Genomic DNA, 72,089 nt, shown 5'->3' on the forward strand with positions numbered 1-72,089 from the left:
TTTTTTTAAATAGTGGGGAAACATTTTTGTTATGTTCACTTGTTTGTCAGATTTTCGGTTTCGTTTCTGTGCACATGTGTCCCGTCCTTAACCGGATGAACTGGATGTTAATGCGTTTTTGCTCCATGCTCCATTTTGTCCAGATGCGCCAGAGACAGACATAGGAGAGGAGGTTCAAGCATTCCACGAGCAGACACAACCAAACGAGCATGAGAGAGAAACGAGAGAGAGAGAGAGAATAGTTCGGAGCGAAGAGATAAAGAACGCCGTTCTGCTTAGTCACGTGATCACGGAGCCGAAGCCGGTGACCCACAGATAACAACTAGTTCGTCGAAGCAGCTCAATCTGCTCTTGAAGTAAGGCAGATATCAGACAAGAACCCAACGCGCGTACTGAAGGCACCGAGTTGTAAACAGGCTCGCAGAGTCGCTAATATCGCTGCGGTTTTTCTTTTTTAAACAACCGCCTGGACATTGCCAGGAAACATGGCTTCTAACAGCACAAGCAGTGCGCCGACCAAGGGCTCGGGGGCGACCGGCGACGATGTCGTGGTGACGGTGGACGACATTCGGCGTCTCGGCATCGCCAACTTGGATCCGATTCCGGAGGACTACTACGACAGCGGGGCGGACCAGGAGCAGACGCTCCGAGAAAACAGACTGGCCTATCTCAGGTATAGACTAACACACCGTTTGCCCGCACTATACTCGTATTCACCACTAGAACCGTAGTAAAAAGAAAATCCAGTTCCTCGTTGAGCGTTAGCAATAGCTATTTTTATGTGATGAATTAAGGTGTCTGTAGATGCATCTGAGAATAGCTGTCTGTTGTTGATCATGATTTACACTTTCCAAACGCCAAACGCACCGTCTCTTTGTTCTGAAACCAAAATCTTGTAAGAACTATTTCGCGTGGCGTATGAACTTTGTGTAAAAAGTGCTCGTGTCTTGGTGTAACAAGTATAGGCGTGAGTATTGCACGCGCGCAACAACCACATTCGTGTGAGATGATCCGTCTGCACGCGCGCCGTGCCGAGAGCAGCGCCAGCTGCGGCGTGATGTTGATGTATTGATGTCGATCTACGGACCCTTTTTTAAAAAGTGCTGCGAGAAGACGTTGTTTCCCTTTTACCCCCTCCCCCGGAACTTGCTCTCAAGTGGGAGGACAAACCGTTGCCGCCAGAGCACCGCTCCTCCCAGCGTTTATGCCATATATCCTCACCAATAGACCAGATACAAAAAAGAAGCAGATGATTGGTTATCAAGTTTTCACCACATTGCGGGAAATTTAAATTTTCGCCCCAGAGACACTGGCCTCGGCGAAGCTAGGGGTCGTAGATTTAAAATATGGTCAGTTATTGTCTACCTGCATCAAATATGATCGTTCTTTAAACAGAAAGAAAACCAACATCCACAAATAAATGGCACTCGAGTGGCAGCCGACCCCCGCGGCCATTAGATAGCGACTACGGCTCTGTCAAAGCCACCCAATCTGCTCTTTAGACTGAACTAGACCGGCCTTTTTCAAGCACAGACTAAAACGCTTTTTTACGAAAAAGTCTGTGTTTGCCCCACAAATCTTGAATTCATTCAAAAACCGTAGTAAAAAAAAAAAAAGCAGGCCCCTTGCGGAGCACGACTAACTTCCCCCATATGCTGACTTATATCAACCAGATCTGCACGTTTTATGTAAAAGAACTTCCCGCGACAATCAAATCTGTTAGTGAGATATTTTTTGGATATTTTAAGAGTCCTAAAAGATGACCAATCCCCATTTATGTATTGTATACCGCAGCATAAAGAACTTCATAAATGTCCAACTTCGAAATTTCTTTTGCACTTTATTGTCCCATAACTTGTGACATAAACATCGTCGAGAGGTTTTCCAAAGCGCAGTGACCGGAAGTCCTTGGCGAGGCGAGAGACTGCCAGTGCTTGAAAACATCAGTGTCTTTAGGCTGCATTCTCTCAGCTAGGTAGCGCTGGAGCATGCCCAACACACCACCATAAACGCAACACTGCTGCCTCTGCCAGCGTTGGCCGGACGTGATTCTTTCATTCTTACATAATGCGGCGTTTTATCGTCTGATCAAGCACGTCTACCACCGTCCGTTCACGCGCACAAACAAAACGTTCCAAAAGCTCGGAAATATATCTTTAAATCAACGAAAGAATACTGCAGCTCGCGACTTCGGCGTCCTATCGAAATGTCGCAATGACTTAATTTTAACTTTCTTTCTTATTCGTTTCAATAAATTTATATCATCAAGTCGGTGCATGGGGACGCGCAAGCACAAAACGGCCTAAAAATGTCGTATTTCGCACTACGAAGGCACTGCTTATAATTTGAGATCTGCAGGGCTGTAGAGGCGAGGTTGCCATACACTTCATACAGTGCTTATGTCGCTGTACCAGTGTCGCCTCATCCTGGCAGACCAACCTTACACTGTATAAACACTAAACGTCCAATTTGACTTTGATTTGATTTGACTTATCACTAAGGCAGAAAATGCCGAGTGACTGGGCCCTGGAGGCATGCACCACCTCAAATATTTCGTAGAAGACAGCGTTCTAGAGTCGAGCATACAACTATGATAACGGAAAGTCAATTATTGGAACGGCCCATTTTGGGAGCGTGCATCATCTAGAGGGCTCTCTGCGTCTGCTCCTGCCAGCGATCGTGTTTATCGATCTCGCTCCGGAGCTTGTAAAGGTTTCGCACGTTGACATTCGAAAACCTACTCGTTTCTAGCGTTATGGATGTGATTTCGGTCCTTCTACTCGCAGGTGTTGCTCAAAGCTAGCATTTAATCATGTCCTCCGCAGTTTGAAGCGGCAAGGACCACTGCACCATGTTCTTTTTTTGTTTGTTTTTAATCTTTGTTAATAGGGTTTTTACGTAGCGCTTGTGTTCGACGGTCTGGAAACCACTATGGAACGACATTCAGCTGTGCCAGTAAATGTTGAAGAATATACGTCCTAACGTTTGCCTTCCCTTATTATCAGATTGCTGCTCACTCACTGGCGGATCCTGTAGATTTGTATTTATTTACAAAACAAATAAGCATCACCTTTAGGCATTATTTGAGGGGTTGGGTATCAGAAAAAACAAAAATGCATGCATCGGTGAAAAAATTCTACAAAAACATTATTTATAAACACAACCAGTACAAAATAAAACAATATATATAAAGCTACTAGGGTACAGATGATACTTTTTTTCAACAAAGCTGGAACATTAAGAATATTATTCATGAAACATATGTTAACAAAAAAATCTATATAAAACACAGTTCTCAAACCTTGTCGGGAAGATATCATTTGGCGACCTATATGCTGCTCATAAATTGTGCTTCAAAAAGGAAAAAAAGTAAGCGAAAACATTATCTGAAATGAGTAGGGTCGGATTTCGTTTGGGTGTTCAGCTCTTCTCGACGTATACAATAGTAGGTGTAAAAACGTATTTTTATTCATTAATAGTTTATTCCGGTATATATGACCTAAACAATTCAACCTGAAAGATTGTCTACGTTTGCCAGTAACTCCCAATGTAGGATTTCTTTCACGACGACGACACTCGCTCCGAATTCGTAATTATGTAACATAAATCAGGCACGTTGGTTTTGTACCTCTTCAGGTGTATATATTAAACATTTATGCTGGATATCCCATTTAACCGACGCGTATTCCATACATAGACAAGTAAGTGAAAAATATAGTTTACTTAATTCTGCTTGAACGCTACCTAGGAGGTTGACGTATAAAATTATGCACGCGCAGATTTTTTAGGTCAATAATTTAAACATGATTCTACAAATGTAAATATTCAAAAAGCTTAACTCTGAAGTTTATTGTACGTTTAAGCTAAACCTAATGATTTATTATTTGCAATGTAACAAGGAAAGTTTTTTTTTAGTAAATATTATGTGTGTGCATATTTTGTACGTCTGTGTTAATCCTCCAGTTGTCACACACTACAGAAATTTTGTCTAGGTCACTCTCTAAAATCCTAATATCTTCGGAATCAACGATTCATTCATAAATATTGCAGTCATTTGAAAAGAGTCAATAAGTCCATAACTTTCCATACAGTTCTTTTGCTCTGGGATTTAAACAATCCTGCCTGTTTTTACCCCATTGCATGGTGTTCTCTATTTCAAGGTCTATTAATTATAAAAAAAAGAGAAGTTCGCGGCCACTCTTACTTTGAACCTTTTGTATAACCATTATATCATCGGTGTGCTTGGCTATCATTAACATTAATTTGAAACTATAATTCGTATCAGTTTATGTTCAGACGAAGTGGACGCTACCAGGTAATGGGACGAACAAATCACCGTGAAAAGCGCAAGTCACTACGCATTTTTTTGTTTATTATTGATAGATGATAGAACACTCACAGATACAAGACGCTACACCATGATAGAGCGCTTTTGACGCAGCCTGATTTGGTCCAATCAGCTCGTAGTACCGGCTACGTCTCGGCTTAAGGTGATACAAAGTATAAGGACGGCTGTTACTTGCAATATAAGCGAAACGCTCCTGCCAGGAGCCGCACCGTGGCGTTACCGTTTTGTTGCGCGCTTCCGGAAGCCATCGAGAGCTTCAGAATATCAGGGCGTGGTGAGCACCAAACATAGTAATATTGATCCGTAGCCAGTGAGATTGCTGCGTCAGTGAATAATAACTCGAAAAAGCGAATGACTGAGCCAGAAGCGTTAGCATTATACTTCATAAGCCACTCCCTGTGATGGTCGAACTGTCCGTGACTATGTGGAGGTCACGTTCGTCTGCTTCTTGCACAGGGGTTGCGATGATGGCAGAACGCCGAGCTCGTATTAGCTGATTTAAAAACGATTAGCATGTAGACCTCAAGGCCTTTAGAATTTAGGTCTAGCCACTATCCTATCAGTCAAAGCGAACCAGAGCTCGGCGTCATTCTGATGTCACCGCAGCACCTGCGCAAGAAGCAGACAACTCGTTCTCCGCGTAGCGTTCCAACATGCATATTTTAAAAGCATTTCGAGTGCCAACAGACGGCGATGTTTTGTGTCCGTCTGTCGTTTGTCGCGACTCATAAACTAAACTTAGCGGAAAAACCCGAGTTGCTGTATAATAAACTCTTTTCATGGGCCCTTTGAGCGACAATGGCAGCCGCCATCACTTGGAACGTAGCGTGTGATTGGATCACCCGAACAGTGACGCAGTGCTCGTTTTCGACCCAAGCGGAGCGGAGTTCCACCCCGAACGCTGACGGAGTCTTCGTGTCCTTCAGATGCTCAGAATACGTGCCGTACAAATCGCTAACTCAGATAGGTGGCTCATGAAGCTATATATATACTCTGTTGGCCCCGAAGCTGAATCTGGGGTGGGAGCTATGTGCCCGCTGGACCCATAAGCCTTTCATCACCTGAACAAGCTCTGTGTTCGTGATAATGGGCGGGAGCGTGACCAAGTGACGAAGGAGGGGCCAATGAATCGTATAACGTGAACGTAGCTTCCACCGCAGTCTCAGCTTAGAAGCGAACGGAGTATAGATGGCGCGCATTTTTAAGAGGGTCAAGAATACACTCTTGAAATTTCCTAGCTAAACTTGGCGGGAAAACGTGATTTCGCCTGTAATTATACACCTATTCAATTGAGGGAGAATTGGCGCGAAATTTGAGCCGCGCAGACAGACCGAAAGCTCCGAGCCGGACGGTCCTCTGGAGAGGTGCAAAAGATCGCAAAAGCTATGCAGTATATCTCCTTTGACAGTAGCCACAAAAAAAAAATGGCTCGTTGCTGATTGGCTAACGGGGAAGGTCATGTGACCAGAGAGTAGGCGAGGAGGATCTCGTTCTGCCGAACGCACTGAAGGAGAGGGGACCGTGAGTATGGAAGGCTCTGGGAGATCGCCAGGGTTATCATCCCTGCATATTTGAAACTCAGAGTATCGTCGAAGATTTGTGTTGCCAAAACGTTTTAAGTATGCAACGCAATTGCCTACCAATATGCCATACATGTTTCCTGTCCATGTGTTTCGTTTTTTTTAAATTGGCGTGGGCAAGTAATGAGTCAGTGTTTAGATTTCTAGCACCTAATTAACGTGCCACGATAATTGGTAAGAATTCGGGATGTTCTACGACATGAGATGAGGGTAAAATGTAAATGCCACGAAGTAGCAGATATGGATCCACAAATGCAAGTGAAAGCACAGGAGAAAAATATGAGAAATTCCTTTCTCGAGTTTAATGCTTGAACCTCGATTATCGCAGCAACTTCAGAAATCTGCGTTACCATTGTTGGGGAATGGTTAAATTCCAGAAACGTCGGTAGTTAAATGTTTCGCTATTCCTTCTACCTGGCGTATTGCAGTTGCAGATTTGCATACCGTGATTTCTGCATACAGTCAAAATGAGTTGTTAAATTTTAGGAACAGAAGTGTTCAGGTTATTACGTAGTAAATTAATAAGATTCGCCATGCTACTACTCAAACCAGAAACTTTTTTCATGAAACTTCCTCCGCTGACATGTCCACGCTAAGCTTCAACCATCTAGCCGCACCTTTGCAGTGAATACCAGCAGGATACCTTGAGAAACCAATTTTCGCAGGCCGCCTAAGATGTGTTAAAAGCATTTCTTTACACACTGTAGGAATCTGTGGTCGAGTGTGTTTATGCATTGCGCCTCGGACGGCATGGAGCGAAAGCTCGTGCTGCAGATCTCGGAGATCCTGGGTTCGACCCTAACCTCTGCCCCTTTCGATCTGGACGAACATCGTACCGGCGTGTCGTCGCGCACCACTACAGCCTGATGCGCGTTAAATACCCCAAGCTAGCAGTTGTACTGCACTGGCTACATTTCTCATCTACACCCTAAACCAGTGCTGCCAATCCTCAATTGCACGACAACCTCGCGCTTTTACTGACTTTTGCGCAGCTGCCAACATTCGCACAAGGCAATCTTCCAATCCTCTGTAGCTCCTTGCATCGAGTATCTCTCATGACGTCATCGCGCCGTGTTGGTGGTCATTTCATCTTGTCCTTGCCGAGAAAACCAAGTTCGGTAGTGCGAAATATACGCTGCTGGAGGTTCCGGTTCATTAACAAGGCCACCATAACGGCAGCCGATGTGACGTCAATGCAAGTCAGGTAGGGTCTCCAACATTATGAATGGCCCATTCGACGTGGCAGTTTCAGCTGACTGTTCGAATCACGGCCCAGGGGCCCGCAATGTGACGAGGACTTATTGCGGAAAAGGCGCCGAGTAGACAGTATTTCGGTTGCACGACAAAAAATCCCCCTTCCCGGGTGGTCCAAATCAATGTCAGAGGTAACGCTTTGCCAGTAACGGCGTTACCGGTAACGTAGTAATGTAAGCGATACGTTTCCGAAACCCTAACAGATAACTTAATTGCATTACTTATTTCGAGTAACGGATAACATAGTTACGCTACTCGTTACATTTTTCAAAGACTTAAAAATATTGAGCATCAAGTAGCCAAGTTATAAATTCTCCCACTCCTTTCAAATACCTTAAAGCTTATGCCTGTTTTCGCCGTACAAGCAATCCCATTATAACGTAGAAAAACTGAGAAAGTAAAAGACATACATACGGCTGACTATCAACTTGCTTGGTTTAATACTTCGTCTTCCTTTTTTTCTCTTTTTCCCTGCTACAGGTAGTGATAAAAACCAACCCCATGTCCGCGCCCTGCACCATTAGGATGCTAAGCTACTCGTGCCACGTCGCAAGTATTGTTTTTCTTTCGGGTGGATTGTGATAGACGGGGTGCTCACGCACATTTGATAATTTTCTTCAATGGCCAGCGCTTCAATCACGGTCGCGTGCATATGCGTTCCGGTGTTGCCCTATAATGGTGTTGTTAATATTAGGAGTGCAACTGCAAGACCGGCAGTGTGCAGAGAGATGTCCGGCCGATGTTCCTTTAACAGGATCCGCGTGCTCCCTAGCTCGATCGTTCATACACCGCCCAGTTTGCCCTATGCAGTGCACGCCACAGGAAAGTAGTATGTGGTACACAACGCCCACTTGGCACGGGGTATACTGCGTCCCGTGAGCAATTGTGCATTGCTTCTTTTCTTGATTGTGCTTTGGTTTGTTCTGCGGCACATGGAGTACGCCTTGTTTGGTGCCGATCACATAACCCGAATATCATGCCTCGCGGCAATCTTTATTTGAGGTTGCGTGCTAGTCTGTGTATGTAAGGAACAACCGCAACGTTCCTTTGAATTGTAGCTTTCGATGGAGCCTCAGTTCCTGCGTGTTTGCGTTTTAGTCTCAATATGTGCCTATTCAATATGTACCAACTAGCCCAAGTCAAACCTGTAGTAAACCAACCCCACTTGATATATATATATATATATATATATAACCTCCCAACGCCCACGTTCTTTGTCACAGTGTCGAAAACCGCTGATGCCGTCAATTACAGGAAGGGTCGATATACGCTACCAAACGTACACAAAAGTAACATGTCTTCCTTTTTATCGGTAACAATACCGCCTTCCTTATAATTTGAAGTAGCCTACGCACGTAAAGCGTTCGTTTTATTTTCCACTAACGAGTAATGTATTTCCTTGTGGTTGTTTTTTCCCCTACGCCTACAATACAGCTCTAAATTAACCCCCCGTCCTCCGCTGGAGCGTGCCAGATATCCTTCGTTGGTTTCACAAGTCACTCTTACAAAGGCTGTTTTAGTTTCATGCGACTGCACCGAGTTCTTATGTCAGGCCCACATTTATTTATTTATTTATTTATAATACCCTCAAGGCCATCGGCATTAAAGAGGGGAGTGGAGGTTAGAGCAATATAGATTATTTATGGCAGTTCTCAATAAATGGTCAGGAACAATTGTTGCGATAAATGCGGGAAGGTGGTTCCAATCCACTGAAATCTTCGGAATGAATGACCCTCGGAGTGCATTAGTGTTACATTTTAGAATGTCTACTTTTTACATATGAACAATGCGTGACGAAATATAAGACGGATAATTCAGCAGTCGGTTGCGATGTAATGAGTTAGTATGGTCTATCTAATGAAAGAGACACAAGCGAGCTATTTTGCGACGTAAAGTAAGGTTAGGCAACGATAGGCTAGTTTTCATGGAGGTCACGCTTGCGGTGGGATGAAAGTTATTAATAATAAAACGAGCAGAGCGATTCTGATTTGATTCCAGGGCGTTAGTTAGTTTGGAATGACCGGGGTCCCAGCAAGAAAAAGCATTTTGTAATTTAGAGCGTACGAGCGTTTTGTACAGGGTTATTAGTCTCAGAAATGAAGGGGCAAGTGAAAAGTTTTGTTTTCTATAACTCAGCATTCGATTAGCGTTATAACATACTCAGCATGCATTTGCCAGGAAATATACGAGGTTATATACACACCTAGGTATTTATATGAAGAGACAGAAAGTAAGGGGACATTTTTGAGAAAATAAGAAGAAGGAACAATAGATTTACATGATACTCTCATAGCCTCGCATTTAGTCGTGTTAAGTTCCATTCCCCATAATTCACACTATTTTAAAACATTGTTAATGTCTTGAATATGGTCAGCTGAACAATTACAAATTAGAAAAACCGTGAGAGGAAATACATACACACCGCTGACTATCAACTTGCTGCCTTTAATACTTCGTCTTCCTTTTTTTTCTTTACTACAGCTAGTGATGACAGCCATCCGCCATGTCCGCGCGATGCCCCCATCAGGGTGTTATGCGGCTCGTGCCAAGTCCCAAGTATTGATTTTCTTTCGGGTGGATTGTGATAGATGGGGTGCTCACGCACAGTTGAGCACTGTCTTCGATGGCTAGAGCTTCAATTAGTTCACGTGCATATGCGTTCTGCTGCCGCCCTATAATGGTGATGCTGTTAAAATTAGGAGAGCACTTGCAGGACCGGCAATGTGCAGAAAGGTGTCCTGCCGATGTTCCTTTAACAGAAGCCGCGTGCTCCCTAGCTCGATCATTCACACACCGCCCACAGGAAAGCCGTATGTTGTACACAACGCCGCTTTGGCACGGGGTGTATTGCGTCCTGTGAGCAATTGTGCATTGCTTCTTCTCTTGATTTGTTTTGCGATTAGTTCTCCGGCACATGGAGTAGGCCTTGTTTGGTGCCGAGCACACAACCCGAATAACATGCCTCTCGGCAATCTTTTTTAGGTTGTATGTGAGCCCATGGATGTAGGGTATGACAGCTACGTTTCTTCGATTTGTAGCTTGCGATGAAGCCTCATTCCCTGCATGCTCGCGTTTCAACTTCTGGCAAATGGTTTCCGAGACGGTCACCAGGAGAGACTCCGGATAACCAGACTCACGTAAACGCTTCATCTGTGTTTCAAAACTTGGTTCAAGTTGATGGTGACATGATTTCTTTAACGTGTAAATAAGAGCAGTTTTGGCAACACTCCTTTTGATGATTTTCGAATGCCCCGAGTTGTATGGAAGAAACCCCTGGCACGAGCGCGGCTCATATCTCCAGCACGCATGGCCTTCTTTAAACTGAAGCACGAGGTCAAGGAACCTGATGGATTTTTCAACGGGTAATTCATACGTGAAATCCAATTCGGGGCAACATTCTTGGAAGCACTCTATAACTTTTGCTTTGCACCTATCCTCTTCTTCATTCACTTCGGAGTTGCACAGAATAAAAAAGTCATCGACATATCGGAAGATGGCCTTAATTCTCGTATTCTTTAGTTTGCTTTCAATGTTCCTTCCACACGCTGCCAAATATACATCGCAGAGGTGAGGAGCTACCCGGGATCCAATACATACTCCACTTTTCTGTACATATGCCTGGCCTTCATGTGACACTACTGTAGCTGTCAGGTAGCACCCTAAAGGCCTGTTCACACATACAGCGGAGCGCTAAGTTAACGCTACGTGAGCGCTCCAAGGAGCGCTCATGTGGCGCTTCCAGTGCGTGACTTCGTTCTAATATAGCGCGTGGTTAGCGCTTTAGTAGCGCCTTGTTAGCGCTCCAGTAGCGCCTTGTTAGCGCTCCAGTAGTGCCTTGTTAGCGCTTCAGTAGCGCCGTGTTAGCGCGTCATTAGCGCTTCTTGTACCGCGGTGCTGCGGATTAGCAGGTGCACCGCGGTTTCGGTTCCTGTGGTTGGGTGTGCATCAGCAGCACCATGGCGTACATGTGGGATGCTCAAATAGAAATGCGACAAATGCTCTTACATACGCGATTAGTGCATATCTGTTGGACGGCTTAACTCCCAGAAGAGCCTTCTGGGTGCGCGAAATCTTTCGCCACCGAGATACCGACGGGTCCCCGGCGAACCTTGTTCCTAGGCTGAGGGACCGAGACACAGAGCTCTTTCGAAGGCGATCATGTTTACCTGAGTGTCCTTGAAACCAGCGTCACAGATATCGAATTGAAAGATATGAGGTCGTACCCAATCAATTAGTCACCCAGAGCCCATGACTCTGAGTCGCTTGCCCGACCCTCTGTTTTTTTGTTTTTTTTTATTAGGCTTAAAGGGAGAAAAACAAAGAGGTAAGCCAAGGCCTATCCTTGACTGGCTACTTTGTTGGGATGGGGGAAGGGGAGAAAAGAATATGAGAGGAAGGGAAAAGAAGTGAAAAAATTCACACACACTTTGGCACGATTGTGATAACACGGATTGCGTAGCAGAGTTGCTAGTGGTAACTGTGTTCAATTGTCTTTGTATAAGAGTCCTCCGCAATCGCAGACACCAACGCAGACACAATCACAGTCACGGTCACGAATAGTTTGTCACACACGTGGTCACATTCTAAGACAAAATTCGGACGGAGAATGGTAGTCGTGCATTGGTTGGTACCTTTTCAATTAAATAAAGAACATATTTAAAACAGATATTTAACACTAAAGTCTCTCCATCAAGCCTGTACTCTCCAAAAAGATGGAAAACATTTTCACAGCCTTTCGTTGTTCGCCTGGCGACAGCCAGGGACCTAGTATTTGAGATATGTTTATGTTGGCGGTCGGAGTACCCGGTAGGGACATGAGAAGATTAGCACGTTCTGTGTTGTAGAGCGGGCATTCAAAGATGATATGTTTAACATCTTCAGGTTTTCCACATGCACTGCAGTTGGGGCTAGATACAATCCCAAATTTGAACTTGCGGCCATTTGTGTAGGCCGCGTTGATTCTTAGCCGATGTAGTAGCGTTTCTAGTTTCCTTGGAAGGCCTTTCGGAAGGAAGTTTCGTAAATAGGGGTCAGTGTGGTAGGAGTAAGCATGATGATTTTCAGGCAATGTCCAAGTCCTAAGAAAGCGATCCTTACCTAGTGTATTAACAAGTTGGCGACAGTCTACTTTTGTAAAAGGAATATCTTCACCAAACTCCATGTCGTGTCCGCGTGTGGCAGCAGCATCTGCTGCTTCATTTCCAGGGAGGCCGCAGTGTCCCGGTATCCATTGAAATACAATGTGCTGCCCATTGCCTATCGCTGTCGCATGGAGATATAAAAGTTCAGAAATTAACGATTGATTTGTTGTTTTGTAGAGAGGGTTTTTTAAGCATTGGAGTGCAGCTTGCGAGTCTGAAAGTACGACCCATTTTTGTTGGAGATTAGAAGCCGAGATGTGTTGAAGTGACTTTTTAAGGCCATGAAGTTCGGCTGCAGTGGATGGCACTTTCCGTAAAAGTCTGAAAGACTCAACAATTTGCAGAGACGGGATATGAATTCCTGAAGATGAAGAAGTATCAGTTGTTGATCCATCTGTGTATATATGTATAAAGTTTGTGTACCTTGAATGTATATGTGATAGTGCACATTGCAGCAGGACAGTTTTAGATTGTGTGGTTTTGTTTGTAATGCCGTCTACATGCAGCGAAACATTCGGTGAAGGTAAAATCCAAAGTGGGCAATCGGGAGGCTCAGGGTAAGCGGCAGCTTGCGGGATATTACGCTGTAGCTGTGCAATATTTTCGGAGACGTCTGAACGCCTTTGTTGTACATTCATTAGGTGATGATGATGATGTTGAGTTTTGTATCTCAGGTAAATGCGGAGAATTTCTTGAATGCGCATGATGTTAAGTGGAAGTTGGCGGGCTTCGGCAAGTGTTGCTAATGGGGATGAATCTGGAGGCAATCCAAGACATATCCTTAGCGATTTATTCTGTCCTGCCTGAAGGTTCGACATGTTGCTTGTGCATGTATTTAGCACGGCTAACGAATACCGCGACAAGCCATTTACGAGGGAATTTTGTACTCTGAGCATGGAGTATGTTGATTTGCCCCAAGATTTACCAGTCAGGCAGCGGAGAACGTGATTTGCTGAGTCTATCTTTTTTCTCAACGTCTTAATATGAGGGGTCCATGTAAGGTTTCGGTCAATAATAAATCCCAAAAACTTATGCTGTGAAGCGTAAGGGATTGTTCTTCCTGCCAAAAGTAATGGAAATCTTTTAATTGACATGCGTGTGAATGCCATTGCAATATTTTTTTCTGGTGAGAGGCTGAGTCCGCGTGAATTTAGGAAGTTGCTAATTATTCGAAGTGTGTGTTGAAGCTTCCTCTGAGAAATGAAGCGATTTTGATAGGTGGTCCATATGCAGACGTCATCTGCATAAAATGTGATTTTTACTCCCTCAGGGAGGTTCCGTACAAGAGATATTAGACACAAGTTGAAGAGTGTCGGGCTGAGGACACCACCTTGCGGGACACCCCTATTAACTGTATGAGGAGAGGTGCGCCCCTCCATTGTTTCCATGAAGACAGTCCGATTATTAAGGTAATCTTCAATCCACGAGTAAATTCGACCACCAATTCCATGTTCTGATAAGGCTGTTAATATTGCAGCGTGTTCAACAAAATCAAAGGCCTTACGAATATCTAGAAAAATGGCTATTGTTGTCTTCCTCTCCGATATCCCGTGTTCCACACAGGTAATGAGGTCAATCACATTGTCTAATGCTGACCGCCCGGATCGAAATCCGGACGTTGCCTCGGGGTATATGTTGTTATTCTCTAGGTACCAGCTTAGCCTTGTGAGAATCATCTTTTCCATAACTTTTCCAATACAGCTTGTAAGAGCGATTGGCCTGTATGATCCTAAATGAAATTGGGAATGCCCCGGTTTTAGAATAGGTATGATTTTAGCCCTTTTCCATTCTGTGGGAACGGAGCTATTTGTGAATGATGAGTTGAATGCTTCAAGTAGTCTACGTCGTGGATTGTCTTTTAACCTACTGAGAGCGGCATATGTCACTCCATCAGGACCTGGGGAGGACTTTTTCTTTGTACTTTGTAAAGCACTGTCGAGTTCACTCAGCGTTAAAGGGAAATCTAGTCTGCGGTCGAATGAGGTAGGAGTTGTCGGTTGCTTTATTGTATACGAAGCTCTGCTGTCTGAAATCAGTTCGCAGTATGACTCGGCAACTTCAAGTTCAGTTGAATCTTCTCTGAGAGCAATAGCCCTGAAAGGATAGCGTTGGAGGTGAGTTTGGCGCCTGATGCCGCGAATTATCTGCCACATTTTTGCTAGGCTATTTTTGGCGTCTAAGGACACACACAGTTCTCGCCATGATTTCCGTGCGAGGGCATCCAAATACCGTCTTACTTTTTTTTGCGCTCTCCTCTCAGCTCGGCGATCTTCCGGAGTTCTTGTTCGTCTCGCTTTCCTTTCTGCTCTTCGCCTAATTGCACGCAATCTCTCATACTCTGCATCTATTTCGTTTCTGTTAATCGGCATTTTTGTTCGTATTGTGCACTTTGCCAGGCAGTCCTTTATTATTGGTCCTAGTTCTTCTTCCAATGTAGTAGCAGTAATGGACTCATTTACAAGTACAGAAAAATTTTCCCAGTTGGTGGCAATCAAAGTATGAGTCTTTTTAGGCATAGTAAAATCTTTACAAAAGGTTAGGAGGGGCATGTGGTCGCTGCCTCTACTATCGAGGTCTGTGGTCCAGCGAAAATTATGGTATTGGTCTGCGGATACAAAAGTTAAATCTAATGCACTACTACTATTACCTCTATGAAAAGTTGCGCTGCCATCATTTAGGAGACAGAGATTAAATTTTTCAATAATACTCAGCAGGGCAGATCCACGTGTATCTGTGTATCTGCCACCCCAAAGTTCATGGTGCGCATTAAAATCGCCACATAATATATGAGGCGAGCGTGTAGTCTCTAATAGAGTCTCAAGACGTCTAATATCAAATTTAACTTGTGGCTGAATGTATGCTGATATTAACGTGAATGTTTTTGATTTGTTGCGTACTGTCACGCATGCATATTCATTTGTTTCATGTGGGGGGACTTGATGTTCATTGGAAACGAGATCATTTCGCACAGCTATTAAAGCTCGACTAACTCCGTTTGTCCGCGCTGATGTGCTGTATGAATATCCCGAAAGTCTCAGTTTGGTAACATCTTCTATTCCTGCCTCCGATATTGCTAATAGTGGAAAAGAGTGGGTCCGTACAAGTTGTTTGAAGCCTGACATTTTTGAGCGAAGGCCATTTGCATTCCATTGAAAGACAGTTGTTTGATTTAGAATTTCACAGAATGGTTCATTTATTTGAACCAAGTGAGGAGGCAAGGTTGAATGTAATTAATTAGGCTGAGTATTATAGGAGCCCATGTGTAGTTGCCTTGTCTTAGAAAGCTCCGCACAATATCGAAAGCCATCGTTACGGCTGATTCGCAAAGGGATTTGTTGTTTTGTATGGGAGTTTCATGGCGGGGCGCATTTTTGTGGGGAGACACACGAGCGTGACCACTTGCATCAGTGTCAGTGTACTTACTGGTTACTGATCTCGGCTCCGTTTGTGCAATGTCAGCATCTATCGACCTGGATTCTGCTCGACCCGGCGCGATATCTTTACGCGAGCTCTTTGGAGGCTCGGCTGTTAAGATATCCTTATAAGTAAACATTTTCGACGGACATCCGTCTGGTTAGGAATGATTAATAAATCTTCAACTTAGAAACTCTAACCAAGCTTTATTAAAAAGCAAAAATCCCGACGTTTCGGAACCAACTCGGTCCCTTGGTCACGGGTGACTGTTTTTGTCCCGCGGAACGGCCTGCCCACGAACCCGAACACCCCCGGGTGTTTTCCGGATTATCCCTCTTAACCCCGAAACGTAGCTGCTGGGAAGGGTCCCCGTCGACCGGTTTATGTTGCCACGTGTGCATTGAATGTGCCACGACTCCAACAGGAGGCGCCTCCGCCAGTTTTTCTCCGTTCCGAGGATGGAGCTGTTGTCAAGGTCGATGGAGTGGTTCGTCTTCTCGACGTGTTCGGCCAGCGCGCTTCCCTCCACATTTTTCTTCGCGATGTCGTAGCGGTGGCGCCGCAGGCGCTCTGGATAGTTTTTCGTTTCCCCAACGTACGACGCGGGGCAGTCACCGCAGGGAATTTTATAAACCAGTCCCTGTGCCCTCTCCCTCGGGGGGCGATCCTTTGGCAGGGGGAGAAGGCCGCCGATGGTCGAGACTGGCTTGTGTGATACCGCTATGCCGTACTGTCGCAGTACTCGGGCGAGAACCTCGCTTGTGCCCTTGATGTAGGGTACACACACGCGGGTGGAGGGAGGGGGGGGCGTCTCGGGTTGAAGGGGCGCGTCGAATTTTTTTGATCGTGCTTTTCACAAATCCAGCTGGGTAGCCATTCTTCCGCAGGTCTTGTTTGATCGTTTCGATCTCTTTTCGAAGGGTCTCCTCTGATGTGCAGACCGTGATCGCCCGTCTGACGAGTGCCGAAGCCACGGAAGACTTATGTGTCCTAGGGTGGCTTGAGGAAAAGTCCAGGTATCGGCCTGTGTGTGTCGGCTTCCTATACACACGGAAGTCCAGGTGGCCGGACTTTCTCACTGCACAGACGTCTAGGAAAGGGAGACAGCCATCTGATTCGTGCTCAATCGTGAATTGAATCGCTGGCTCGATGGAGTTGAGATGTGTGTGGAGACGGTCGATCTCACTGGTCTTTACAACACAAAAGCAGTCATCAACGTACCGCAGGAAACACACGGGTGCTGGGGAGAAAGTGTCCAGGGCTTTTCTCTCGATCGCCTCCATTACGAGGTTTGCCACAGTCACGGAGACCGCAGCACCCATAGCCGTACCACTGGTTTGTCTGTAGAAGCGGCCAGCAAAAGAAAAATAAGTGCTGGACAGGCAGAATTCCAGTAGACGGCAAATCTCGTCCACCTCAAGGCACGTTCTTTCGGAGAGTTTCGTGTCAGACGAGAGGGCCTCCCGCGTCACAGACACTGCGAGAGGCACAGGCACACCTGTGAAAAGCGACACGACGTCGAAGGAGACAAGGCTCTCGTCGTCCCGCAGTTCGAGGCCCGATGTGAGCTCGATGAAGTGTCCAGAATTTTGGACGTACGTGTCGGTCTTCCCGGTTAAAGGCGACAGCAGTCGGTGGAGATGGTTGGACAACGCACGTAACGGAGACGTGGTGAAATCCACTATGGGTCGGAGGGGGACATCTGGCTTGTGCACCTTCGGCAGGCCATAAAAGGCCGGCGCTGAACCGTTCCGGCAAATGAGACTCAAGTAAAGGCCTCGGGACTCGGGATACCCATCAAAAATCGTAGAGAGCATTTTGTTTAGACTTGCCTGAATCTTGGCAGTCGGGTCCTTTGGCAGAATCATGTATGCGTCGGTGTTGAGAAGCTGAAGCGCCTTCTCATCGTAGTCCGCGCGGTCGAGTAGCACGGTTGCGTTCCCCTTGTCGGCAGGGAGGACGACGATGCTCTTGTCTTCTCTCAAGTTCTGAATGGCTGCTTTCTCTTCCGGCGTGTAATTTAACTGCTCCCGTTGGTGCGCCTTGGACAGCACGCCGATGGCCTTGAGGCGAGCTTCTTCACGGATGCAGGGGTCTAACTCACGCAGGCCATATTCGACAGCAGCTGCCATCGAAGCAATAGGCGGCGTTGTTGTGGTTAGGTTGAACTTCTTTCCCTTTGCCAGAACACGCGTCTCGGTCTCAGAAAGCACTCTCGAAGACAAATTCTTCACGAACCTCTTGTTGGTCTCTTGGGAGACGGCGGGACGCAATTGGAGAGATACGAGCTTCTTCTGGTGGTCCGAACTCCTTCTCTCAGCGGCCGACGTGGCAGCAGATCTGGCAAAGTCGTCGATGGCAGGAAAATGCTCCGGAGCACGGTATTCCAGCTGTCTCCGCAAAAAGAAGAGATCCAAGTCCCTCTTCCTGAGAGTTTCCCGGCATTCTTGAATCCTGGAGTCGAGCAGACGACGTTCGGCCTGTTCGACGATCCTGTGACCCTCGGTGCTGTGGACCAGGCGCTTCAGGCGGAGACTCTTCGGGATTAGCCGCAGTTCCTTGCAAGTCTTGTTGAACGTGAGGTGGGTTTTGACGGTAGAGATGGAGTTGTAGAGGTGAACATATCGCTTGGCAAGCCGCACCACCACAGGACCGTAGTCATTGCAAAGAGACTTAAATGTAAACATTTTCGACGGACATCCGTCTGGTTAGGAATGATTAATAAATCTTCAACTTAGAAACTCTAACCAAGCTTTATTAAAAAGCAAAAATCCCGACGTTTCGGAACCAACTCGGTCCCTTGGTCACGGGTGACTGTTTTTGTCCCGCGGAACGGCCTGCCCACGAACCCGAACACCCCCGGGTGTTTTCCGGATTATCCCTCTTAACCCCGAAACGTAGCTGCTGGGAAGGGTCCCCGTCGACCGGTTTATGTTGCCACGTGTGCATTGAATGTGCCACGACTCCAACAGGAGGCGCCTCCGCCAGTTTTTCTCCGTTCCGAGGATGGAGCTGTTGTCAAGGTCGATGGAGTGGTTCGTCTTCTCGACGTGTTCGGCCAGCGCGCTTCCCTCCACATTTTTCTTCGCGATGTCGTAGCGGTGGCGCCGCAGGCGCTCTGGATAGTTTTTCGTTTCCCCAACGTACGACGCGGGGCAGTCACCGCAGGGAATATATATAGCGATATGTTCACCTCTACAACTCCATCTCTACCGTCAAAACCCACCTCACGTTCAACAAGACTTGCAAGGAACTGCGGCTAATCCCGAAGAGTCTCCGCCTGAAGCGCCTGGTCCACAGCACCGAGGGTCACAGGATCGTCGAACAGGCCGAACGTCGTCTGCTCGACTCCAGGATTCAAGAATGCCGGGAAACTCTCAGGAAGAGGGACTTGGATCTCTTCTTTTTGCGGAGACAGCTGGAATACCGTGCTCCGGAGCATTTTCCTGCCATCGACGACTTTGCCAGATCTGCTGCCACGTCGGCCGCTGAGAGAAGGAGTTCGGACCACCAGAAGAAGCTCGTATCTCTCCAATTGCGTCCCGCCGTCTCCCAAGAGACCAACAAGAGGTTCGTGAAGAATTTGTCTTCGAGAGTGCTTTCTGAGACCGAGACGCGTGTTCTGGCAAAGGGAAAGAAGTTCAACCTAACCACAACAACGCCGCCTATTGCTTCGATGGCAGCTGCTGTCGAATATGGCCTGCGTGAGTTAGACCCCTGCATCCGTGAAGAAGCTCGCCTCAAGGCCATCGGCGTGCTGTCCAAGGCGCACCAACGGGAGCAGTTAAATTACACGCCGGAAGAGAAAGCAGCCATTCAGAACTTGAGAGAAGACAAGAGCATCGTCGTCCTCCCTGCCGACAAGGGGAACGCAACCGTGCTACTCGACCGCGCGGACTACGATGAGAAGGCGCTTCAGCTTCTCAACACCGACGCATACATGATTCTGCCAAAGGACCCGACTGCCAAGATTCAGGCAAGTCTAAACAAAATGCTCTCTACGATTTTTGATGGGTATCCCGAGTCCCGAGGCCTTTACTTGAGTCTCATTTGCCGGAACGGTTCAGCGCCGGCCTTTTATGGCCTGCCGAAGGTGCACAAGCCAGATGTCCCCCTCCGACCCATAGTGGATTTCACCACGTCTCCGTTACGTGCGTTGTCCAACCATCTCCACCGACTGCTGTCGCCTTTAACCGGGAAGACCGACACGTACGTCCAAAATTCTGGACACTTCATCGAGCTCACATCGGGCCTCGAACTGCGGGACGACGAGAGCCTTGTCTCCTTCGACGTCGTGTCGCTTTTCACAGGTGTGCCTGTGCCTCTCGCAGTGTCTGTGACGCGGGAGGCCCTCTCGTCTGACACGAAACTCTCCGAAAGAACGTGCCTTGAGGTGGACGAGATTTGCCGTCTACTGGAATTCTGCCTGTCCAGCACTTATTTTTCTTTTGCTGGCCGCTTCTACAGACAAACCAGTGGTACGGCTATGGGTGCTGCGGTCTCCGTGACTGTGGCAAACCTCGTAATGGAGGCGATCGAGAGAAAAGCCCTGGACACTTTCTCCCCAGCACCCGTGTGTTTCCTGCGGTACGTTGATGACTGCTTTTGTGTTGTAAAGACCAGTGAGATCGACCGTCTCCACACACATCTCAACTCCATCGAGCCAGCGATTCAATTCACGATTGAGCACGAATCAGATGGCTGTCTCCCTTTCCTAGACGTCTGTGCAGTGAGAAAGTCCGGCCACCTGGACTTCCGTGTGTATAGGAAGCCGACACACACAGGCCGATACCTGGACTTTTCCTCAAGCCACCCTAGGACACATAAGTCTTCCGTGGCTTCGGCACTCGTCAGACGGGCGATCACGGTCTGCACATCAGAGGAGACCCTTCGAAAAGAGATCGAAACGATCAAACAAGACCTGCGGAAGAATGGCTACCCAGCTGGATTTGTGAAAAGCACGATCAAAAAAATTCGACGCGCCCCTTCAACCCGAGACGCCCCCCCCTCCCTCCACCCGCGTGTGTGTACCCTACATCAAGGGCACAAGCGAGGTTCTCGCCCGAGTACTGCGACAGTACGGCATAGCGGTATCACACAAGCCAGTCTCGACCATCGGCGGCCTTCTCCCCCTGCCAAAGGATCGCCCCCCGAGGGAGAGGGCACAGGGACTGGTTTATAAAATTCCCTGCGGTGACTGCCCCGCGTCGTACGTTGGGGAAACGAAAAACTATCCAGAGCGCCTGCGGCGCCACCGCTACGACATCGCGAAGAAAAATGTGGAGGGAAGCGCGCTGGCCGAACACGTCGAGAAGACGAACCACTCCATCGACCTTGACAACAGCTCCATCCTCGGAACGGAGAAAAACTGGCGGAGGCGCCTCCTGTTGGAGTCGTGGCACATTCAATGCACACGTGGCAACATAAACCGGTCGACGGGGACCCTTCCCAGCAGCTACGTTTCGGGGTTAAGAGGGATAATCCGGAAAACACCCGGGGGTGTTCGGGTTCGTGGGCAGGCCGTTCCGCGGGACAAAAACAGTCACCCGTGACCAAGGGACCGAGTTGGTTCCGAAACGTCGGGATTTTTGCTTTTTAATAAAGCTTGGTTAGAGTTTCTAAGTTGAAGAGATATCCTTATAGGATTTTTTGGATGTGGCATGTACATGATGAGGTGTTTCCACGACCTCTTCAGTCACGCACACAATTTCAGGGCAGACCTCTGTAGAGGGATGATCTTTCCTCTTTGTGACAATGGCTTCCTTTGGAGCAACTGTGTCTGTAGCGAAGCCTCTCTTACGCAGCTCAGCTTTCTTTTGCTGTTCAATTCGTATGGGACAGGTAGGGTCGAGTGCGTCATGTTGCTTTCCGCAATTGATGCATTTTGGGTTTGTGGCATTACATTTTGAACTGCTACGCCCTCCTCCGCATCGGGAACAAGTCTCGCCCTTTTCACAGGTCACGCCTTTGTGGCCATAACGGCCGCAGTTTTTGCATTGCAATGGACGTTCTTCAAATTGCGAGACCTGATATCGCACTCGAAAGAGGAGCACATATCGGGGCAAGAAAACCGAGTCGAATGTTATTTTGACTACTGTAGTGTCCCTCAGTCTTCTTGCATGAACTACTGGTAGATCAGAAGATAGATCTGTTTGAATGTCCGAGTCAGTGACGTCCTTCTCTACGCCTCGAATCACCCCAACCGCTGCAGATCGAGGACCTGGCTCGTATGCCTTGACGCCCACCCCGCAAAGCGCAGTGAACTTAAGTAGTGTCTTTGTGGCAAGGGAGTTTCGCGTATCCACAGCAATAAGGTTGAGACGCTTGTTAGGACGTACCATGAGAATGCATTCTGGACAGTGCAGTTCGAGGAGGTCGGACACCTTCTTCATGTTCAACTTCATCAGGGATTCCTGTGGGTTAATTGGGGTGAATATCACAGTGAGGCCCCGGGGGTGATCTGGTGTCTGGACGTCCGTTTTCAAGACGACACTGTCACTAGAGTGGCGCCGCTTCTTGTACGTGACTGTAGTATATTCTGCGCTCGCTTCGTCGGTCTCGAGCTCCGTGTCCTGGTTTGAAGAAGCAGGTTGGCTTTGTAGTGGGTCAGGCCGTGTGAGGGCGATGGGTGATGACGGCTCCAGTGGTGTTGGAGTTACCAGAAGCTCCGGGTTCGGTTGGGACGAGTAAGGGTGGTCATCACATGCATTCGGAAGAATGTTTTCGGCTTCGTGAGCAGTAGCATTCATACCGCCTGTTCTCCCGGCGCTCTTCCTTGACGCCGGAGCAAGTTGGAAGGCTTCAATAGACTCTTGCTGTTTGAGATAAAATGTGATACAAGATATCTCAAAAGGCACAAAAATATGTGACCTGTTCTAGAGCACTTCTCGTCGTCGTTTTTCGACCCCCTGCTTAAAGAGCGGCTCTTTTACTCCCTCTTCTTTCAATGCCAAGGGAAAAACAACAACAAAGGAATCGTCGTGCACGCGCTCTTCCGCAGCAGCAAGCACGGCACAAGGGGCGTGAGAGCGCTAACAGAGCGCTTCAGTAGCGCTAACAGAGCGCTTCTGTAGCGCTAATGGAGCGCTAACAAAGCTCTTCTGAAGCGCTAACAGAGCGCTACATCACGCGCCAGGAAGCGCCACATGAGCGCTCCTTCGAGCGCTCACGTAGCGCTAACTTAGCGCTCCGCTGTATGTGTGAACCGGCCTTAACACTTCCGCTGGAAGAATCCTTCAAGCTTGGCAGCTGCAACGGAGCTCTAGAAGGCCTCTTAGCAACTACGGCTGCTCCAGTACCATGGTGAGCGGCGGCTTTCTTCTGCAGTTGCACGAATCAGCTCGACCTAGCCCTGCGTGTCTGACAGCGTAATCGCTGGAACCCAGTACTGCCGGCCAGTCGTTTAATCGTAGCGCAGTTACTCACCATCCTGACCAGTTACCTGCCCAAGTGGCTCGCGTCGATACTTAGAGGAGTGCCTCGACCTCCCGACTACGTTTCACACACTTCAGCGAATTCCCTTATGCATATGGATTCCCCAACGATCCACATGATAGAGTGCACGGCATGTAACAAGTCTATAATCAACGATGGCAGGCACATGTCGTGTTCGGATTGCAAGTCCAATTACCATCTGGGACAATCTTGCTCCGGGATTGCTGATAAGACCTTCATCACCATGGGACAAACGAAACGAGAAAAATGGAAGTGCCGTGCGTGTCGTGGGAAGGATGGTCAGGTGGGAGCATCTGAGCCGGAGTTGTCAAGCTCCTCTGAAGGAATAGGACTGCTCTCATCACAATTAACAGCTATGAATGAGAAACTGGAAGGATTACTGTCATTGAAGGGCAGCGGCAGCGGTCTGGGTAACCAGAGCTAAAATCTACGCAAAGAAGGCGGTGGGTTCTCCACCTGTGAGAATTAACAGTTCGCTAGACCTTGAAAAGATTTTTTAGATGTATGGCAGATTTCGCTCAGGTTTCAAACTTTTCATCTCTTCGAATTTTTTTTGGAAATTGAGAGGAAACGTTTTTTTCTGTAGTACACGTTAATATTCGGAGCATACGTAAACATTGGGCAGAATTCGAAGTTACATCAAAACCAATTGCTTCTTCAGTAGATGTATTTGTCTTAACAGAAATTAACATCCCCTCTTTTGCAACAGATCAGTTCTCTTTACCGGGTTATCGTGGTACTTTTTCCACTCGAGATATGGGTCATGGTGGTGGTATCGCAGTTTTCGTGAGTGATAAATGGTCATTTTCAAATATTTCGTTGACGTTCGCTCAGGCCGAGTTCATTGCCCTTTCTGTGGAGAATTCGATCAATTCCATATGTTTGCTCGCAATGTATAGACCACCGTCCACAAATATAGGTTCTTTTCTCGTAGAATTCGAAGAAAACATTAGTGATCTGAGTTCGTATGGTCAATTATGCATTATAGGAGACTTTAATATTGATATCTTGAATGGGTCTAAATCTAATGTATGCAATTTCCTCAACACTTCGGCAACTAACGGTATTGAGTCCGTTATTAATTGTCCAACACGTGAAGAGTTCCTTTTAGGGAAACTTGTCTCCTCATGCATTGACCACATTAACCTAAGAACATCTTCGACTATCGTGAAATCAGCAGTTATTAAGGAAAAACTTGCCGACCACTACTTTGTGGCCTGCCGCTGGTCGATCGGCGTTCTTAAATCGCGCGAAACATCGGGCCGCATTAATGTTACAGGTATCGACACCACGGCCTTTGATAAATTGGTCTCAGCTTTTGACTGGAACCACTTTCTGGGGACCGTTAACTACACAGACGTTTATCCAAAGTTTGTGCTGGTTTTCAAACAGTTCTATAAAAGATGCCGGAGAGAAATATTCGTAAAGAAACGCAACCCTGATCTTGTATGGCTGCATGCGAATATGTTAGATGCGATAAGGGAAAAAAATGCACTATGGGCTCGCTGCCGTCGTTCACCCAATGATGCACACCTACGAATACTCTTTAAATCCTGCCGTAACAAAGTAAACGCGATGATTCGATCAGCTAAGCGCATTTCTTATCACAGAAAATTCTCCCAATCTCATTCGGATGCCCGTAAAACTTGGTCTTTGATAAATGAACTCCGTGGACACCAAAGACACTCCATTTATGATACGCTGGAACGACATTTTGGAGATAATTTGCAATCGATTGTAGAGGATTTTAACGTTTTTTTTTTTGCTACTTTTTCTGGTCAGGCGAGAGATAGCCTAGATGCGTTTGATAACCTAGTCTCTTCTTCAGCGTTCCTTCCGCCTTTTCAGGAAGCTGATCTATATTCCATTTTGTCTAGTTTCAAGAACAACAAGTCCTTGGGATAGACGGAATTCGCTTATCTGATCTCCGCAGAAATATTGACATTCTGAAAGACGTACTTTTATTTATGCTAAATGGTTTTATTGAAACCAAGATACTTCCCGATGAACTTAAAACATCTATAGTACGTCCTTTGTATAAAGGTGGTACCAGAAACAATATTGCAAACTATCGTCCGATTTCTCTCTTGCCCATCATCGCTCAGATCCTCGAAAAGCATGTGTTTAATATAATGACATTTTTTTAGAAAAATCTAATATCTTATCTCCAACTCAATTTGGTTTTGTGCAAGGAAAAGGTACTCAGCCTCTTCTAGAAGATTTCGCAGATACCCTATACTCAGCATTCGATCACAATCTTGTTACCTCCGCGCTATTCTTAGATGTGTCCAAAGCTTTCGACACAGTGAGCCATACGATACTGTTGAAGAAACTGTACAGCATAGGTTTTCGTGGTTCATTTTTTTCCCTTCTTGAAAACTATCTTTCTCATCGCTCTCAACTGGTGTGTGCATCTGGATTTCAGAGTTCTAGAACTGAACTAAAAGCCGGAGTACCACAGGGGTCTATTCTATCACCTCTTTTGTTTAACATCTTTGTCAATGACATCGCCACCATGGTACCGGAATGTAAGCTATATCAATACGCGGACGACACTGTAATTATGACCCAACACATCAACTATGCCAATTCCATCAGCCAGTTACAATCTCAAGCAATAGCAATTATGGACTGGTTCAAAAAAAAAACCTTCTTGATATTAATGTTAAAAAGACAAAACTAGTATGCTTCTATAATCCACACAAAACAGTCACTCTCAACATTCCATTAGTTCTGCACTCTTCTTTCTGCCATCAATGCAACTGCATTCCGATTGAGTATACAGATAGCGTGAAGTATCTAGGCATATATTTTGATAGTGGTCTGAAATGGAATGTTCATTTTACATACATCTGTAAAAAACTGAGAAGCATTAGTTGCCTATTATATAATACAAAACATTTTCTTCCTGTATCTGTTCGAAGAATGATTGCCCATTCGCTTGCATATAGCGTCCTTCGCTACTCGATCACCGTTTTCGGCCATTCTTCTGACTATTGCAAAAACCAAGGTGGACTGCATCCTGAAAGCTATCCTGAAAAGTATCTCTTATAAACTTAAAATACCTGACAACGCTAATCTTTTCGAATATTTGCAACTACCCAACTTCCAAACCCTTTATGTTCATTCAGTGGTATTGCGGCACTTTTGGAATTCTGATTTCAAAATCTTAAGCCCACCCACACGTGATCTTCGACATACTCACCCTTTTCACATACCTTTTTCCCGCACTCGTTATGGCGAAAGTACGCGTGCGTTTTATGTGCCATATATTTTTTCTCACTTACCACCTGAACTTATAAAACAAACATCCCTGGGCAAAGTTAAAAAGATGCTTAGAGGTATTTCGTTTTAATAGCGAACTATTGGTTTCGTTTTAGTAGCGAACTATCGCAGACTCATTTTGCTGAGTAATGTGTGCCAAGATTAAAGGGGTACTCCACCGATTTTTAAGCTACCTCAACTAACTATATTTTCTGACTCCCCGGCCTTTAGCCTTTCCGGTATGCTATTTAGCATCGCGAAATTCATAATAGGTATTGTGAAATCGGCAAATGAAAATGGTGCAAAAACCGATATTCAAATATTCGCGCACTTCTCAGTGCCGTGACGTCAGTGGCAGGCAGGCTTGCCAGTCGAGCAAGTAGTCTAATAATAGAATATGCCAATCATTTGTTCCGTGCTGGAGCGCGGATACGGGAGCGAGCTTCCAAAGCACTCATTTGACATCAAGAAACTGCTTCAAATCCGTTGGGAACAACTTCTGTAGTCCAAAAAGTTAACCCCTGCCTTCCACTGACGTCACTTTGTTGTTGTTGCCAGTAGGGACTTTCAGTTTGAAAAACATGGTGAAGACCAAAACTGTAAATTCAATAACTTCGCGAAAAAACAATATTTTGACCTAATATTTGGGATACTATTTTAGCAATGTTTGTTGGTCAGTTTAGCGAAATTTCAAGCAAATCGGAGACAATGAAAAAACCGGTGGAGTACCCCTTTAAGCGCCTGCCTATCTGGAACATTAATGAATATTCTGCTGTTTGTAGGACATTTTAACAGAAGACCTTCCGTGATTTTTTTGTGCATATTTTCCAGTTTTGTTGTACTTCATTTTGCTTTGACATTGCTATTGATTTTATTGATTTCCGTTTTAGTCTGTACCTAATATTTTTTCGCGTAAAATCTTCAAGTTATAACTAGAGTGACTAACTTCATGGAATTATGTTTACATTTTTTTTGTCTGTTTTATATTATTGTATTTTCAGTAACTACCCATGCTACATATCGTTTTTTTTTATTGGAGGATGGCGTCGCACAAGCCACGTGTTGGCTTTGATGCATCCGCAATACCAAACGTTTCTATGATGGTAGCAATAAACAATTATTATTATTATTAAAAAAAAACGAATAAACGTTCACTTCGGCCGCATTTTGAAAAGGTGACACTCCTTGCTTCTCAATGCTGTCCCGTAGAATTGGCATGATGCTCGCGTGTGGAATTGAATAATACATGTCTTTTACGTCAATAGAAAAGCCAGAGGCCACATCTTTTCCATTTTCCTGTAGAAAGGAAATTAGTTGTTGTGAGCTCTGAATTTTGTAGGGGTCTTTGAACTGTAATTGGGATAAATGCTTGGCTAAATAGGTCGAAATGTGCGCCTGCCAGGTTCCCCTTTCCGAAATTATGGCACGAAAAGGGATGTCCTCCTTATGTGTCTTGGCCGAGAAAAAAACCTCAAGATGACCTTCTTTTGCTGTCTTAACTTTGGTGGCCAGTCTGCTAAGCTCATTCCTCTCGAGAGTCCGTGTTACGGTCCGTTTTGATTCTCTGCTGTTCCTGCCATCAACTTGGATGAAGTTTTTCTTCATAGCAGCTAAGGCTTTCTCACCATTAGACCCAGAATCTAGGACGACAACGCCGCCTTCTTTATCCGACATGGCGGATGGCTGTCATCACTAGCTGTAGTAAAAAAAAAGGAAGACGAAGTATTAAAGGAAGCAAGTTGATGGTCAGCGGTGTGTATGTATTTCCTCTCACGGTTTTTTCTAATTTGTAATTGTTCAGCTGACCATATTCAAGTATGTACCAACTAGCTCAAGTAAAACCTGTAGTACTGGTTAATGTCAGCTTGTAAATTCAAGACATTGGAAGCGTTAGTAACTTCTCGGTAAATAACACAATCATCAATAGATAAACTAATTGAGGAAGATATCGAATTCGGCAAATCATTAATATAGATAAGGAACAATAGCGGAACAAATACAAAACCTTGTGGTACCCCAGAATTGACGGAGGCGTGTGGTGATGTTTCATCGTTAGTGGTCACAAACTGAAAACGATTAGTGAGAAAACAGGTTATCCAGCACAGAACATTTGTGTCAATGTTAAGTCTGTTAAGTTTTAAAAGCAGCAGCTTTAGTGAAACTTTAACGAATGCTTTGTAAAAGCCTCGAAAAATGCAGTCTTCCTGGGACCCTCGGTCAAGTGCTAGGTGCAAGTCATGGGTGAATGACAAGAGTTGCATTTGGCAAGAAAAGGACTTACGAAAGCCATACTGAGCGGTGCTGAAGAAAAGGTTAGATTCTAAAAATTGAACTAGTTGTGAGTAGATGATACGCTCTTGTATCTTGCATGGAATGCTAGCAAGCGAAGTCGGTCGATCGTTATCTGGGCAATATTTATCACCTCCTTTGTGGAGTGGCACCACCTTCCCTATCTTCCAATCAGCAGGCAATTAACCCTCCAAGTGGAAGCGGCTGGAAAGAAATTTGAGATAATATCAAAGAGCAATACGTTTTTGTGTTCTTGAGGAACTTTGAGTTAATGCTGCCGGTGCCAGCAGAGGATGAAAGTTTTAAGTTACGAATTATTTTAACAATACCAATAGGATTCACAAAAACGGGCACCATGGGCAAAAAATCACTCGCGTCAAATCCACGAGTAGGCGTGTTAATAACAGTCTGCAAGGACCTAATAAAAAAATCATTCAAAACGCGAGCACATTCATCGCTAAAAATAATATCTCCGTTCCCGGCCTAGAGTGAAATTACGAATTTTTCTTTTTTGCTAGCAACAATCAAAAACTACTTTGGGTTAGTGGCTAAAACATAGACGGTAGCTTAACGTTAAAAATACTCGTATTTCGCATCTTGAATAGCATTTTTGTAAACTGCATTGGCGTTGTGATAAGACTCCCACCAATTACAGGTACTGGAAGATTTAGCAGCACGAAACAATCTCTTTTTCTTGTTCGATAGCCTTCTCAGTGATGGGTTATACCACGGTGATTGAGGGTGAAATGTTAGAGATCGCCGTGGAATATACTTGTCGGTGAGGACGGCGACTTGTCCCTTAAAAATATTCCAGTTCTGCTCAACAGAACGCTGGGAAAAGTCAACCCAACAGTGATCTATGAACTGATTGAGGGCATCGTTTATAGCATCGAAATTAGCATTTTGGTAGTCTAGAATAAGTTTCATCTTTTTTCTACTATTACACTTTTGGTATGCTTGGAGAGACAAGTAACCAGCAGTTATCATTTAGTCCTCGTAGGTGAGATATTAGAGATACAAGGTCAGGTGTGGAGTTTAGAACAAGGTCAAGAACATTCGCTGATGTGGCTGCAATTATAGTGGGTTCTGTAACTAGCTGCGATAAGTTAAAATCGGAACACATGTTCGAAAAATCAAAACACTCCGACGAAAATGAATTAGGAAACGGGCTCTCGTGCGACCAACATATGTTTGGGTAATTAAAATCACCTATATCGATGTGTATATATTATATATATATACATTCCTTGGGATGAGACCCTAAATTAACAATTAACCTTTTGCTCGATTCTTTTTCCTAAAATTAATAATCCCTAGTCCAGGCGTTCTTAGCACAGCCCCATCAACCGTCTCGGCCAATGCGCATCGCAAATTTTGGGAGACTGTACACTTTTTTTCACCTGGCCATCATCATCTTGATTGTCGGAACTTCCAATGGGCGGAAATATCCCTTTCCTTTCGCCATGCCAAGTGTTCACCTACCTATATCTTCCTTTTTTTTTGTTTCTTTTTTACTTTTTGTAGGTTGAACTTTAAAGTACCTCATTTTCGTCGACCATATTCAACCGGCATACCCTAGCTGGTAATGAAAGCAAAGGAAAAAAAAAGTCTATACGGTTGGCCTCAATTCAGCTACAGATACGTTCACTTTATATATATAAAAAAGAAAAATTGATGCCAAGGCTGGCGCCAATGAAAGTGAGCGTCAACCTACTAAATTTGAAACGTCTCTGATAAGTACACTCTATTAAAAATAAATATATTTATAGCGCAATTTTTGTCAAGCGACCTTGCCACCGGCGCAATTATTTCTCTTTGTAAACGACGTGGAAGTCATAACGTAACTACGTATTATTGGTTTTCGCCCTTTTGGTGGCGCTTTCGCATATTCTTAATCACTTGTAACGAAACAAGAAAAAAAATTAAAAAAACAGCATAACTTCGCTACTTCATAACAGAAGTAGCGAACTCTTTTTGTGGAACGATGGCTCCCCGCGTCATTCAAAACGTGAAGTGAAAAGTAAGGTATAACGCAAAGAAACGTACAACGTAAATCGAAAACTACCAATATCACGAAATATCCGAATTGAATTTCGAGGTCTCAATCGCAACATTAAATTCTGAATGTAAATTTCACGGTATAATATGTGATTTGATTTTTCTTATTTTTCATTTTGTGCCTTTTCGTCGATTACGTTTGCTTTTCTTTATTTACCTTTATCGGATATTTAAACTGTGCAAATATCAAATGTGTTACTATTGTACCTATGTTTAACAATTGTTACTGTATAGCTACTGTATGTCATACAATGTGTTTTAGTCATCGCTGGCTTTATACGGGTGTCTTGAAGGGTTGTTCACGAAAGACACGCTTTTTGATGTGATTCACGGCATTCGCTCAGCGAAATCAAATGTTTTACCTCCAGTCCCAATCCACTTTAAAAAAAATCCTATTTTTTGGGGGGGGGGGGGGGGCGGGGGGGGGGGGGGTGCGTGGAAGGGGATTTTTGCTGCTGCCTTTAGACAACGCCTTCGAACGTGCTCGTGACAGAGGGCAGGATGTGGCCACCCACACGTTCTGCTGGGTGTCGTCAAGGCCTTCGTTGTTGTTTTCAGTCCCCATCCCCCCGTAGAGAAGGGGAGCAGAAAAAATCGAGGAGGTGAAGATAAAAGCCGTGCTCTCTTGCATGGTTAAGGCTTTCACTTTCAGTTCTTAAAGAAAGTAATTGACTTACTGAGTATCGGCGTCGAGAGTAATTATTTTAAAGTACAAACTACTCAATTGGAGAGTAATTGAGTGAACTTCTTACCACCTTGTAAAAGTAGCAAAGCATTTTTGACGTTACGTTTCATATTTTTTCACGGCAGAACAAAGTACAGATATTTTGATTCGTTAGCAAAACCACGCTAGCTAATAGAAAAAACAGCTATTTTTGGCTTGTGTTTTGACGAAAGTGCTTTATAAGCGGCACGCAACGTCTTGCACTGAAAGTTCTCGTCCGTGGGTTCTGCCTCTCTGTGCGCAATGTCCTGTCCTTTTTGTTTTTTCTCGTAGATTGCGAGCTGCGCATGTACAGCTTCTGCCTAAAGGTCTTGGACTGTCTTAGGCTTGTTCTGTAGATAGCGTTTGCGTGTTTATTATTTTTAATGTAAAAACGTTTTAATTAATTCTGCCGTTTTTTCCCCCAATTTTTGAATTAGCTAAACTAATGAGTTTTGGGAAGGAAAATCAACGCAAAAGGAAAAGACATTTCACGTCGCCTTTAAGCGCGCGATTGTTCAAGCACAATCCAGAGGAGTACCGCACGAGCTTCGGGATGGTTGCATCAGTTTTTTTTGGGGAGAGGATGCTGCGTGTAATGGAAACACATCTTATGTGTGACCTTGCTGATAGAGCTCTAGAGCACTGCGCAAAGTAAGGCACCGTTCACACATTTGCAACCGAGTAGGACCAAGAGAGCCAAGACGGGTTTTTAAGCCTCTTGCGACGGTGTACGTGGGACCTGGTCCGCAGCATCGCTTCTGGTCTTATGCCGTCGCAGGAAGCTTCAAATCGGTTTTGTTGCTCTCCGTGCTACTCGGTTGCAAGTATGTGAACGGCGTCTTTAGACTCAAGTCAGTACTGTCGTTAGTGTTGCCTGGTGTCGACTTAAGGCTGAGCTGTATGCGTGATCGGCCTACACCTAAGTATGCCGTGTGCACCGGAATAATGAGCACGTGAAACATCATGATTAGAGTCCTCGCAAACGTCCATTTTAATGCGACAGCATTATTAAACTACTCATCACAAATTTCTGGGTATCTGTCCTCTCATGTTCCCCGCAAAATTTAGCGAAAATTTATATCACGTGACTTGTGTACTAATTCAGGTTCCCCGGTAAAGTGATCAAAAATATTGGCGTCACGTGACCTATGTACCAATTCAGATTCTAGCTAAATTTAGCGAAAAAATTGACGTAACGAGACCTACGCACCAATTCAGCTTCCCCGCAAAATTTAGCGAAAACATTGACGTCACGACCTATGAACCCATCCATTTCCCCGCTAGCGAAGAAATTTATATCACGCGATCTATGGACCAAGTCAAGTTCCCCGCTGAATCCAGCAGAAGAATTAACTTCACAACCAATCAACCAATGCACCAGTTCAGTTTCCAGGCTCAATTGTTCTTGGCGTAGTCCATGGCCTCGTAACAAAAGAAGGACGTAAACATAACGAATACTGTCGTAATTCATAGACAAACAACAATAGTAGTTCCTGCAGCCATTTTTGTCTTCCCTTTTGTCTAATCGAATTCCGAATTTCATCATATTCGCTGAAATCCTTGCATGGTTCGCGGTAAGCGACCGTCACTGTGTACTGCAAAAAAGAGAAAGGGAACTTTCATACTTTTTTTTTTAGAGGGCAGCCTATACTAGTAACTCTGCCCCACGCCCGCGATTTATCTGATTGTGGTCTTCCTCCGGTCATCCAGGTTACGTCTGCGTCCCAAGCAGCTCAACAATGTGGCGACGAGAGAGAAGGCAGTGACGCTGCTCAAAGACCAGAAGCTCTCCATGCCCATCGGGATCGCACCCACGGCCTTCCAGAAGATGGCTCATCCAGACGGGGAGATGGCCACCGCAAGAGGTGAATCTCGCGTACCGGGCGTTTAAACTCAACTGTACAGCCACACTGAAAGCCTTAGAAGCGTGGGACATGGCGGGTGCCCCCCAGCATCTTAATGTCTCTCCACAGTCAACGAGATTGTGGTAGTATGCAATGCGAACACCAAAAAAATGAATCACAAAACGAGAAACGTCATCGTGCATGCAGGTCATGCCCTGCCCCTCTAAAGCTCTTGAGTGACTGAGGGCTGAAAGGAACACTGGAACAAAAATTTAGTCTAATATTTACGCCGCCAGACGCATTTTAGGAAGAGGTAGCACTGTTCTAGGCCCCGTCGATAAAAAAAAAAAAGGAGGGTAGCTATAGCTACGCCTCTTTTCTCGGCTCTCGTTCGTTGGAGAAATTATTGACACATTAAACGTTCATTGCAATTTCTGCGTGCAGCGTTAGTCTTTCATTCAATATATGTTTTATGTTTCAGAAACAAAACTATATAATAGAGTTCTTTTTGTTGTCGAAAATATCACGAGATCGTCTTTTGCGCTTCGGTTTCAAACGAGAATAAACAGGGCAGCCGGCGTTTCAAGCGAGCAGTTTCTGACACCGCCGTAACACGTTTAGTCATTCTACTCTTTTGATGAGCCGGAGTGGTTTCGCGTTTGCCGAGATATACAGATCTCAACCGACGCAGTTTGCAGTAAACGACTTTCGCAAGTACTCGCCTTCGGAAGCGTTGTGCGGGTGCTTGGTTTCCCAGTGGTACTGGCGTAGGCCTAGCGTCCCACGTCAACTATTTTGAATCTGCTTGATTTGTCTTTCTTGCATTTTGAGGCCGAGTAAAACTGTCGATTCCCGTAAAACCGGGCCGCTATACTGAGATTCGTGCAGCCGTTGGGATTGACGTCAGAAATAATACTAAAGAAGAATGGTGCTCGCCACCGATGCTTCGTCGTTTAGGTATGAAGAAGTTGAATGCGTTCAGTGATTTCTTTTAAGACACTATCACATATATAAAACAGGCTAGTTTAATAGGTAGTCCTGAAGTCGAGCCTACAATACCTTTTGCAGATTTTTTATTTCCTTCAGGAACAAGTGCTCTTTCTCTTCACCCAAAGAAACAGGAATGGATATTGATCCCTTATAGGTAAATTTCAAGTGGTACCGGAGTGGGTCCTCGGCTGTGACACTTCTAAAGTAGGCGCTACTCACTGACGGTTCTCAAAATCAAGCAAAAACAATAGTGAATTGGAAGTAACAAACTGCCCCGCGAAGTTTGGCCATTATTTGGTTTTGTTTACCTCCGCTACCCTGTATATCACTCTGGACCAGTCTGGTGACTGTATGACCATACAAACTGGCGGAAAGAACAGATAGCGAAATTGGCTTACATTTCGTACCTTTTATCTTTCCCTAATGAACGCCACCTTGGCTCACCATGTCACTTTCGAATGCTGCGCACATCACGCGCTGTCTGCAGCCATCGAATGTGAGTGCAAGGGCAGAAAAAAGGGGAAGGACAGCTGAGAAATCATTGGCTCCGATAACATGGAACAAAAATGAACACTGTATTCCGTATTTTTACTTACTCTTTTACCGAACATGTTCAGAAGTTAAAATCTTTCGCGATATGTACTATATGAAAGTGTGGACTATAAACACAGGATTTCTTTTTTTAACTTAAGGTGGTTCATATTAACGAGTCGTGACGGGTTTTGAGAATGGTAGTATACGTTAATATTAAACGATGCGTCACCCAAAGCTTTTTCGTGAGCTATTAAAGCAGGATTATGCCGAAGTGTAGAATATGCGAACGTTTTACGCGTGGACAATGAATCACATCCGGACTATCTAACGAATTTATTTTTAGAAACCCAATTTGCTTATGCGGATTATACATGCTAGTGAGGCAAATACGGCATATAGGAACTTCCCCAAACCTCCTGTTAGAAGCACGTAACCAATTAAACAACCCCGGAAATATTCCTGGAAACAAAAGTCGATAACTGATGGAATGTCAAACATGCGCTGTAGCATGATGATAGAAAAATTAGCGTGTAGTCCCGTACCACTGCATGAACCACGAATAAAACTTTCATTATATCAGGCTACTCTGTGATAAAGATAAAAGCTCGGTTTCCTTTTATTTTACAACGGAATACAAATTCAATTAGAAAGTAGAAAAAACATATGTAATCATATTGTAAGTGTGGGTAGGTATAGGTTCACTAACGAGTAATTAGAAATATTCGATTGTCAGATTTGACGCAACAAATAAGGTCTGCGTTTTTATTGGCAGGCTTCAAATGTTTATGCTAGCAGAGTTTAATATTGAATTCTTCATGCTCTCCCTAAATAATATTTTCTTGCAATTTACCGATTAATATAAAACTAGAGTAATAACATCCTTCTAACAAAGCAATGAAGATAAATGAACCATCATCCCCCCCCCTTATTTATGTTGCCTTTCCGTAGGGTGTAATTAGTGTGTTCTTTATATGTAAAACATAAGGACCTCAGGCTCTAAAACGGTGCGGAAAAATCGGCCCTCGCACATAAACATCTCGAACTTTCAATGAATGCACACCGAAACTTTCATTTTTACCTTCTTAAATTTCAATGCCTCTATATATATTTCTTCCTTTTTTTTTTCAATGAGCCTACCAAATTTGTCTGAATCAACGGCGGACGTGTTCGCGGTTGATTAAGGCATCTATGAACGTAACTTAAGACGCCATGTCCAATTTTGGCGCAGCGAGCAGACGAGGCACTCGTTTGCCGCTCGCTGAATATACGATTTTTATTTGCAATTTTTGACTGATGCCTTTCCTTCGATAATTTAACGGAACAAACGAACCACATAGGCCCCCCCCCCCCCCTATTAATAAAAATGTTTGTTTTAGCGTGTGAATATTACTATATATTTAAGCGAGTTAAGGTAAATCTGACCTGCAAAGTATAAATATTTGAAATTAAACGTGCTGAGACGCCATCATCGTTGTCCACTGCTGTTGTGTTTTCTTCAACGGCTTAGGAGGTGAACGGACTATCTAGCATACCCTGCATGAATACTTTCAGTTGAACATGCTTGAATGCTATATATAACCACTGTTCATTATACTTTGTTGTGTTCCGCGGCAGCGAATGCGAATACGCTATCTGACCTACAGTGCGTAAATACATTATTCAGATGGTGTACCCACCATCTGATCTCACCAATGGGCATGATAGTTTGCAATCTTCAGCTGCAGAGAAAGCAAACATTCTAGCTGGCCTACCCTGCACCAAATACTTTAAATGTAACATTCTGACACGCTATAACATAAGTTAAAAAATCCCGGGAAAGCAGCGCCAAGCTACTCGTATGTTCAGCATATTGGTTCTTGGGATGAGCAGTTTCTCCTAGAGCTCTACAGTTTTAGTGAGTCGATTCAAATTCGTGGTGACATAATTATTTTTGAAGACATTTCCTGCACAAGATTTTACTATCCATACACTAGCGAAACTAGAGCACATCTTCACACCACCACTAGAAAGTACGTAGGCGCTTTGCGGCAATATAAAATAATTTTCCTGTCATCAAATACGCAGGAAGAACGGTGTATTCGTAAGACACTTGAGGAGATGAACCAAACTGATAAGTTCAATGCACGTACAGTGCTAATTACGTTTATGTTGGAAAGAAACGCCTTCGCTACGATGACGCGCCATCGCGATCTAGGCAGAGTTGTTAAGAACGACCCTTTCGGAGATTCAAAAGACAAAAATGTCGATTGCCATGGTAAAAGATACCGATTAGCAAATGGCTTTCAGAAGGGAGAGGAGGGGGGAGGGTCGTTTGTATGTAAGTAACTGTTCGTGTTCTGCTAGAACTCAGGGAAGCCAGCGGTGCTACTTTCCCAAAATCGTGTGACTTTAGCCATGACCACTGCTCACGATTTTGTTGTGTCCCTAGCGGCCCAGAAAGCGAACACACTGATGATCCTGAGCACGCTGAGTAACACCACAATGGAGGACGTGGCTGCTGCAGCTCCGGGAGGACTGCGCTGGTTCCAGCTGTACGTGTACAAGGACCGAGACATCACCAAAGACCTGGTGAAGCGTGCAGAGAATTCCGGCTACAAGGCACTTGTTGTCACCGTCGACACACCCCTGTTTGGGAACAGAATCGCAGACGTCAAGAACAACTTCACATTGCCGGATGGTCTGACGTAAGCCACTGCTTTCCAAATCTTTCCTTGGCGTACTTTAAGTCTCAAGTTTATGGTTCGAAAGAAGCAGCTTCTAAGGGACGTTTATGAGCGTAGATATTGACCCCCCAGAAATAAAATCGGCAGCAAAAAGTGTTAAAAGTAGAGGGCCTCAATGTTGCTGGGCTGGCGTCCCTCCCAAAGTGGTTACAACTCCGTCGTCTGCACTCGTATCCACCCTGTCGCCTCTCACTCTATGCGGTCGTTTATGACCTGTTTACTCAGGTACTGAGCATTACCATTTGTGAAGTGACCTGGAGTAACTTCAAGAACACGCAAGTCACGCGTTCCGGCATGTATGCGTCTGCTCTTGGCGCCGGTAAGAAGGGATGGGGCAACATGGTGGCCGCCGTGACGAGAAGGCGCTTCCTTTCCCAATAAATATCACCGCTTTAGCAAGACGCCGCCAGCAGGTTAAATATCAGCAGCATAGATAAGGCCAAGCTAAAATGCCCTCATCTACGTTGGGAACGAAAAAGACCGAAACGAAGAAACGAAAATAAGAACGACTCTCATATCTACAAAACTCGCTGGGGAAAAAAATATAGTTTTACCGACCCGCCATTTTGGATACTGAAAGGTTTTTGAATGGAAATCAAGTTACCTAATATCAATATAAATATTATTACTAATTATTATGAGTCAAAGTTCCGAGTTCAGAATAACAATTATAATGGGTAGCTACATAAGGGCAGCTGCATTTGCCTCTACCAAAGTGTTTCACTTCAATCATAGCCAAAAAGTTTCATTTGCTCTTTGCCCACGGTCTAGTGTTCGGTGATCGGCATTCGAACGTTACACCCTGCGAATTGGTATTCGACGTTTGAAAACCATTACCTGCTCGAGGGAAAGGCGACGCTCCCGTTCAACCTCATTGGAGGGATACAGTGGGTAAAGACAAGGGCCTTTGCATCGACCCACTAATCCTTTCAATCAAAGCTCGGCACTCTGGAGTCACCGCATGTACTGATCTCCTCTCCTTCGGTATGTATTTGTATAGTCTAGCGTTGTCTATTTACGTGTATAAAAAATATTCGAGTTCAATCAGCGACCAGAAACAAACAAACAAAAATTGATTTCAGAATGCCGGTTTGTTTCGACTGGTTCCAGTGTGGCCAACCTGGAAGGCGTTGGCGGAAGCCTGGATCCGTCGTCCGGGTCAGGGCTCGCTGCATACGGCGAAAAACTCTTGGATCCTTCCTTGACGTGGAACGACATCAAATGGCTCAGGAGCATCACCAACCTTAAAGTTATCGCAAAAGGAGTGCTAACCGGTGAGGCAGAAACTTTTTTTTTACTTCTTTATTTGCATTTTTGTGTCCCCCCAAAAAAAGAAATGTATTGTATTTTGTTCTTGTTTTATTGCAAAATTAAGTCCATATCCAAACAAATGTGGCGCCAACGGGTTTGTGCCAGATGCTGAATTATCAGAGCTTGCCATTATCAATTATAAAAGTGTAAGCGATTTCAAAGAAACATTCCGTGTGAAAACGGACCTCGGTTTCTGAAGACTACGCCGTTCATCTTCATGTGTTTGTTAGCTTCGTTGACCGCGGTTTTCAAAAAGGCGATTTCGGAAAAAACGCGGCACTTCTTACCATAATTTCGATGCGCTACGTCACTCCCATGTACTGAGCATGAGGGGCCCCATAAAAGGAACGAGCGGCTTATTTTTGTTTAGCGTCTTGCGATTTCAAAATGCAAAGATACCAGGATAATAACAAAACGAGGTACCAATCGGCTTTTCAACGTGTTCGCTCTTTCTTCTTTGTGCTCTGAGCTCGCAGTGGTAAGGGGAAAGGATGTGTGCCGCTTCCAGGTTGTACAAAGCGTCCGAGCTCGCCAACGGCTTACATCAAAACGGCCCCACATTTCCTCGCGCCGCGCGGTGCAATCTGTCATTTGCGAGAAGCCTTGTGGGATTTTATAGGAAAAGTCTATCGATTAACAGGAAAATATTACTCTGCCCAACAGTGGTGAAAACCAGACCGACTTCGATTAATAAAGTAAAATAAAAGCACTTTTCACACGGGTATTTATTTAGCCACGCAGTTGCAAAGACGACTACAGCGTTATGTGATTTGATTGTCTTTTAAATGAGCAAAGAAACGCAAGTTGAGCAGTAGTAGCAACGCAGAATGACGTGGAAACACACCAGAGAGGCAGCATTCTTTGCCTCGCTTGTCTCTGGTTGACAAAGCTGATGCCCCAACAAAGCGGATTCTATACCCCCGGTGGCCAGACTAGGCCTTGAAGCGTGCCTGTTTTGCAAATGTGTCCAAGCATCGGAATGAATGCTTATCATTTCACTTTGGTTTGCCACAGCCGAAGATGCGAGGAATGCTGTCAACAGCGGTGTTTCTGGCATCCTCGTCTCCAACCATGGTGCTCGGCAACTGGACGGAGTAACATCCACAGTACGTTCCTCAAAGCCAGTTCTCGAATCGGTGCAGCGGAAAATTATTTGCTTTGGTTATCCATTTGCAACCTTTGCGGCGTCGGTGTATCGTTTTCTCCCATCAAACTAGGCGCACAAGTGGATGATCGGGACGAAGCACTAGTGCGCCTTTAGGCTTTAAGACATTAAACTAAAACTTATTTTTTTTAATGAGGGCGGTCGTTTAGGGGAAGTGTTTATTTTTAGAAGTAATAAAAACATAAACTGTAGCTTGTACAATGTTAATCACAGTTAGTAGGAACACGGGAGCCCGTGGCATCGGTGGCGCTGCAGTTTAATTCCGGGTCCTTAGAGGGCTCCGATGGTACCCAGTGCCACGCGCTCCCGTGTTCCCGCTTACTAAAAGTACCGAAACAAAAGGTGTTAAGATTACATAGAGATGTAGTACCCGAGTTGAACATTTTGACTGCGTGTGATGGAAGTGCCGTTGATGTCTACAGGGCTATAGCAACTGCACACTTCATGCCTATGTTAGTTCAACAGATTCCACGTTCCCAGGACTTTGTCTGCATCACGAAACAAGTGTAGTCATTTTGTTCACCTTATAAACTAACTATTTTCTGTCCCCACACACCTGCTCTGCTTAGCTCACGTAATAAATGAAGAACTGCTCTGCGGTGATCAGTCGATAAAATATCTGGCTGGCTATTACTTGGTTGCAGACGTAACCAAAAAAAGTAACGCAGTACGTTCCTTCTAATTGCAAAATAAAGGGACGCGTTACCGACCCCCGTTCCCTCAAAATAATAGGAACGCGCCATTATTGCCTTCATTGATCAAAAGTAACGCAGGTTACTTTTGCGTTACTTTTTATTCACTAATCGACGGTAACATCTTTTTGCGAAAGCGTTTTTCGACGTTTGGACAAAGGGCGTGGGCTTTCCGGTTTTTCTAAAATAGGACCTTTTCCGTAGGGAAAAGATGGTAAAACATTTGAAGGTACAGGAAATGCGTGTAGTAATTAATGACTTCGCGCCTATACTTCGCTTCAGCTTAACTCCAAACACAGCCGACGCTACAAGCGTATAGGGCAAGTCAAGCAGAGTCAAAAGCGCGAGTCACTGGGTCTTTTCTTTATGATCGGTTTTAAGATGATAGAAGACGTACAGATGCATGATGAACACCATGATGGTGCCCTTTTACCGTTATCTGATTCGTCCCATCAGCTCGCAGCGTGGGCTGCGTCTGGACTTAAGCAACGTTACTAGAACACTCAGTTGGGAAACTCACCGTTGAAACGTGGGCCGCTGGCTTCCACCGAGACCGAGCTAAATACGACAACAGCGCCACCCTTTAACATCTGTCTTTAATGTAGTCACCTTGAGCTTTTAGAAAGCATGTTTTTGCGTAACAACCAACGGGAAAAAACTCTTTTCGTAGTAACTTTTATTGGAGTTTAGCACAAATTGAGGGCGCGTGACGTTTTCTAAAATCTTTAGTTTGTAAGGTTTTGCGGCAAAATTAATATTGTTTTTATACAACCATGCCTCAGCGGTGATTTCAGGTAGCGCGTACCGACGTAGATACATCTTAGCTTCGGTAGTAATTCGAGACGCCCTCGTTGGGCAGACGGGGGTGGCGCCCCTGTGACTTCTACTACCGTATCTGTCTCGGCGCCATAATGGCCGATTAAAGCCAAAATATAAGTCATGCGCAGTTCCTCGAGTGGCCGCTGCGGGAAAAATGGCGGCGTTGTGATCGCCAGTAGCTCGGTTCCGGTGGACGAGTCGGTGCAATTTTTTTAAGAGCAGTTTCTATGTCAGTGTCCCAACTGAGTGGTTTAGTAGCGTTGACTTAAGGTGAAACGAAGTATAGAAACACGAACAACGTAAGTGTGCTTTTTTTCAGGTCTCGGGAAGATGTAACGAGTAACGTAACTACGTTACCCGTTATATGAAATAAGCGACGTAAGTACGTTACCCGCTACTATTTTGAAAATGTAACGGGTACGTTACTACGTTACCAAAAAGCAACACGCTACCGGTAACGTCGTTATTTGTTACGCGTTCCCGCCAGCGCTGCTTGGTACCAAGTCTAGTCCCCGTCGGGAGTATTCTCGTATTCGTGTTTTCATAATGGCCCCTATAGGGGCCATTATGAAAACACGAATACGAGAATACTCCCATACGGGCCTACATACGAGTGAGGTTGGAGTGTTGCTTATTTAAAATAAATATAAACACAATGTTAAAAACTTGATAGTCTGGGCTCAAAGCTACCTGCGCGATCTCCATGCATTAATTGCACCTACAGTAAACGTGCACCCCCTCCTTGAAAATGGTTCTCTTAGCTTCGGAGCTTTTATGCAAGCTTTCTTTAGAGCGATGATATTCTATGTAGTACCAGATGCCCCCAAAAAAACACGCTCTCGAGAAAAATACAAAAAATAACCTTCAAGAAAGTGCCGCCGTAGAACTGTTAATGCCATGAACTTGTGCCAGGAGACGTGCTTGCTCGCGCTCAGGAACAAAAAAAGAAACAAAAGCATCAGGAACAAAGTGGTCAGATGTCATCACCATAAGCAAAGCGCACATTAAGGCACTCTGCTCTAACCAACATATCCTAACGCTCGCGCCAGGTACTACGCAACTATCTCCTCATTATTGTTAGCGATCAAGAGATTTTAATCAGAAAAGAATGCAAAAGCTCGTAGGTGGCCTTCGACCCCGGCTGCTCCCAGACAGAAGTTGCTATACGGTCCCTGGAGAATGCCCGAGCCCCCAAGACGGGGCCTCTCTGTCATGAAACCCGACCCCCGCGTGCGTGCCCGCAAGCAACAGCTTCGGAGGCGACCGCCCTCGCCCACGGGGGAGGCACTCACTTGATCGAATGACGTTTTAGCGAACGCCCACGTTTCACCGAACGACACTTTAGCAAATAGTCGGACGCCGCGAAGCGGCGTTTTCGGGTGGGCCAAGTGGCTCCATATTTTTGTAATGAGCTGCCGCAGACTGTCGCCGGCGAAGCGGCGTAAAGCGCAGCGCGGCGGATGGGTTAACGCGCGCCCCCGTTATTCGCTAAAACGTCCATTCGCTCAAATGTTGCTGTTCGCTAAAATGTCATTCGCTCTTGTGATAGGGACCCCGCCCACGGAGAAGGGCATTCCATCGGACGACGCCAAGCGACGCACAGCACCGCTCTAGAACTGTAACCTTTATATAATCGCCCATTTGTGTATACCTCAAAGTTTAAATCAAACAAACAGTTTAATCCAACCTCATCGTAATTTGTTCAACCTAATCGCTAACACTATATTGTTCATATAAATGAGTATGCAAAAAAAAAAAAAAGAAGACATCACAAGTTTAGGCGTCGAACAACCTGCTTTTACGTGTTTTTTTCTTTTTTGATTGTGCATTTGTTGCGTGTGGAAATTAGTTCTGTCGAACTCACCGAGCCAGAGGTTCACAACCCTTCCTGAGATCTACCACATCGGTTTCGGTGGTTGCGCAGATCGAGGCCCTGCCAGAGATCATCAGAGCAGTTCGAGGCCGGGTCGAGGTGTACCTGGACGGAGGCATTCGTCACGGCACCGACGCCATCAAGGCCCTCGCCCTTGGAGCCAAAGCCGTCTTCGTGGGACGCCCGGCACTCTGGGGGCTGGCGTATAATGTAAGATATGCTCTACCATAGCCTCCTCTATACTCACGAAACCTGGCAGTTCGACGACGGAGCCATAGAGTGCCCGGTCGTAGATTTTGAGCGCGAGGATACGGTAGCACAGATCACGAAAAAGCCGCTTCTCTGGGAACCGTAAGCCCCTCTATCCTGGGAAAAGTGGTGCCATTCATTGTTGTGGAAATACTCGAGACACGTGCCACGTGCCAGCTCTGGGAAGAACGTGGCGTCTGAAATCCAACTCAGTGCTGCGCTGTGGCGTCATGATCTTTCCAAGGGCTGCAGGCTGCACGTGCCTCGTGCACCAACGCGCCTTGCGCTACTTTTAGTACATGAAGGGGCTTTACGGGAACCTAAAGTTCCTGCATAGGCTCCCTACGAGAGCCAGAGTTGCGCGTCTGTTTTCCAAGTGCCGCCGCGCCGCTATAGGGAGTATTCACTGGCGGCCATAGCTGTGTGCGCGGATGCTGAGCGCTTGCTGATGGCGACTTCCACAGTTCTTTTGGAACGTGCATTCCGCACCATCAAGAGTGCCGGTCTTAGCAGCCTATTGATGTGAACTCGTTTTGAGCAAGCACTCTAAACAGCACCCACAAATATGGCGTCCAGTGAATACTCCCTATTCGCCGAGATCCGATTACGTGAAGAGCCGGATCAAGTGCCGTGCAGGAAAGTAGACCTTGCACACGCCCCGGCGTACGTTCCCCTGCTTTTGAGCGCGCCGCGCGCCTCGAACGCGCGGTGCCGCTATTCGCCGAATTCAGTCACGTTACGAGTGGGGTCAATGTGCCGTGCAGGAAACACGGCGTACGGAGATAAACGCGCAACTTTGGCTCCCGTAGGGAGCCTATACAGGAACTCTAGGGGAACCTGGACGTCAGCGCACAGCTTTTGCAGCGGCGAGGACCCGAAACACACTTGTTCGCTCGGGAAAAGTGTGTTTCGCCGTCTCGCCGCAGCGGGGTGCCAGTCACTTGTCTATCCTCTCATCCGTTGTCTGCCGCTCCAGCTTGTCCGTTTCGGCGGCCGCTTTTCGTGGCGATCTGCCAGGCTTTGTCACTATATAGTAGGAGGCTATGGCTGTACCAAGGACTCACTATAGTCGCGGGCAGTGCGAGAACGAAAGGACGTCTCTGGCCGATGCCTAGCTTTTAGCACGCGCCTGGTGCCTTCCGTCGTGCTTTGGAAGCGCCTGCACGCTCAAGGCTCACGGGACACCGAAGGGATATCGAACGCGGAAAGCTCGCGCTGGAGGTGCGATCAATGAAGGACCTTTCAGCTGTCCTAAATCTGCCAGTGATGATAGTCACAGCGGTCAAAAGTAAGCACTCTCTGTTTTATTGGGGCCTAAAGTTCCCGGTACTGTTGGAGACTACTGGACCTCACTGCCTATTGCTCCCATGGTTACTCGTGTGTTCCTGTGTCTCCCTCAGCAGTTCTGTGTACTGGTTAACCAAAGTAACAAAAATTGTTAAGTGGTCATGAAAAAAAAATGAAAAAAAGATATGCCAGAAACGACAATGTTGATGTCTAATTAAGCAACTAGCTCAAGACATAGCTGAAAGAAATGGGTCAGGTCGCGTGTTATTTTCCCCGCTAAGTTTAGCGGGTAAAATTAATTTGGGCGCAAGACACGTGACATCAGGCCGTGTGACGTCAGTTTCACGCAAAAGTTAGCGGAGAAACTGAATTGGTGTTTATGTCACATAATATGAAATCATGTGACATCATTTTTTTCCCGGTAAATTTAGTGATGAACTGAATTGGTGTTGATGTCATGTGACGTCAAGTTTCCCGCTAAATTTCGTGGGGAAACTCAATTTGCGAACAGGTCACGTGACATCTTGATACGTCATTTTCGTCGCTAAATTAGGCGGTGAAACTAAATTTGTTATAGGTCACGTGGTGTAAATTCACGTAACGTCACTTCCCCCTTAAATGTAAAGCTAAAACTAGATTGGTGTTGCGACGTTATTTTTTACGCAAAATCTAGCTGGGAAACTGCAATTTTGTATATCTCACGTGACGTTGTGTCACGTGACGTTAATTCTTTATGAAACTTAGTGACGAAACTGGGAAACTGAATGTGTGTATAGGTCCCGTGACATAGAGTTACGTGACTTCATTTTTTCCGTTAAATTTAGCGGGCAAAATGTGCGGTCAGAAACATATTTCAAAGTGGCCTGAAGATCCTCAAAAGCTGATCGCTTTAAAATGATTTATATGCGGAGACGTGATGGAGAAGGGGCGGGGATCAGAAAGTTTCGTCATGTCAGAGTGAAAATATTTTATTAGAAAGATAGTGTGTAGACTCATTGGCTGCATCTTTCTCTACGCACTGACTCTCTCAAATCAGGGGGAACAAGAGCGTCATGTATACTCGTCGCGCAGGCTCTGCCGTTCGAACGCCAGGCCTTGTCTGAGCAGCAGACGACATACTGGTTCGCTTCGATTTGAGAGGAAACGGGTAGAGATATAGGCAGCTAGCCTTTGCGTTTCTTCATTATACCGCCAATCAGAGCATTGTCTTATGTTCTCCTCTCTTTTAGTTTTGCTTCATATAGAAATCTCAAATTTATTTTTTACTCCGTTTGTTAGTGAACATCCTCAATAAAAAAATTCGTGCTGGCAAATACTGGCCTGATCGACCCTTGGGTAAGCACACTTCTCCACATGTCTCTGCGAACAACTTGCGCTCCAATATCTTTTCACAGGGGGAAGATGGCGTGACCCAGATGCTCGAGATATTGAGAAAGGAGTTGGATCTGGGAATGGCACTTATCGGTAAGTGAGGCTTACGCCTCATGTCTGGCTCACACTTGGGGAAGACGCACTTGCCGCCGACCGAATTCGCTCGCCGAAGAAACGCTTCCCACTGTAGTAAGGTAGTGAGCTGGGCTAGTTGGTTTGCATTAAACAAGACGATAGGCTGCGCACAAATTCAGTCTATCCGCTAAACTGAATTTGTTTTCTCTTCCGTTCTCTTCTCACATTGTGGTTTCTGTCTATTTGTGCGCGGTCTATCATCATGCTCATTACTTGTTGACGCCCGCCGAGCACGCGCGACGCCACGCCCTTTCGCGGGTACGACGAGACTTTACGCTACAATCTCTCGAGACTGGTTCACACACACTTTCATATGAATGGGTCCAATGCCACCTAGACGTCTAGGCCTAAGCCCCTCTCAACCATTTCTGGCAGCGCGTGTTGTAGAGTCTCACAGATTGTTACCACATAAAACCTTAATATATGAACAGCCCGCAAGGTCATCTCGATTCACTGGCTGACTCGCCTTAACCGCATACCCCAAGCTGCGAAACTCCGGCAACGGTTTTCCCTAGAATCGGAAGAACACGGCGACCTTATCTTGCATATCATATCGTCACATATTCCCCATAACTAGACGCGGAACCGCTGGCACGCTTGGCACGGGCTGTTGTATTTCTACCGTTGTGTGGCTCTCCTGAGCAAATAAAAACAATATTATTATAATTAATTTATTATTTCAAACGTTACATATTGCCGCGCGCGCAGCTAGCCAAGTAGGCAGCGCGGCCGTGGCCTAAAGGTTATCGTGCCTGCCTCCACGCAAACTGCCAGGGTCCGATTCATGGGAGCGACGCGTCTTTTGTTTATCCTCGCAATTTAGTGTTCTAGTAAATTCAAGAATCCTGTTGCTTGTTCGAGGTGCGAATGTTCTCGTCGCGGAACCTTCTAGGCCGATTGTTCCAGGGGGCTCCGCATGGCGATCTTCGGTCAGTTTCGCCCCAGCGTTCGACTCTGCTGTCACGCCGACTTCGACGCCCACGACGCTCTGCTTTCTTCTGTTCCCCTTCTTTTTAATTTTTGGGCACAAGTTCGCCCCGTTGAACGTTTAGTTTCTTCAGTTATTATCGCCTCATCAATTGTCATTTGTGACAATATGCGCACGCAATACCGAGCTCGTCTTTTCGTATCGCGAAAGCCGACATGCGCGCGACCGCGCATATTTGCGCGATTCATGTGCCGCTCAGCTGGTACGCGGGTTCTCGCAGTGCTTTCTTTCAGCCTGGCTTTGCGCAGACGCGGTGCTTTCTGGCAAGGGGTCCTTGATCAGCAGTAAACAGTAAGAGTGAATGGGGAAGAATACAACACTGCGGGCGAACGGGCCGAAGCAGGGAAAGCCCTTTCAGATAGATTGTGTGTTTTCGGGGTTCTTTTTTTTCCGTTAAATTCGAAGCTGTTCTTCGGAGTTCACATTTTGCCAATAATTCGGAGTTTATAGGAGTTTATATTTTTACATTTCGAATTCTCTGAAATTCGAATTTTAATTTCGCTCTCTTCGTATTACCAGGTTTGGGCGAACGCAGACTTGTTTGTAAACGGTGTTTGGTCCATAGCCTCCTTGACACTTTTCCCAAATTTATCCGAACTGCAGATTGAGACGGTACGCTTTCTGTACACCGTTTCACATTATGATAGAGCGCGGAGGACGCTACAAGCCACAGAAGCCAATCGAGTGACGCGACACTGTCCCGTGACCGTTGAAAAGGGCCCAGCGTCGCACGGGCAGCGAGTCACGTGACGCCTACGAAGCGATGGATAGTCGGCGATGTCTTGTGGCGTTCCCTTGGTCCAACTTAAGGTGAAGCGTAATGTTGTGAGTCGTTTTCTGACTGCTTTCTTTTTGTGCTCGTTGCTCTCCGCAGGAGCACCGAAAATAGCCGAACTACGGCCGGAAATGGTTGCTCGTCAAGAAACCTACGCCAGACTCTGATTGCATCCTCAAGAGCGGAGATTCAAGCTACCACGATTTGGCGAAGCATTGACAACGGGTGTCGTCAGGAAGACTTAGCCTAAGAGAAAGGAATGCTTTTCTATGCATATTCCCACCGCTTATTACCGAGGTAAAAAAAAAAAAAAAGCGAGGCGTTTCATATTTTATGCAAGAGTACTGCTCACGCTCGGAACATCCGTAGCCCAGTAGTCAACGATGGCAGCACACAGAAGGTGGTTATTAGAATGGTTTATAGTGTGACTGACATCTGACAAATGCAGGACGTGACTCATTATTTTCACACTTCTTGACTCCACGTTTATGGCGTCCCTGTCTTAAAGGACAAAGCCCGCACGACCCCTTTCCCCCTCTTCCCAAACCCCAAACCCTATCACTAGTTGATCCACGCAACGCTGCCTCGCTTGCATTAGCATCGCCGCCAGGCCATCGCTCAGCATCTCACAGTTACTGCCTCAATCTCATTGGCTGTGGAGCAACATTAAGATGCTGGCGAGCCTCAACACACTCTTCGCTAATTAATGCGAGAGCATTAGCTATCCTGTAGAGCAAACCAGTGTTGTACAATAGCCTCCTCTATACTCACGAAGCCGGGCAGTTCGACGACGGAGCCATAGAGTGCCCGGTCGCAATCTTGAGCACGAGGATCTGGTAGCACGGAGCATCAAAGAGCAATTTCTCGGGGAACCTGGACGTCAGCGCACAGCTTTTCCAGCGGCGAGGACCCGAAACACACTTGTTCGCTCGGGAGAGGTGTGTTTCGGCGTCTCGCCGCAGCGGGCCGCCGGTCACGTGGCACTCCTCTGATCCGTTCTGTGCCGCTCCACCGACCTTTTCCATATCGCCGGCCGCTTCTCGTGGCGATCAGCCAGGTTTTGTCGTATATAGGAGTCTATGGTTGTACACGTTCCTCGAAAAAAGGAACGAAATATCGTTTCTCTTTCCTTTGTATTTATGGGACGAATGCCCGTTACAACCCAATCAGCACAAATTTTGGCCAAGAATTAGCCATGGACTAGCGATGGTCAATGGCCAAAGAGTGGCCATTCATGAGTAAATGATTGGCCGATGGCTGATGGCCAGTGGCCATTGGCCAATATCCAGGGAAAGTCCAGTCATCAGCCAATGGCTGGCCACTGCCTGGCCACTGGCCAAAGGACCATTTCCAGCCACTCGATAATAACAGGCCAAATCTGTGCTGTTTGGGAAGTTACATTTGTGAAAACGAAACTCGTCCCCGTTACAGTTAAACAAATTGAACGTGTCGTTACATGTACGTTACATTTGTATTTTGCTCATTACCAAATTTAATAGGTGGAGGAAGTTTTTTTTTAACTATTCTAATATTGAAAACATAGAATTTTGAATGCCGTGATGGAAGAGCACCAGGAGAAGACAACCAGCGGAAGCATGGTTTATTTTGTTAATATATTTACCAATAAACATCAAAGCTTTTAACCATATTCATGTTTGTTGTGGGCGATTCATTCGGGCCGAATGTATTGTTACCCCACATTGCACGAGCGTTTTACGACAACCTCACACGTTTCAATCTAACAAAATTCCTTGTTCGAACTTAACAACAATTGCTTCTCGATGTTTCTCTCCGCAATACGAGCAGGTGAAGAAGAGGGTAGGAATTTTGAAAGATCAGTCTTGAACTGCAAGTCCTTCTTTACGAAGGCTGGATCCACTGTTCAGTTGGAGGTGGGGGACAAGGATAGGAATAAGAAAGGTTAATTTTTGTGTATCTTTTAAGTGACCAATATTCGGTATACATTGGTGTGTTCGATGTCTGGTAACCTGTTCTTTTGTTGTTGAAGTTTAGTGCTAGCTGCAGTCGGCCTTAACGTTTTGGGTGTATGAGAATTCGTGGACGCAAGGAAGGTATCTGATTTGGAAACGTTCCTCTTTTTCTGTCTTTTTCTGGGACTAACATATTTTGCTTTTTGAATCGCAGTCTCAAGCACTGACAAAACAATCGACGTCCATTAGCTCTCCATCACCCGACTGTAGCAGAGCGAAGACCACACGAAATAAACCCCAAGATGAGTAAGCAAAAAAGCAAAAAGTTAACGATATCCTGCTCTTCGTAACGATATTGTTTTTATACTTTTCGAATTTCCCTCATAAATAAGAATACCCCACTGGTCGACTAAAAGGAACGACGTTCTTTTTCCGTTCCGGTGAAAAAGTAACGATTTCCCGTTCCAGCTCCATTAATGCAAAATAAAACAGCGGCTTTTTTTTCATTTCTCCTAAAGGGAACCCATTCCAGGAACGGGGTTCCTTGGAACGCTGTTACATACAACACTGGAGCGAACAATCGTTATCAGCTTTTAAAGCCGCGCGGCCAATGGTTACCTAAATTCCCCTGTCGCAATGAAGCGAAGCCTGTAGTATGTGACAGCGATCTGATGGATAGGCTCCCATTGGCCGGCACGCGTCAAAGTTTCAAGGAACGCCACCCCATGGCGCTGCGGGCCTGCTAAGGCAGCGCGCCGGTAAAAGGAACTCGGTGGCGCGCGCTCGGCCGCTAGTACTCCTCTGGATGCCGACGAACATCGCGGCACCTCAAGCATCTACATCATCGGCGGGTGCAACCTCGGCAGTGGCGAAACCTGCCCGCACACACAAGTACACTTCAGACGTACTAAGGGAGCGGAATAACGCAGCACAACGAGCGACGACACAGTCATCGAAATCCACCATCGTTGTCAAGTCTCCGAATACACGGCAGGCGGAACGAGTAGTGGCGCAAGGCGCTAGGAGACACAATAAAGCCTTTAGAGAGCGTGAAGCTCAAGCGGATCGCGATTCAAAACGTCTCAGGTGGCAAGAAGACGGGGCCCTTCGACAACGCGAGGCGGAAGCAATACGCGGCAGGCGGCATGCTTTCGCATTCTCAACTGAAAAGTGCTTAGGTGTACTCGGACTTTTTATGTGTTTTTTCGTTTGTTTTTCTTTTACATGTCAAAAAATGCTATAAGCTAATATTCCACGGAGTTCAGATGTCAGGAATACAGATCTCAATTTCAGTTTGAAAGCGTGCAATCCTGTTTAACAATACCCCCTAATACCAGCTATTTGTCCGTCCGCTCGTCGGTGTTTTTTTCCCGCCGATAGTAGCGGGCCAATTGATTTCCCGCCACGTGACCACGCCGTATGACCTCATGGTGTCACGTGACATGACACCTCGAAGCGGCGACGTCAGTTTCCCCCATGCTAAATTTAGCTGGCAGATTGACGTCGCTCGAGTTCAAGTCACAGGACGTGGTTACGTCGCGCAACGTCAAACGGCGTCGTTTCACCGCTAAAATTTTTTTGGGAGATTGACACGGCCTGGCGTCATGGCATGGCGTGATACGAGGAGGTAACACCAAGACTTTACTCTTCCGTCTACATTGAACGCGTAAATCGACATAGCGTCGCCTGACGTAATGCTACGTCACAGTTGAAAGACTCGTGTCTCACCCTACCCCGACGTCACGTCACGTCAGTTTCCGGGACCTTCATCTCTCCTCGCTAAATTTAGGAGGGGGGAGGGGGGGACAATTAATGAGCGATACGTGCTTCACTCCACGAAACGACTGCTTAGTCCTATCTTAACAGACCTAAACGATCGATCCGTAAATGCTGTCTTCCATGCATTGCGGGACTTGAAAGGTAAAGGCCGCCGGTAATAGGCCCCCTTCAAAAACCAATCAAGCAGCACTGGCGGTCGGCATTTCTTTGGCACAAAGCCTGTGATTGTTTGCGAGTCCACACTGGACGCTGCCGTAGTAGAGGTTCTCCTAAGGAGCTGAACCGACTTCACGCCTAAAGCGCGATCCAAACCAACGCTTCTTTTTGCGGCTGTAGGTCGTGCGCGCCCCGGATGTGACGTATTTCGTGACGTTTTTGCTGTTTCCGGCGCGCTTTGGTTTGGACTAGTGCCACTAAATAAGCTACGGTTCAAAGTAACGACACTTGGCCATATTGTGTCTTAAAATCATGGTTGCCAGTTATCTGAAGCTTTATCTGAAATCACAGGAAATGTTTTTCCGCTCTCCACAAATGTTTAAACCGTTCGCGACAGAGCAAAGCAATATTACATGAGCTTTCTAACACCGAATCAAATGCTGAGGAAGTCGCACTTTTGAATCATGACGATCGGCAGTTGCGTCTGCTCTGCATACGAGCCAAAATGGCGGCGCCCACAACAATGTCAGGGAACGGAGTGCCGATACTCTAAGCGCAGCTTATTTAGTGACTCTAGTTTGGACGGGCCAGCTTCGGGCAAGCGCGCACGCGCGCACGCAGGCACGAGCGCACTCTGGCGGTCACCTTCCTCGCGTCGGAAACGGGGGGAAAATTCATAGACACAGCCATACTCGCAAGCAAGCAAAGTGCAACTGCGACAGACTGGCCGGCCAGACGGCGAGAGAGAGAGAGAGAGATCGCGTTGTTGAGAAACGCGGAGCCGGAACTAGCTTGCCCTCCACCGATTGGCTGGGACACAGGAGCGCCCTACTACGTCACGGCGCGTTGAGAAAGAAGTTGAACTCAACCAACTTTTTTGTGCGCGCCCGGAAGGAGCGAAGAACCGGCGCGACGTCACGAAATCCGTCACATCCGGGGCGCGCACGACCTACAGCCGCAAAAAGAAGCGTTGGTTTGGATCGCGCTTAACACTGACGCAGCCTTCGCTTACAACACACCACCATGATGGTGATGGTAATGATTATGGTGGGGCATATGCTCAAAGTATTTGCCCAAACATCGGTGGACTTGGATGTTTGCCACAGCAGCTCCTAGGTGGCGCGAACTTCTGAAAGGGTGTTATTCGTGATAGATGGTAACTACTTCTGGTTTTTGCAAATCGTTCACTGTTTGTTTGTTATTGTTTTCGTTGTGTTTCACACGTCTGTTGAATTACTCAATCACCTTATTACTACTCACACAGGTACGGCTTTCAAGATATTCTTTCTTATTTTCAGAAGTTACATCAGAAGGAAAATAAAGCTTTGTTACAGTATTCAGGGAAAAAGCTTGGTCTCCGTCTCACTGTAACTCGGCAAACAGAGAATGCTACTGTCCAAGCGAGCCGAACACCGTGTCGGAGGGAAATACGTGACTACTCTATCTCACTAGACTCGTTTTCACCTAAAAAACGAAAGTCTTTAAGCTAGTTCATATGCCGCGTGAACTACACTCTAAGAAAAAATGGAGGAAAGAAGTAGCAACGGCGCGTCTTCCTCCCTTCTACCGACGCGCCCCCAAGCGAACACGAAAAAAGGGGAGGAACGAAACGTTTTTCTCCTTCTCCAGGCAGACGGGAGAAAGCTTTCGCCCTCCCGACTCATCGTCTTTCGGTTTCGTTTTACGAGCAGGTCGTGCACGTTGTTTAATAAATAGCTGTTGAGTTGATTGAGCTTCAGCGGCAGCGAAGGCCGCCTGTGATTCCGTCTTCTAGTCTAAACGTGCAGAACATTTCGGTTGCATTGACGCTTTCATCACTAATTTTATCAAACGAGCAAACGAAGCCGCTAGAAACTGAAGTTCCGGAGCAGTGCCAGCAGCGCCACGTACGCTGGGTAAGATGGCCGTCTCCGGATTGCGGGACTCACGCGGCACGGAACTACAGTAGCGAAACCACGCGGAACTGTGTCGACGTTTTCGACGCTATGGAAATCGCAGGAACTGCGTCCAGGACAGGCAGGTTTTGCTGCCGGCTGCCTGGGTCCTTCCCGTGCTGAGCTCGGTTCTGTTTTCCGATGCCAAGTGCAACCGGCGTTCAACGAGGTTCTGTATTTGTGTGTGTCAGCAACATTGCAGCAACATCGTGATGGCAGTGTTGTGGGTTGTGAACAGAAGAATGGAATTATCGCCGATGTGACCGTGTGTTCGCGTATCAGTGGTGTAACAACAAGATGAGATCGTAAACCATCGGGCATTGATGCCGCTGGTCGGGCCGTGATCGGAGGGGGCGGGGTGTCGCAGGTTGACATTCCGCTTTACATTAAACAGTTTAGTACCACTTGAGGGATTAGGTGCAATCGATCGACGTCCGGATAGTCATGTTGGAACGCTGGTCTGAACAGTAAGCTCCTATCGTACAGTGGCCAATGTGACTGTCGGTCGTCCCGTCCCCGAAAGCGATTGCGCTCTGGGGAAAGGAGAACATTACGAAATCGTGACGGAAGTACGTATATTTACTGTGTGAAATTTTAGCATTAAAAAACAATATGTAAAATCAAAAAAAAAGCTACACTCTATTTTGCTATTTAAATATACTACGGTTCCTGGAGAAACTGCCCTCCAAGTGGCGCGCTGGGATGAGCGCTAGAAGTTTTCGAGCTCGCCACGGTGTAGCTCCGTACACTTAACACCTGCCGCAAGTCGCGGCTTTGACTGCATTCAAGTTGATCCAAAAGCGATTTCTCAGCCCGTGAAGCGTCACTCCCAGCTGAGTGAATATCCGCTCTAAGAGATTAATTCAAGACGGCAATTGCAGCTTTGCGCGAACAGCACAAATAGAAAAACAAACACTACAATAGAAATGCAGGCTACGACGTGCCGTGCGGGGAAACAAACTCATGGCTTCGAACCGCATTGGAGCGGCTTGATTTATTACTTTCAAATAATTATGGCGTGATCGAGCGTTTGCTTTTTAATAAGAGATTCACCCCTGAGCCATTCAAAATACTCTCAGAGGTATGACATTGCTGGAATGAAATCAACATGCTGGTAATCTTTTTTATTGCTTATTCAGTCAACGAAAAATTCCGTACGTTCGAAACGACCAGTATGAAAGACGGAAACGCAGAAGCAACACTTCCTTTGATTTCCTCCTCCCAATACTCTGACTGACTGCACGGGTGTAGTGTTCGGGCTAGTGTGGTGTGCTGCTGGATTGATGATTGTATGTGCCATGTATCTGTATGTGCTCAATGTATGTTCACCTGATGCTTGTGCTATACGTAATGTGTGTTTAGTAGAGGATTCGCATGCGCAATAGTGGCCTGAATTGGGTGGTACCTAGCGCCACCTAGCCTAGCACCTTGCAATTGCTCTGCTTGACTCTGCCATCTGGTGGCAAGCGATTTAACCTTCTTTCACGCTACGCGATAAACAGCGGCTTCGAGTATGTTCTTTCAAGAGCGGCTTTTGGTTTCGCGGATTGGTTTGCCATTTCTCCGTGATGTGCGGTTGGCGAAAGAAATCTGACTCAAAGAAGACCAAAGGTAAGACGCAAAGTGCGCGAAGTGACTGGGTATCGGTTGTCTCCGTTTAACATCGCAGTGCTGTCGACGAGAAGACCGAGTAACTGCTTTCGAAACGCAAGTTTCTGTACCTTTGGGGGGAATCTGGCTTCGGAAATAAACACAGTTCGCGGAAAGCTCGTGTTACGCTTTTATTTGCTGCTCCTCTCGTCCCGTACAAGAGACGTAGCGTCCTCGTTAAGCCTTATTGAGCTTGATTTACTCGATTCAGGGCCGCTATAATGAGATGCAGGCGACGGAGGAACTTTGCTCCCGTGTTTCAGGGACGAAAGTTTCTCTCTTTCTAAAGGAACATAGGTTGCAAGACCGTTCGTCCCCTAAGGGAGGACTATCCATACACTTTTTTCTAAGAGTGTAGTTCTTACGTGATTTGGTAGTCGGAGGAAGGAGCGGTGCTCTATTGCATTTGAAACGTGTACGTTATAAGATAACGTGTATCAAATCTAAAATACATCTGTATTCATCTTAATTATCTACAGAAACGGGAAATTTAACAATGCTCAGCGAAAAATCTGGACATTCTTACTACGGTTCTTGAGGTGAAAACGAGTTTAGACCTTTTCCACGAGGGCAGCGCCATCTTGGATACCCTCCCTTCTAGTATGGGTAAAAACATTGTTCTGGCGTTGCCACGCCAACAGAATACATTTAGACTATAAGCGTACCCACCGCTCATTCTCTTTTTGCCTCCCTTCCATTTTTTTTAATTATTTGCAGGATGAACTGTCTTACGATTTTTTTATCCCCCCCTACCGGATATGCTTTCAGGTGACTGGGGACGGGAGTAACCAAAAAGGTAAATAGGCTATTTTCGCTTACTCTCCAGGTCAGCCACCTGGTAGGCATATTCCGCATGGACAACGAAAAAATAACAAAACATTTCAACTTCCAAATACTTAAGAAAAAAGGGGGGAGTCAAAACGGGAATGGGTGACAATTACTTTTACATTCTAAATATATTCAAGTGGCGTGGCCACAACTAAACAATGTTTTCGCCCACTAGCGCTTTTTATCTTCGACGTTTCGAAACTGCGGCGAGGTGTTGGCATAAGTGAGCTTCCGGAGTCTTGACTTTCTTCGAGAAAGCGATGAAAGGACTGCCTACTCTCCTTCCACGGTGCTCATGAACGTCGAGAAAGGCAGACTGTCTGGCTTACGCGGTTGCGTAGGTCGCGTGCATAGCAACCCGGGTACAAGGTGATACTACAGTTACGACCGAGTCACCGGGAGAACTGTTCCATCGCGCAGACCACTGAAAACGTAAAAACGGAAGCCAGAATAGATTAGCGGAAATCGCGAAAAAACCTGTTCCGGCCAGTTCAGTGTGTTTTATTTTTTTTGTTTTTTTTTTGTTTTTTGATAGGTGCCGCTCATTTTGTCGGAGTCGCGAATACTGGAAATGACAGTATTTCAAGACGGCGGCGCCCTTGTGAAACAGGTCCATAGCGGCGCGCAGTGCCGTTCATGCCACCGGTGGCAGGGAGAGGACGGCCGCCTTCGTACGAATTTTGATCGACCTGCTGATCTGCGAGGTGAACAAAAGCGAAGTCTGGGACACGCATGAAAGTGTCCGGGTAAGAGGGGAGTTACTCTTTCCTCTCTTTTTGAACTGTTAGGGCAACGCTCTGGCGCCTGCACCTTCTCTCTCTCCCTAGCTGCACCAAGGGTAGTCACGTGCTTCGCTTCCGTCGCTCTGATTGGCTCGCCGCGGCCGCAACCTTCGCTCTTTGCCGAGTTACGATAAAACGAAGCGTCGCCGCAAACTTGCTGTGTCCGAAGTTTTTCCTTCCTCCTTCAGATAATGTACCGTGCATCCACGCAACACCTCCTAAATAACAATTGGGGTGTGGGTATGTTTATGCAGCGTGAACTTCGTCTGCCTCAACAGGCGACTTGTCTCTCAGCTGTAAATGAGGAATTTAGCCAATGCAGTACAACCGCTAGCCTGGGGTCTTTAACGTGCACCACGCAGTAGTGATACACGACCGCACGCCGGTACGATGCTCATCCAGATCGAAACGGGCAGGGGTGGGCATTGGAGAGTTTTAAGATAGAAGGCCCCAACGCTTGGGGCCTCAAAGAAATAGGGGCTCACCACTCCGCATGCGCAGAACCCAAACTCCGTTTGGGGTTCGGGGTTGGCGCTCCCTCCCAACGCAAAATTCGAGAAATAACGTGGGGCAAACATGGCGACGTTCTTTCTGCTCGCTTCGGAGCAAATTCGTCATGGTCGCTGCAGTATTAGCCTTCATTGCCACTGCAAGGTGCAACCGGCTTTTACTTTGCTTTATATCGCTCATATCACAAATATTGAGCGGTGGGCTCGCCCATTTTAAAAATCGTCCCTGATTCTGGCCCTTCCTAAGCCTAAAGAGACGCGGTATCCGTTGACATGGCAACGTATTGCCACTCCGTGGCTCTGAGTGGATTTCGTTCGTAGCACGACACCTGCAGCTCGAAAACAAGTATTTCAATGAAAAAACTGTGAGTGCGCAGGCGAGCTGGTGGATGTTGATCATAATGTAGAAAACCCGAGACTGTGGTAAAAGCAAGGAAACGGAGTCGAAGAAGAAAGACAGGGGAAAAGAACGTCTCAATGACAAAAAACTATCCACCGTTATTCCTAAGTTATTTTTTGGGCCTTCTTTTTCCCTGTCTTTCTTCTTCGACTCCGTTTCGTTGCTTTTACCACAGTTTCGGGTTTTCTACATTATGAAGTATTTCAAGGCTTCTGAATCACTCCAGCTCAGATATAAATAAAGCAGCTGGTCGCAGGGTATGCTCGCTTGCGTTCGTCTCAGCTTCAGCATAGTTGAAGGTCTAAATCTTCGGCAGCAGATGGTCAAAGCGCACACGAACGCCCAAAAAATAGGAGAACGAGCGTCAAATTAGAGCGCTACGGATTGGATTGTTTCGGCTGAATACAGCCAACAACATTTACACGTATTTTAGGTTGCCTCTTGTTTTAGCCGGCTTGATTGGGATTTACCTTAACTATTATTTGTAAATAAAAAGTACTTGCTAAGCCCACATGTTTTACGGTTTTTAAATATTTTTATTTTTTTGTTATTACGCTCGTTAGCCGCGTTGGCGCTGCAAGCGGGAAACGTAAACCCTCTGCGCTGCGTTGCGAAAGCCCTCTTCTATGAGCCGTCAACGTCAACCATGTTGCGTTTGGGTCCCCCAATTTCTAGGGGAACCCAAATGTTGTGGCCCCCTATTACAAAACTCACTATTGAGCTCAGGATCTCCGAGTTCTGCGGCGCGAGCTTTCGCTGCACGTGCTCCGTGCTGGTGTTCGTTAACCCACTCGGCCGCCGATCTTTTTTTTTATTTTACTGGTTTGGGCACGCTGATAAAGCACACAGTCATTCACACACGGACAAATTGTTTCAAATCGAAATAGCCACTTAGCAGAAATTGCCAGAACATGAAAATATTTTAACCACAAACTCATATAGTATTGGCAACCAATCAGGGAGCTCAAAAAGTGCAGGGAATACGTCGCAAATATATGCCACACATTACATTAAATTTTATATTACTGTTTTGGTATTCAGATCAGCATTATTAACACTCATTATTGTCCTCCACAGGCTGTGGAGGCCGAGAATCATGAACATATTGTAGAGGACTCCTCCCTCGTTTTTCAGGATCAACAAACGGATGCCGGGCGCAGTTAAACGTACATCGTTCTTCAGCGTGCGCTGAAGAATGTCCGGATGGAGCCTCGCGTCCCAACACTCAGTAAATACCTGCTCCATCATCTCGGTTTCTTTTTTTTTTTTCTAGAGGATATAATTCACTGACCACTGTACAAAAATATCTTTCTTTTCTAGCCACGGGTTTTGAGGCAGTACAGCGTTGGGCAGTATAAAGGTAAAAGACTTCACCGAAGGTTTTATTGACACTTTTTCACCCTTTGAAGTACGTGCAGCCCTAGAATATCACAGTAAAATTACACATAGAGAGACATCGGCAGCAGTGCATCTTATAAATCTTTATACAATCGTTTTCGGGTAAGTGAACGGGGATTTACTAAAGAAAGCACACCTTGAGTGTTCTGAAAGAAAGCAAAACTTTACGCAAATAACCTTGTACACTAGAACATATTTGATCACTAAGATGATACCGAAACCCCCGGGAGAGCATGGAGTCGGACCGGCAGAGCAGTACGAAAAAATAAATCTTTATGATCACTAAAAAAAAACACACAAACCTAGACACAATTTGTCGTAACATAAATGGGTAATTTTTACACAACTTTTACCAACAGAAAGGAAGAAATTGGTACGAGCAATCACTCCCAGGTTGAATTCCAGATGAAAACAGCGAAACCTTTGTGCAGTCTCTGCGCGTTGAGGAGCGGCATACAGAACACTTGCAAAATGTACCAAATGTTCGCAGTTAAATATAAATTACAAACGGGAGCGCACGCAAACATGGAGAAGTCGCTACCCTTCCCGCTCTCCACTTTGGCCCTCACCCTCTCCGTTTCTTCATTCCAAAAAGAGCTTACTGTCCCTGTAGTGCTCGGATGGCCATCCGAGGTACCTCGCAGGCAATACTGTCCACTGAACATTCACAAATCTAGCGAGTGTGGTGGCCCAGTCACCATGCCAGAGAACTACGCATTTGCCCCAGTTGACAGCACTACCTGTTTTCTTACAGAAGGAAGCACTGCTGGTTACCTCACGAACGCTGTCTTGGTCGACACAAAACACAGCAAAGTCGTGTAGATAAGAAATAATTTTTACTTCGCAAGAGTAACCTAAAACCATGTATACTGTCATTGTTGATCAGTTTTAAACAAAGGGGTTCCAAGTAAATCGCAAGCAGCGATGGATACAGTGGACAGCTTTGCCTAACAGAAGAGTCGACGTGCACACTTTCACTGACGTTTTTATTCACAATATTTACAATATGGAATATGCTCCCGGATGCCTGAGTAGAACTTTCTACTGTTTGCTCCTTTTTTGACACTATCATGTTGATGTAAAGTGCCCATCAACCTTTGTTGTACGAATTTTTTGTTTGTTAGCACTTTACTGATGATATTGTTTTTTGTTCTTTGTTTTATACGGCATCTTCTGTGTATTTTGCTGTTCTGCGCTATTTCTCATGTACTCTCCCCCCCCCCCCCTTTCCCTTACTGTAATGCCCACTGGGCGAAGTAGGTAATAAATAAATAAATAAATTTAACATCGAACATTTTTCGCGCACCATTTTTAATCCGTCTAAAATTACAAACCCCACATTAGCATTCTCCAAATTACGGAAAAGAACCTCATGCGACACACGATAGAATGCCTTCTCCACGTCTGGCAGCAACGTAGCAACTGGTCCGTAGAAGGCATTGGAACATTCTCGAATGTTCTCTTCTTTATTTATGTTGGTAAAAATAGTGCAGTCTTTTAAATTGCATATCTCATACGGTTCCCCAGGGTCTTTTATAACACTTTGCAAACGTCTAGCCAGGACTTTTGCGTAAGTTTTGCAGTTGACATTGGTCAAACTTCTCGGCCAGTAAGAGGAAATTGACAATAACTTTAAAGAGTCATCGCCCTTTAGAAAGAGTACAAGATGGCTTTTCAAAAAGGATCGTGGTAACTTATTTATGCAACACCACTTCCAATAGCACCTCGTAAGATACGTCCGCTGCCTCCCTCTTAAACGCTCTAGTAAATTCGGCACTGAGACCATCCGGACCGGGCGTATCACGCAGTTAATTCGTCTCTGGCTTCGTGAAGCTCGAGGACGCTCATCGGTGCCCCAGTAGCACAATACCCTGGCTCTAGCTCGCGCCAGGTTGGGCAGCCAAGGAAACTTTCCTTGGGCCATGCTTGTTTTGCACCAAGGCTTCAGCTAGAGCCAACCTGGCACGCCAAGATTGGCAGTAAGCTGCAATTCCCCGTCTACCCAATCTGGGCTCCATCCTGCAAATACGGCCTGGGCCAGGGTGGCGGTTTCCGGGTCAGCCAATCCTGGCTATATGGGTAAAAAGAACTCGGACCAGGGTGGCTCTTCACGAGCGAGCCAGTCTTGGGGATGATAATGTTGCAGTATGTGTTTTTCTACTTTTCTTTAGCTTTGTCTATGGCCCTATCGCTGTCCAGCCATAGCGCTCTTTAGCTTTTCTAATGATTGAATAAAGACTTCTCTATGGCTTTCCCTATGGCTCTCTTTAGTCGGCAATCCCCCCCCCCCCCAAAAAAAAAAAAAAAAATTTACTTCAGGTTCCCCCGACTTGTGAACGCTACATGGTGTATGTCTATCAATGTATAGATATATGTGTAGATCTATGTACACACATCTCCGAACACACACTACACAATATACATACATCTCTGAGCACACACAACACAAGCAGAACATTTCCCCACACAGCAGCAACAACGCAGATCTTCAAACGCTATGTTCGCACTAGCTGTATATATGGCAGTCTAATTTTTGCATCCGACTTTGTCGGTGACCCATCATTTGTCGCAAAAACACGGAGAGGCGGAGCAAATATTACTCGTACTTAATACATTATTTGAATTGTCTCTTGGGGATAGCCCCCATCTCTTAATTCAAAACCCTGAAAAAAGCAAATGTAGATCATTAGGCTCATTAATTAAAATGTATTAATTATCTTTTCAATGAGTTTGATGAATCACATTGACAATGCAGTGATGACATGTAGTATACTGGTACTGAAGATTGCAATCAATCTATTGCTCGATTTCAGTGCTCGGCGCCAGTGTAAGTTATTTTCACTTTTGGGGGTAATAATTAATTTTAATTTTTGTACAAGTATCTTAATGGGGCTTTCAAACAAACAATATTACTGGTTCTCACGACTCGTTGCAACAGCAGAGAACATATCATGGGTCATGGTTTGTCAGCGGCCTGACAGAAATTTAGTATTGATTTAATTTTCTAACGTGGAGTGTTTTTACTAAAAAAAGTAAGAGCCGGTAGTGATTTTCTGTAGGCGTGGAAAGAAAATTTATTGGTTCTTAGTCTTTAGACTCAGGGCCATATATTTTTTATAGCTGGCTGTAGCTGTCTTTATGGACTTCTATGGCCAACCATAGAGGTTCATAAGGGGTGATAGCCTGCCATGTAATTTTCCATGGACGACCATAGATCATTTTTGTATGAGAGTCTCAGATTTTATATTTCTTGAGAACAGGCTAGTATTCACGAAAATGCAATTAATGCGCATGTTCAAGAATGTGACCTATGTTAATAAAATACACAGGAAGCAATTTAAAACAACCCGGAGACTTAATTTTATTCAGTTCAGCGTAAGCTGTTTAGTCCGTGCTAGCAGGCGGGTCATCGGGCATTTCTGGCTGGGCTGATTGGAAAGCCTGGGCGTGGAGCTTCTTGGCCATCCTTTCAGCCGGTCAGAGTAACAGCGGCATATCACTGGTATTTCTGGTCCTATGAAATGCGAGCTCCAGTCAGGGTACAGCTGATCACTGCAATTCACCTTTATTGCTTTCTGTGGTCTGGCAACATGGCCGAACGCTGGCTGTTTCTTGTATTGGTTGGGCCAGGGAATCTCAGTGAATCCCCAGGGAAGCACACATCCTGGCAGTGGCCTGTCTCTCTCAGCCGGCCCTGGCCGGGAAAATGCGAGCTTCAGCCAAGCAAGCGCACATCCTGGCAGTGGTCTGTCTATATTGGCCGGCCCTGGCCAGGAAAATGCGAGCTCCAGCCAAGGAAGCGTGCATCCTGGCAGTGGTCTGTCTATATCGGCCGGCCCTGGCCGGGAAAATGCGAGCTCCAGCCAAGGAAACGCACTTCCTGGCAGTGGTCTGTCTATATCGGCCGGCCCTGGCCGGGAAAATGCGAGCTCCAGCCAAGGAAGCCCTTCCCTGGCTGTAGCATGGAAACCTTGGGCCGGAAAATACGATGAAGTGCCAGGCTGGCGTACAATCGTATTCCTTGGGCGATGCTGGGCCAGCTTACTACAATGAAGCACCAATATTGGCCGAAGCTGGCCCAAGAAAGTGTGCTACCTGGGTGGTTCTAAAGTTTCTGGAACGTCCTCTTCAAGCGTCGGCGTGAGCGACGAAAACTCTGCATCGAAACCGTCATCTTTTGATACGCTGTGACTGAACAAATCGTTATAATATTCAACGAACGCTCGCTCGATCAATTTCTCAGGCTTGTACGTAGTTTAACTACTCTACTCAAATTACTCTAGTTTAACTACTTTTCTGAGTAGTTTAGTAACTTTCAATTACATTTTTATTTCGGTAATTAGTAGGTTACTTCAATTACTTTTTTGGATAATTTCTACTCAAGCTACAAATTACTTTCGAATTTTAGTGGTTGCTTTGCCTATCAACAAACATTCCTGCACATAGGAGATATGATGTTGGAAGATCAGCTGATATGTGCAAAGAGGGGGGAAGCATGTGGCGTGGAAAGGAGGAGCTATGCATACCAGTTAAAAAAACACTGTGTAGGGAATGAAAGGGCATCATGAAAGATTGTGCTAAAAGTGCTCGTACTTTACCTTAAAATATATTGCATTTATATAGGTTACTTCAAGTACATCGCACCCGGTGCACTACTGAAAAAAAACATATTTTCATAGGGCTGACCCGTTTGGGTCATACAATGTTATGAACATACGGGGCCCGTATGCAAGCAAATCGTCCTGTATGTGAACGGGTCGCGAACAAGAGCACCCGACCAGATACGGGTCGACCTGTTATGCAGGTCCACCCGTGATGCAGGTCCACCCGTACAATTCCTACTCAGAAAAAGGTGAGCTGGCGACCCCGGGTCTGTCTTTCGTATTCCGAGGCTCTCCGCTGAAATGAAATCCTGACACCCTACCTAAAAAGAGCATGAAAAGGAACTAAAACAAGGGCTCGAAAACTGGTACAGTTGACGAAACAGATATATTACACGCATGCCAAAAGCAAATAACCCAGCACCGTCATTACATCCACATGAAAACTGAGTTAATTCCCAGAAGCAGCTTAAAACTGCAGCTTCTTGTTGATATCTCGAAGTTGCTCCCCGATATACTTTTCATGAGACCCTACCGTTTCCTAGGCGACATATCTAAGCGTGCTTGCCCGATGTACAGGGTGTCACAAAAGAAAATTTACACTGTCTTTTTTACCGCAAAAATAAACTAGGCATCGCCGAACGCTCATTCTCCGCCCTAAGGTAGCGCTAGAGGACACAACCAGATGCCAAAGTTTCAGCCCGATCTGATAACTTAATCGAAAGTTATAAGTGATTTTCTAAAAATTTCAATGGGAAAACGGCGGCCGACGGAGTTTTCAAACACATGGGGCTCTATGGCACCAGAAACCGAAAACGGGCAAAAATGGGCTCCATTTTCCCATTGAAATTTTCAAAAAATCACTTATAACTTTTGATTAAGTTATCGGATCAGGCTGAAACTTTGGCATCTGGTTGTGGCCTCTAGCTCTACCTTTGGGCGGAGAATGAGCGTTCGGCGATGCCTAGTTTATTTTTGCGGTAAAAAAGACCTTGTAAATTTTCTTTTGTGACACTCTGTACATGTCGAAGCCATCTGAAAATAAAAAGAACATAGAAATTATTCATATGCACTGCTGTTAAGTCAAACCCGTTTATATCGAACTCAGAAAAACCCTTTATAAAAGTTTTAATGAATTTGACAACGAACAAGCATGCCACATTTAGAAACGTTTGCACTGAAAGGAGCGTCCGTAGGTCGTGAGGGACGCTCCATGCGGCTATCCAGTGGCCGCTTCGTTTTTTAAGGTCTCACCGGCTCACCCTCTCCCTACGCAGAAGAGATTTTTTTTCCTTCCGGGCAAATAAAGCAGTTGCCCAAAAGAAGAAAAAAAAAAATAACAGCTTTCTTTGCAAGCTGGCTTTCCCCAACAACTTGCTGGTACGGGGGGAAAGCCAGCTTGCAGAGCAGTTCGATGCAGACTTGTACACGTTACTGAAGAATAGTAAGGATTTACATTTACAATTACTCAAGGCTAAATTGTAATTTATTACAATTACAATTACCCTCCCATAAAAGTAAGTGACCGTTGCCCCAAAAAGTAATCCGTTACTTTCGTGCGTTACTTTTAACATTATTGTCCTCAAGTAAGAAACAAAGGGAAGAGGGTTTTTCAAGTTCTTATTTTTACCACCTGTTCCATTTAATGACCTTGAGTATTTTGAGCAACAGCTGGCTCTCGAAAGTCTCGTCAGACATTTTGCGTTATTTCTTACTCAATATGTCGACTGCTACGCTCAACACCATTTGAGCTGAGGCACTAAATGGGAGCGCCATATTGTTCCTCACGAATGCTTCATGCTCTGCATTGAGCTTTTTCAGCGAAGCGAGGGAAGTACTATTTACTTCGAATGTAGAGCAAAGCTTCGTCGTTGCAGCCGTTGCCATGCTATTCGAGTGATTTAGTAGATCCTTCCGATACCTCCGATGCCCGCGATAACGGTACCCGATAACGATATGATGCATACGCAAAGACGGCGGCGAAGTATCGGATATCATTATCGGAGTCATCGGACCGATCTACTCAAATTCTCCATTGTCTAAATCGCGAAGTTGTAGAAGTCATCAACAGCAAAACATAGTTGTAACAGTAAGGGGATAAATAAATAATAAATAAGGTTTGGCTCGATATTCTTCTTCCTTTGGTTCTGAATAGTTCGAGCCTCACTTGAGACGTTGGTGAATAAAAAAAAGTTTCCAGTATATAAATATAAGTAATAAAAGAAAAAGAAGGACACTCATAACAACAATTAATTAGAGCGTCGGTTAAAACAAGAAAATGTAAACGCACGTTTGCCGTGTGTACTTATCTTGGTGCCGTTCAAAAACGCACAAAGCACGGACCGACTGCAGTTTACTCCGGTGTTCTCCAGATAGACGTCCGCTGATGCCACGGGCAGCAAAGGGTAGAGTACTAAGTAAGCCGCGCTATGGCCCCACTCACGAATTTCACTCTCTCCTCAAGCCCAGAATATCAAGTCTACGTCAGCCACCATTATTTTTTATTTGTAAAAATATCTGCTTGAGATAAGATGCGTCCTGCTGGGGCAAAACAGGAAGAAGAAGAAAGGAAGACTATTACCATTTTATAAGTGCTCGCAAAAAGCTGACTCACAAAAAGGGTAGGGTAGACGGAGCGTTGTCTCGTGTTGTGACATTATGAAAATGGTCCTCTTTTCAGTGCACTTACCACCTCGAGCTTCTCGAAGACGCGCACAATCACTTGGTGTCCTAAAAAAAGCGGAAATGACTTGTCCCCCCCCCCCCCTTTTTTTGTTTTTTTTTGTAGAATTGTTCATTTGGATTTTATGACATTGATGTTAGGGTCTAAAAAAAAAAAAAAGATTCAGGGGCTTGGTGTTGCAAAAAGAGGGTTTGCGGAACTGAAGAGTGCCAAGCCTCTCTTTGCGCTGGTCGATTCGCGTGGCAGTGTCACTGCGCTCGACTTTACAAAAATGAAAAAAAAATCGTTTTTAGAATTGGGGGAAGGGGGGGGTTCTGACAAAAAAAATGTAACGGATTACAAGGAATCCGTTACGTAAAAAATGTAACGGAATTACTTTAAAATTACTCTAGAAAATATGTAATTAATCCGTTACTAAATTACTGATAAATGTAAGTGATTACAAGCAATTTCGTTACTTGTAACGGATTACGTACAACTCTGGTTCGATGCATGAGGAGACGCTGCAATTTTCGTTCAATCTAACCGCATTTTTCGCTATGCATTTTTATTGCAGCTCCTTGACTGCTCACAAGTAGTTCAATACAAGGGATAGTTCGAATTAACCGAGTTTGATATAATTGGGTTTCACTGACGCTCTAGAAAAAACACATCACAATCACAGGTTAATTTGTTGCAATATTGTACTCATTAAGGTGCAACTGAGAACAATTAGCAAGGATCTTATTGGTCTATCAACCCAAAATAGGTCAGCCAAAATATCTGCCACCTTAAATCTGACCACCTTCTAAATGACAAGTTTGTTTCGAAATCGGCCTAGCTAGCCTGCCTCCCTGGGCAACACTATGTTCCCCCTAAACTGAGTGTCGTTCGCCGAACCAATCAAATTCCTGTCTCTGATTGCTTGACTTTACTCTCTGCACGCGAGTCTGCAGGGGGTGAGAGGGTTGACCATGTTGTTTAAAATTGACAGTTGACTGACCGAACGAGCATGCAGCTTCTACGGCCCAGTCAGAGTAGGGGTGAATGGAATAATGACGACTTGTGAAATCAACTTCACCTCGTGGCTAGGACACAAACTGTCAGGATGGGTAAAAAAACTGTCAGGGTCGGTTCGTTCGACAGTGTACATGAGCTAAGCAAATATCCACAGCATCTGATGGTCTAAACGGAGAGCCGTGAAAGTAGATTCGAAAACGCCTCGTGGAAATGCCAATAGCTGTGGCCCACCTCCGGTTGACCCCATAATACGGTAAAAGAGGTGATCTATTCCAACATTTCAAGAACATTAGTCCTTACTAAATATAATAAATCAGGGCACTTAAGTTTAGGCATATGCCTATAAATTCTTAAATCTCTCACTTCAATGTTTGCTCGCCTTATTCGGAATTTCATTTCGAAATTGCCGTTTAACCTGCCTCATGCCTATGTATGTGACTTTGGCACTTTTATTTGCTTACCCAGAATTCGCCGAGCTCTTTTTTTTTAAAATATTGTATACCTACAGACGTTAAAAAATGTTTTGTTTTTATGCACACAAAACCAACGACGGATATAAATGATGATCACCTCCACCGCTTGCTTTACCAGATCTTCCTCAAATTAACAAAAGGGTTCTATAATACCCTTCGGAATAGATGGGAGAACAAGATCTGTCATGACATTTGTAAAGTTTCAACATGACTGTGGGAAACAAGAGAACACTGCCGCATGGTAGGAGCATTGCTCACAGATATGCGAGAAATAATTGCTTCACTGAGCCTGTCACCGTACTTGGGAGCTGAGCCAGCCATGAATTAAGCATTAAAAATAGTGAGAAATTATGTGTCGAAAATGAAAAGTTATTTTACACTCCTGCAATAAGCGGCCCAGAAGAACGAAGATTTAAACCCTATTAGATGTCTAAGTCAAAGCCCATTTGCCCTTCGGCTAACATGACAAAGGAAGCCTCAAAAGCGGTTTGGTGCAGGCGATGAGTTGCAGTCTGAAGATGTGTTCTTAACCAGGGGAAGTGTCCTCTTTAACGAGGCATGAAACGTTAGTTTACCATGCTTCTTTAAGAACTGCTGCTTCTTGACATCAGGTACTATCGCGGCCGGTTTGAGCTGAAACGGCACGTGTGGCGCTATCAGCGCCGCCTGGCATATTGCTCTGTAAACACTGGCGCCACACTGACGCAGAGACAAATCTCCTTGTGCGCTGCTACCACAGCGCACTTCCGGCTGTCTGGTAGCAAGACGTCGGGTGCGGTATTGAGTGCGAACTTGACAAGGTAACACTTGCCATTCTTCATAAATATGAACCAAGATCTGAGTGTGAGCCACTTATCGCAAACTAATTGTTGCACAAATCGAGGCTTTGCACAAAAGTACCGCAGAGCTTGTTTTGATTAAATTTTACAAACGGTTTCATGCCTAATTCCTGCCGTTCAACAGAACCAAGGATTGTGCTGTGGAACTTAAGGCTACGGGTATCCCTCGATCCCCACACCTGACTGTTGCCCTATGGAATGAGCACTATACCGGCAGGCCGTGCATCACTGCTGTGCGATACCTGTTAAAACATTGCCCAGCTAAATTTCTAACTTACAATGCAGCGGCAGAAATGCCGTTTCTGAGGTCGTGTTGGTGAATTGGCGACTCCAGCGAAATCGACGTCGCGTAGCGGCAACACCGAGAAGCTCAGGAGAGAAGGTCGTTTCGACTTTGCCGTCTGCTATCGCTGCTTGGTTCTCGTAGGCAGCATTGAAACAAACATCGTTTCCAGTAATTATTTTTATATTTCCGCCCTGTCATTCCTACGCACTGACTAGAAGAAGGTTGCTACTGTCGAAAAATCGTTTTGCTTTCATATGTAACACTGATTCTACGCTGCAGCGCAACAGATTTATTGTGGTCCGCGTCCTGAACGACGAAAACGACCTCCTTTCGTTGGCCATTTTTCCTGACCAGCGCGCCCCCTATAGTTCGCTGGAGTCGCAAATGCTCCAAAAAAGCCTAATCGTGCCGCTGTTTGCGGAAGAAAGGTAAATTCACTCATGTAAAAAGCAAGTTGGTAAATAACAATTTAATTTCTCTTTTCACCGGCAAGGATGTAGAGGCAAATTATCTAAAAATGTGGCCATCACCACTGTCCATAGACATTGGGTTGCATGGTGCAGCCATCGTGACGGGGATCGGAACAGCGTAACAAGCACAAGAGTAAATGTGTCTTGGCCCCAGCGTGCGCAAGTATTCGCGCAGTGATACGACATACAGCACAAATAATCCCGAGCACAAGGTGTCATGACGTTTCAGCTCATATTTGCCGTAATAGTACCCGATATTCCTCTGCAACCACAGCCTATTGTAGCTCGGTGGAGAAAATTGATGAGTGCAGCTGTAAACAAAGCTACGTCTGTGACGACAGCCAAAGCGATCTTCAGTAAACGCAGGCCAAAAAAGACGTTGAATTGCTGCATGTTGACAACAACCATGACGATGTTGGAAACAATTGAAAATTATTTAACTGAGTTACTAAACATTGTTCAGTATGTGCAAACATCACATCAGCAATGCCCGCGGTCAAAATGTACTGGCGACGTGCGCAATCCAAAGCGTCGCTTGCCACGATTGGGCGAATGCTGACGATGACGTCAGCAAAGGAATTCCCATCAACGGAAATAAGAGGAATATAAGAAATCTGATCTTGACTGTGTTGGCAGTGTTGCTTCGAGAGCGGAATGATTTCGAGCTTCCGCCATGCTAATTACAAACACCATCGAACGTGTTGTTCGCGAGGTAGTGACGCCACGAGGGGACACCATAGAAGAGCGCTACCGAAACATATCGCGGCTAATACGCGCGAGCTCCTTGCTCAATCAGTAGAGCCACACACAGCACCATCCCGCAGGTGAACAACTCTCAAAATTAAGCATGGGCTATTCTTGGCTACACATGCCAAAAGCGCGAGCTTGTGAAGCGTTCGCACAGCCAGGGCGCCGGTCAAGGATACCGTCTCGCGCTAGCATACGGTTAGTTCGTGCTAAGGTGACACGAAGTAGAGCATCTGCTGCAGTACATCCAAAGCTGAATTCAGGCATAAAGCCGTGAGCATGAGCACGTCGTTTAGTGGTCGCAAATCACGCGCTCGTGCGCATAAAGCACTTTTTGTTTCGCTTGAAAGTCATCCGCCGACCTCGCAGCACGGACTCTGCCAACTCACCATTGCGGTATCCAGCTGTCTCACGTCCTCCGAGAAGTGACAGCAGCCGTTGGCGCACGGCCGGATTCGACACTTGTGCGGGATCAGCCACGCTCACGTCGTTTGCGGGAGGAAGATTAGCGGGAATCGTGCACGGGAGACGGGAGGGAAGACGGCTAGAGTCTGACGGGAAGAGCGTCCTTCCGTTTTGTTCACGTCGGTTGGGCGTTGGGTCGCTCCGAATCTGCTCTGGTACCCACGGCTGGTAGATCTAGAGCGTGCCGAAAGGAGCGGGTTTTCCCCTCCCTCACAGATTTAGGAAATCGATTCAGATCTACCAGCTGAATTTATTATTAGATTACACAATAAATCAAAATAATTCAGCTTATAAGAGCTCGTCGGAAAAAGTGTAAAAACCAAGAATGTGTCCGGTTAAGTGTTGCAGTCGGATGCTGGCAGTGCTAAAAAAAAAAAAAAAGATTGAGCGTGTCTACAAGACTGGAACTTTTTATTGTGTTTTATTGTTTAAATTGGTTAAAAATTAAATGAGTAAATTATTAAAAAGTCGTTGAATTCGTTTGATGTAATTTTATTTTCATGCGTAGATTCGACGGTTATGCTTTTTTCTCGTGGCCTGCATCACTTATCTTCCTATATAACTGTTTATAAATTGCCTCATTTGTTACAACAGCTCCAACATTTTTGTAGGCTTTCCGTATGCGGTGTAACTGCTTTGGCAAAATCTCGACTTTCAGTTCTAGCACATTTTTGAGTGCAAGATATAGCTCAGTGAGTAGACGACGATCTTTCGCAACTATCCTAATCGTCCCATAAGGGTTCATGTCAGCCCCAAGCTGCTCGTTCTTCAGCCCACTATTGACCAATAGTATGACTTCTACTTTTGTGATAAATAGGTGTACAGCCATATTTATATTTTTGGCATTAGTACTTGTGTAATCGAAAACAACAACATCGTCTTTTGATGTTCGCT

General features: G+C 45.6%; 1 protein-coding gene across 1 annotated transcript; it reads left to right on the forward strand.

The window, feature by feature from the left end:
• The first annotated feature begins 318 nt into the window (after positions 1 to 318).
• Positions 319 to 48,735, forward strand: LOC8053806 (hydroxyacid oxidase 1). The gene is made up of 8 exons (XM_029989911.3): positions 319 to 673; positions 33,220 to 33,374; positions 37,306 to 37,561; positions 38,711 to 38,874; positions 39,926 to 40,017; positions 43,512 to 43,670; positions 46,391 to 46,460; positions 48,365 to 48,735. Exons 1-8 carry the CDS (start codon positions 486 to 488, stop codon positions 48,430 to 48,432), a joined length of 1,152 nt encoding a protein of 383 aa, XP_029845771.2. The 5' UTR covers positions 319 to 485; the 3' UTR covers positions 48,433 to 48,735.
• The last annotated feature ends 23,354 nt before the right edge of the window (positions 48,736 to 72,089 follow it).

Source organism: Ixodes scapularis, unplaced genomic scaffold (genome assembly GCF_016920785.2).
Source record: "Ixodes scapularis isolate PalLabHiFi unplaced genomic scaffold, ASM1692078v2 PGA_scaffold6__148_contigs__length_123643588, whole genome shotgun sequence".
Classification (NCBI taxonomy): Eukaryota; Metazoa; Arthropoda; class Arachnida; order Ixodida; family Ixodidae; genus Ixodes; species Ixodes scapularis.

Excerpts from the sequence above, each read along its gene's own strand:
- LOC8053806 (XM_029989911.3), top strand. The coding sequence starts at position 486 with ATGGCTTCTAACAGCACAAGCAGTGCGCCGACCAAGGGCTCGGGGGCG. Across the intron at positions 674-33,219 it reads AACAGACTGGCCTATCTCAG|GTTACGTCTGCGTCCCAAGC; the intron begins GTATAGACTAAC and ends CCGGTCATCCAG. Across the intron at positions 33,375-37,305 it reads GGAGATGGCCACCGCAAGAG|CGGCCCAGAAAGCGAACACA; the intron begins GTGAATCTCGCG and ends TTGTGTCCCTAG.